At 38.9% G+C, this 52828-nt stretch overlaps 5 protein-coding genes and 1 long non-coding RNA gene across 11 annotated transcripts; 5 read left to right on the forward strand and 1 right to left on the reverse strand.

Annotated features, from left to right (window-relative positions):
• Positions 1 to 18892: 18892 nt before the first annotated feature.
• LOC121900411 (mast cell protease 1A-like) lies at positions 18893 to 20889 on the forward strand. The gene is made up of 5 exons (XM_042416722.1): positions 18893 to 19024; positions 19129 to 19288; positions 19582 to 19717; positions 20001 to 20228; positions 20342 to 20889. The coding sequence occupies exons 1-5, from the start codon at positions 18967 to 18969 to the stop codon at positions 20504 to 20506; spliced, it is 747 nt and encodes a 248-aa protein (XP_042272656.1). The 5' UTR covers positions 18893 to 18966; the 3' UTR covers positions 20507 to 20889.
• Positions 20890 to 24204: 3315 nt separating this feature from the next.
• On the forward strand, positions 24205 to 26693 carry LOC121900408 (granzyme E-like). Its single transcript, XM_042416719.1, has 5 exons — positions 24205 to 24537; positions 24653 to 24812; positions 25106 to 25241; positions 25520 to 25747; positions 25861 to 26693. Exons 1-5 carry the CDS (start codon positions 24363 to 24365, stop codon positions 26023 to 26025), a joined length of 864 nt encoding a protein of 287 aa, XP_042272653.1. The 5' UTR covers positions 24205 to 24362; the 3' UTR covers positions 26026 to 26693.
• A 3959-nt stretch (positions 26694 to 30652) lies between these two features.
• On the forward strand, positions 30653 to 32883 carry LOC121900409 (mast cell protease 1A-like). Its single transcript, XM_042416720.1, has 5 exons — positions 30653 to 30790; positions 30906 to 31065; positions 31359 to 31494; positions 31779 to 32006; positions 32120 to 32883. Exons 1-5 carry the CDS (start codon positions 30733 to 30735, stop codon positions 32282 to 32284), a joined length of 747 nt encoding a protein of 248 aa, XP_042272654.1. The 5' UTR covers positions 30653 to 30732; the 3' UTR covers positions 32285 to 32883.
• Positions 32884 to 36780: 3897 nt separating this feature from the next.
• LOC121900406 (general transcription factor II-I repeat domain-containing protein 2-like) lies at positions 36781 to 38458 on the forward strand. Its single transcript, XM_042416716.1, has 2 exons — positions 36781 to 38160; positions 38354 to 38458. The coding sequence occupies exon 1, from the start codon at positions 37079 to 37081 to the stop codon at positions 38135 to 38137; it is 1059 nt and encodes a 352-aa protein (XP_042272650.1). The 5' UTR covers positions 36781 to 37078; the 3' UTR covers positions 38138 to 38160; positions 38354 to 38458.
• Positions 38459 to 39259: 801 nt separating this feature from the next.
• On the reverse strand, positions 39260 to 48795 carry LOC121900417. Of its 6 annotated transcripts, XR_006096973.1 has the most exons (6): positions 48115 to 48795; positions 47793 to 47989; positions 45248 to 46664; positions 44366 to 45172; positions 43461 to 43553; positions 39260 to 42910 (listed from the first exon to the last, which is right to left on the reverse strand). It is a non-coding gene; the product is annotated as an uncharacterized LOC121900417 (long non-coding RNA). The 6 variants fall into 6 exon arrangements; XR_006096970.1 differs by having other exon boundaries at positions 47793 to 48795; XR_006096975.1 differs by lacking the exons at positions 47793 to 47989; positions 48115 to 48795 and adding an exon at positions 47034 to 47781.
• A 48-nt stretch (positions 48796 to 48843) lies between these two features.
• On the forward strand, positions 48844 to 49894 carry LOC121900416 (granzyme E-like; the record flags this gene model as incomplete). The annotated part of the gene is made up of 3 exons (XM_042416728.1): positions 48844 to 49008; positions 49286 to 49513; positions 49618 to 49894. Coding segments are annotated over 3 exons (558 nt in total), but the record flags the coding sequence as incomplete, so codon positions are not given.
• Between the last annotated feature and the right edge of the window lie 2934 nt (positions 49895 to 52828).

The raw sequence follows: 52828 nt of genomic DNA on the forward strand, positions 1-52828 counted from the left end.
AATAAGCCCCAAAGGCTCAGCGCTGTCCCACTGTGAAAACGATAAGTGGTTGAAAGTCCTTTCATAAACATTTTTAGTTCTTTATGTACACTTTGTTAAAGTCTGCAATGCTACAGACTCTTCTCGAGGAAATTGCATTCATAGAACTCTAATGTTAGAAATAGAGGATGTCAGGAAGTCAGAAATCATCAAGAGCAAGTTTACATGTATCAGTGTGTAAGCAGCATGTTACTGTTGTAGCTGCTGGATTTGGAGCTAGTTTGAACTACTTCATAGACAGTTCACAACCAAGGGGTCGGCACCCTCCCTAAAGGGTCACCAGCTAAATCTGAGGGGTTGTGAGATGATTAATTGGAGAGAAAAGAAGAAAAAACAAAGTTCTGATGCACAAACCTATTTATAGTTTTTGGAATCTTTGATTTTTGGTGAAATATTGGACCATTTGAACATTTATTGAAATGAAACCATGTTAGAGGTTTAAAGGGAAAAATCACTCCACTTGATGGAGCTGTTAACAACTCATAGACATCTGAAATGTGATCCCGACTACACACTGCTTGTTGTAAAACGTCAAAAGCCAAATAGGTTGGAAACCACTGGTTTCATCTTTAACAATGTGTTGAATTTTAAAAGATTTTTATATTATCCATTGTGTCAAATCTTCATCTGAAAAGTAACTAAAGCTACCAAATAAATGTAGTGGAGAAGAAAGTACAGTATTTCCTCTGAAATGTAGTGGAGTGGAAGTATGAAGTAGCATCAAATGGAAATACTAGTACTACAAGTGAAGTACAAGTACCTCAAAATTGTACTTAAGTACAGTACTTGAGTAAATGTACTTAGTTACTTTCCACCACTGGTTCCCAGTAAGTTAGTGTTTGCTTCAGTCAGAGGTAGCAGAGTGTGTTTCCAGAGCATGAAAGGCAGCATCTCACACTCCTTACTGGAAGGTTCTGGCTCCAAAAATAAAATATGGTGCCAACCATAGGCAGCAAAGGCTTCAAACTGGCTCCAATCCAATCTACAAAGTGAGCAACAGTCACATTTTGATAAACTTCACAGGGAATAATAGAAAGGAGCAATCTTTAATGTCATTAGTGTCACCTTTGCTTTTCCTGCTATGACAAGTCAAAATGTTTGCTGTGAAAAGGGCCCATTCCCCAAGGAGCATTTTGGCTTCTTGCATCCTTTTACATGCGCAACTGATCACACAGATGACATTAATCAAAGTCTGAGAAGTTTCAAGTGCTTAAGGCTCAAGGTTGACATTAGGACTGGGCCTCCTGTACTGTAGCAGAAATCCTGCCTCCCTAGAAATATTGTAATGCCAGATCCTAAGAGAAAGAGAACGCTGATTAGAGTCAACCACAGTTCATACCAAGTCTTAGGTCCAGGGGGTGGACAACACAATAAAAACACCAAATAGTAAGGATAAGCCACACAAATACTGTGCAGTGGGATATTGAGTCATTTGTTAAGAAAGAAATCCTCCAGTTTTGAAGGTTGGGAGGGATACAACGCCACACTCTCCTGATCTCATAAAGGTTATTGTTCAGAAGGCTCTTGCTCTTTAGTGTCCATGAGAACACTCTTTGATTTGTTTAGCAGTGTTTATGTGCACATCATGATCTTGGAAAACAGTATCACTGTGAGAGAACAGTGTTTGTGCCACTTGGACCTTTACATGGTCTCATTCTTTGGCTGTTATATGGCAGAGCAATAATCAGATGTAATGACACAAGATGGCTGCTCACACCATTACAGATCCACAATATTAAACTGTTGGCAGAAGTCAATGAACACTGAAGGCATCCTTTGGCTTATTCCAAACATAAAGTTGCCTGGAGGAAGGAAAATGAGTGAAAGATGAGATGACTCACCGGACCAAATTTGGTTGTGAATATTGGAAACTTGAAGAAAGCAGGACAATGAATAGACCTCTTCCTGCTAATTATCAATCAACTTAATATGTGTCATCTGTGTAGCCTGATTTATTATTGTGATGTAATTATTTCAAGGTCAGACATTTTTCAAATGTGGTTATGTTCTCCACCTCTATCACGCAAGATTACTTGTGTGGATCAAGATTCAAACAGAAGTGAAGAACACAGAGTTTAAAATGTTGATTAATGGCTTTGTTTGCTTCTTTTGAGGTTGGACTTTCTAAGTTCACTCATAAGAGTGTGATCGATGGTGTTGAAATGTAAGTAAATGCAAACACTTCCTACTCTCCTCTCCGCCCACAGTCTGCTATCGCAACTTGTCAACATACATCTCTATGTAAAATCACTTTGGTATTTTTAATGGTACTTACCGATGCCGTTTCTCATGTGTAAAGGTTAGTGTTGACATTTAGATACAGCATGCTGTTTTCCTGGAGATGTAATGTGACTGGATAGGTCAGCTGAAATGATGCTGTACAGCATAAATTTCTGGGTGAACTACTTAAAAACAGTCTGACAATATGGGGGACAGAGAGCAAGATTCATACAAATTTTCCAAATGGCATTATTCAGTCAAGTGTACCTGACTTGACCTGCACACATCTTAAACCTCTGAATGTTTTTCCTCCAACCAATTTGTAGAGGAAAGACATCATTTAATTGTACTTATGAGACAGCAAGGCCATGACATCGAGCCGCTGAGTCACTCTCTGTAAAGACTGCGCTCCCCCACATATCCACCTCCACAGCATACATGTCTGCAGGAGAGATTAGACTATGCTACATTCCTTCCTTAATGTCTTCAGTTCTGATTATATCCAGACACAATACGTCTTGTTCTTCAAGGTTCCCAGCTAAGCAGACTGACCAGGAGGCAGGAGCTCACCATCTGAAAATGCAGACGTGTAGTTGTTATGATGTGTCTCAATGATGATGGTTTTACGGTGTGCCGTATGGTTTATGTTGGATTGTGTTGATGGAGGAAATACTGCTGGTGGTGGTGATGCATTGTGTAGTTTTAAACAAGCACAGATTAATCAGTTCATGATTTGTGACTACATGGGAAATTCAAAGTAATCACAGCCTGTAATTTGGGTCACATAGTGGCCATTTCATGAACTTTATGATGTAAGAGGCTAAAAACATGGTTATAGTGTCAATACAGTATAAATATTCTCATCTAGACAACATCTGGGAGGCATGCATGAAACATTTTCTTTCTGCTTTCTTTACTTCATAAAACTTTGTGAGTGATAAGACACAAGGGTGATGAAATGCATGTTGTAGGTGGCGAGGGCCCTTTTGTTGCATGTCATGTCCCACTTTCTCTCCCTCATTTCCTGTCATCTTTTTACTGACTGTTAATAAAGACATAAAGATACAAAAAGACTGTTGTCAGCCTACATGTATGACTATGACTATGTATAAGCTGAGACAATATTTTTTTGAACAAAATGTCATGTGAAAAAACATGCATTGATCTGAACTGAGATAGAGATTTGGATTCAAAATTTTAAAAATGCCTTTATTAACAAAGTACAGAATAATGATGAAAACATCTATTTCTTCCATTCATAAAACAAGACAAAATTTAACATGCACATACTTTCAGTCACATTTCCTATACATGTGCAACCACTACCCGCCAACACACACACTCACACTAATGTGCACACACCCATACACACACAGACACAGGCAGATAACAGAGACACACACACAAAACTCACAAACCTGTGTGCAACATTGTAAAAGTAAAAAAAAACAACAACACACACACCACATCTAAAACACCAGACACCATGATTAGCACTACCTTTAGTACACAGAACACAGTGTTCTACTCACAGACCTATAATCACTTGACTCTCCCTCAGTCTGCAGACGTCTACACACCAGACCCTCTGAAATACATCAAGCTCCTTCAACTCAACATATTATTCATATTCAGCCCTGAGGCACACAGAGAGCAACTTAAATAATAATTTTAGCTCCACCAGAGCCCAACAGCCTTCAATTAATAATGCCTTGTAAGCCATGAGGCCAACTGCCAATTTAGACTAATGAAATGAAAATATTAAACACAGCACCTTTTGCCTTTGCCTGCACATAACACATTGGACCCGGTAAACACAAATTTACTGCAGTCTTATCAGAGATAGCAGATAGTAAAGGACGTACTGTAGAGGAAACACTAAATACGATGCATGGATTCCGGTGCGTTATTGTACAAAATGCAAATTTGAATCAAAGTTTGGACAAAAATAATTGGTTGCTAGTGCTCCATGAGAGAGAAAGAGAAAAAGAGAGAGAAGCTGTTGTTGGAACATTGCATTTGAAAGTAGCCCACAGAGACATGTTAAGACTGTTCCTGTCTGTTGCCATCAGCAAGACTGACGGTTGCTGCAGATTCCATCCTCGACTTAAAACTAAATCTTAGTTTTCCTCTCATGGATACTTCAAGCCTCAATGATGTGCATGTGTCCCATTAGAGCACTCTTAAAGGGACATACTGTACTTCCTGACTTCCAAAAGCAAAGAGAGGCCATATTATGAAAGAATATTACAGTCTGGATCAGAGTCTGGATAATGGGGGCCAATGGCTTTCTAACAAAGTAAACACAAATTTAATTCATGTGTGTGTGCCCTTTGTTTTATTAGAGAGAGATTATAAAACAGTCCATTTGGTAAAAGATATCTCCCGGGCTGTAAACTTGAGAGATATATACCAACCCTGCTATAATTTTGCTCAAGAGATCAACAGAAGCAAAGAAAAAAAAGAAGAGAAAGAAATTCAGCTTCATATATTGCAACATCAATAGATATAACATGTGCTCCTGTTTCCATCAAGGAGGATGGTGTAATGGCCTGAGGTGAGGTAAAAGATCACTAAAATAACACCAAACTGGACATGTCTATCAATCTTATGTTTAGGCTGGTCTCACTCAATGTAAGGATTCGAGAAAAGTAAGCTCAGCTCTATAAAGGGCCACTCGATAGACCATGAAAGGAAAGATGAAATCTGTGTTGGCCTGCAGCTTCTAACCACATCATAGCACTTGGTCAAACAGCCTCTCCAGCCAGGCTGCCTCAATGAGGGACTTATGGGGGAGGGATAGATTTGTAAGGGGGGACCCATCCATCTGGGAAAGTGAGCATTCAGAAACAAAGGTCTCATAGAGTGAATCTCAGCATGTTAGCTGTTCTTGTGCCATCTTCAGGGAGATTGAGGCAATTTTCACAATAATAATTTTGAAAACTCTGTTTATATTACAAATATGATTCCATCCACAATACTGTTTTTGGATCGTTTTTTAAAAAAGATCACCGCCCTTTGCCCTCCAGTTGGTTAAACCTCTGTCTTGTTGTCTAAAACTTGTGATTACTTATTTGTGACTAACTGTAATGACTAACACATGAAGTACAAATGTGCATGTGTTGTCATTGCTCTTTTTTTTGTTGTGGGATATAAGCATAAGCATTATGTCAAGGGTCAGATACATAACTAACACCTTCTAATCAAGACAAACTGTAATTCATAGTCTGCAGCTTTGCTACCTTTGACTAAATCCTTATTTTATGCTTGCAAATTCATCTGGCAGCATAAACATAACCAATGGAAATGACAGAAGGTGTATTGCGTGATCAGCTGACAGACAGTGCTCTTGAAGAGTGTGAGTAAAAATTTGAACTGTTGAAGAAACTGGATGGAAGGCCAAACAAAGTGAGAATGTTTTGAATGTTTTCCACATTAGTGTGGACATGGCCTATGTAGGAAAGAATGCTATTTCCTGTAATAGTACTGTTACAGCTCTCTACAACAACAGCAGCTGTATATTTACCCAGCTTCAAACGTGTTGTTTTTCTATCTCAAAATGCATCTGCAACACTTCACACTGAAGTCTTTCTGCAAGGCATGTTCTCTTTGCAGAATACACAAATTACTCATCCATTTCCTAAAATTCTTATCACTCTCATCTTGTAGCGGTGATGGTAAAATAAGAATAACGAAGTTTATAGGCATGCATCTCAAGTAACCACACTGTCTCACTGAGAGAGAGTTGCACCAGACTTTGCTGAGTGACAAATCCTCCTTCTGTCCAATGAGTCTGATTCAACAGAATGTCTTACCATTTGTACAAATAATGTGTCCTCCTGATCCCCTGTTTTTTCCACCCTGTGTGTATTGTGCATGAACTAAGTCACCTTCAAGTGCCCATTGTTTACACAGCACATGGCAGAATACACATGGCAGCTTTATTATATTTTGGCTTGAGCCCCACATACCAACCAGTACCAATTTTTTGTAATTTGATAACACAATATTTATTTTGGAAATATGCACCATGTAAACACAATATCCACTAAAATTAATAATAGTCTTCAAACTGTATTTAACAGAGGCCCCACTTACAAAACAAGGCAATAATTATCACCTTAAGGTCTTTAGCACTAATTTTCTGATTAAGTGGTGCATATAGACAAACCACTTTGAACCACATCAATTACCAATTACCACAAACCAACTGATACACAATGAATGTAGGGTTTTGGGGCCCTGGTGACTGGGAGCCTCCAGGCAGTTGTATGCTTTGCCCGGTTCTGCCTTGATTTAAAAGTGGGGCTCATTTTCACTGGTGCAAGTGCTGTATGTCAGCTTCTCCAAGTAGCTTAACTAACATCTGGGGAAGCTAAATCTTCAGACACCTCTTGGCTTCCACATGTTCCTACATCTGACTGCAGATCTGGCAACAATAAAAAGTTGCACTTGCTAAAACTAGGTCATGGCCACAGCTACCTGGTTGGAATAACCTGCATAATGCCCAGGGAATCCTTCATGTCTTCCTGACTTTCCTTTGAGTGTGAGCTAGGAGCATTAGAGTCGCAGTGGAACACTTAAAGCTGAGTAGGTAATGTATTTTAGAGGCATTTTTTTGTTATATTTGTTGAAATTCTCAGTACATCTTGACAGCAATCAATAAATCAAATGCTCTGACAATAAAAAGAAAAATATCCAGTATCTGTGGCTGGCACAGGCCTGTAAGAAGTTGGTCCAATCATTTCATTCAGCCTGAATGAAATAATTGGACAGGCTACCTGCCTATCTGCGCGCACTCAGCCTGTGCACTCATTGCGCATGACATAGAAAGTTTAGAGGCCAGGTGAGCAGTGGGATACCGACGGACAGGAAGTGACGGGACTGCATGAATAGTAGAAGGAGAGAAGAGAAAGACAAGATTATCAACAGAAAGCAGAATGAAAAGCAATGTGCAATCACCGGACTATTGCCTGTAGCATTGGGGAAACTGAACAGTGCATAACCTTATAAACAACAAGACTTTCAATGGAAGTGAACTCGGCTCCCAAAAGTGAAAAGCAGCGATATATTTTTACGCATCACTGCGGCTTCAGGTCAGATACTGAGCTACTGGGTTCGGAGCTGTGGGGCCGGCTCTCTGACGGACTGGTGACTGAGGAGGTTTTGGAGACGGACAATTTCACTCGAGCAGGTAGATGGGACACTCATTACTTTTGTGGTGGACTTCAAACAGGTTAGAGGTGGTCTGGTTTACAGTTTACAGTTTACTGAAGGTTGTTGTGCCTTGAGAGGAAGTTGTGTGTGTGAATGGGTGCAGTAGGCTAGTAAGCTGTTAAACTGTTGTGTTGCGTGCGAGTATGAAGCGTGTGCATATGTCCATGCTCCTCTGGTGGGAGGGGCTTAGGACAGAGAAGAGAGGGGGGAGAGCTGCAGAAGGAGGGCTTTATTTTCAAATTCTGGCTTTTTTTTAATTTGTCTTTACCAGAACACTGTCTACCCCAGCTTTAATGAGGTGTTGAGTGTCTTTCCAGTCTCAGATCTGGTGTGCCAAAGGTCCAGTGATTATCCAATTTAGTACCTCATAAGCAACTGAAGGGAGTGAGATCCAGTGATTCTGGCAGCTGAACATATATCACTGATAATAAGCCTGGAAAGAATGAGTGACGGGGATGGGAGAAATTCTACTGCTTCACAACTCAAGCTGTGGAAGTGGGTTATGATATTTATCTCTACTTCTAATCTCTTATAAACAAGATGAAACATGCAAGCACATTTTAACCACAGGTCACCGTCTTAGGAGTTTATGAACTACTTTCTGTTGTGGCTTGGGTCTCAGATCAAACCACAGATAATTGCAGCAGCTGCTCTGTCATGTAACATGGCCTCGTTACATTCTCATTCTTATGCTTTTTTATTTTGTACTACTTGTCTGAGGGGTTGGATAGGGTAAAGTGTGCAAGAATGGAAAAGAAGGGCAAATGAGCAAAACACTGAAATTACTTAAACAAATGTGGATAATATGGAATTTCCACTTCCTCTAAATTAAAAATAAATTTCTGTATGGGTTTGCTGAATCTGTACTTATTGCACATGGTTGTTTGAAGTTGCAGTTGTGCATATTTTTTTAAAGAGGTGAATTCAAGCCCTCTCTTTTGCTCCAAATACCGTCCCTCAATCCGGACTGCCTACTCTTCTTTTCCAGAGGTTATATTGCTTAGGCAGATAAAACACTCCTGCAGTCGTGGTACTGTAGGAAGTAAAATTCTTCTTCAGTCAACACTTGACCTTGTCATTTTTTTCATAAAATGAAATAACTTTACAGCAGCATTGTCAGCATGAGTGTCAAATATCCTGCAGCATTTAAATATTTTCCAGTGTTGCACAGCTGTGTAACAAAATAATCTCATGGTGACAAGTTTTAACAACTTCAGATTTTCTAAAAGAAGTTTACAATGTTAAATTCATGAGTGTTTATGATAATAACATCTCCACTATTGCATCAGACCTCAGCAATATCCTACATTATTTCACAATTTGTTTTCTCAGATCATGAGTGGCCTGTAATATGAACACTCTGGGAGTTTGAGGAGAGTATCATACTGGGACTGCAGCACAAGGCCAGACATTTGAAACATGAATCACTGTGGCAAAACAGATTAGTGTTCATCCTTTAAGCATGTCAAACAAGGCAAAACAATATTTCCTTTCCAGAGGTCATAAAGGCTCTGTGTATCCTGTGGATGAAGCTTTACTGCATCAAAATAATATGCATGTGCATCAGTTACTAAACTCCTACAGTCTATAAGGTAATATGTGCAGACAGTCCATGGTGACTGGTCCTATTTTTAACAGCAACTCAGCAATCTTGAAAATCAGTTGTTGCAGCAAAATGTGATCTAGAATTGGTGTTTATGTTGTATAGTGTTTCAATTTTAGAGGGAGAAACTGAAGGTACTGGGGCCACAATTTCTCTCCGAAGTGATCTGCAGTCATGCCATAAATATGTCTTGAAGTATGCACAGGCCCGGCTCTTGACAACAGGGGGCCCTAGGCAAGATTTTCTTTGGGGGCCCTCCTTACTTTGCCTGGAGACGAGAATGATTAAATAAAACTATAAACCATAAAAAGCTTAATTATAAAATAAGGGTTGCGTTTAAAAGTAAAATACATAAGAGAGAGCTTTTGAAAAATGTGCATCTTGAAATAAAGTGGATTGATCATACTGGACTCTTTTTTTCTTTCTCTTGTTTATTTTCTGTGCCTTCAGTTCAGATTTGAGTGGGTATGTTTGCTCAAAAGATTTGCGTTTTGTCTCGAAGCGGCTCTTCACAATCACCACGGTCTCAGAACATATGAGACATACTGGTTTTGAACTTCCTGTGGGAAGAATGAACATGTAAGAGTCTGTTCATTCTTGATTAAAATCTCTGTTTTCGCTGTCTACTTTTCTCTTTTTAGAGCATGCCATGTGAAATTACTTTTCTCCATCTGTAATCTCTCATCACATCTCTCCCCTGTTTGTGTGTGTTACTCAAATCGCAATGCTTATCAGAATGCACAGGTTTGATTGGCTGAGTAGCACCATGTTAGATGATTTCCGATACATGCAATTGTTGTGTGAGTTTGCTGGGTGGCTAAACCGGTGCCATAAAGAAAAGCTGTGCCGGGTCAAATAGAAACGCTGTGTCAAAATTTAAAAATTCTCAATGATTCATCAGTTATATAAATTAGATATACTAAATTCTAAACCTAGACATGGGGCCCCCTGGGTCAGAGAGATGTTGATTAGCTTGACATGATCTACCCATCGAGGAGGGGGCACGCACAAACCGCTTGGATATGATGGGAATGAGATACCAACTGTCATCACCACCCCCTCAGGTATCCCATCACACCATCCTTCTTACTATCAGCTGAAGAACCTCATGCTCCCTCCTGTTGATTCCTACGTGTCTTTCCTCATTTCCTTTTGAACAGTTCTTCAAAATGGTCCTGATTTACCCAGCCAAATGGAGTCAGAGCTAGGTCAATAAACAGCAGGTGTGACAGTGAAAAATAGCAGCTATTATGTGAGTGACTGAACTGTTGATGTCATGTTACACAACTACTAAATCATTAAGAGAGAGGGCAGGCTAGCTTTGGTGTATAAAACCACAACAAAGCACAAAGGAAAGTTATTCTAACATGTAGCCAGAACAATTAGCTAAGCAATGAAACGGCTCTGACTCTTACAGCAGTAGATTCTCATGGTGAGGGTCCAGCAATGTACAGTGAGGCTTATTATAGTTTTTTGTTGTAAATCTTACTTTCAGTCAAACACACTTCCAACCCACAAAGAAACCTTAGAGCACATTTGTGGTAGTAGGGGTGGTCTTTGGAAAATGAACCACGTCATATTTTCATTATCAAAGCAATGACTCACAAAAGTATATACCCATATAGACCCATTAGGTACAAATGCACATACGTGCACAGACACAAACACACCATCCCCCTCCTGTCTGAAAACAGCTGTCAGGAATCATCCGATAAGAAGTGCTCATCTGTTTTCTCTATTGAAAAATCTCCTTTAATGACAAACACAGACTGTCTGACTCCTCTTCCACCTCTCGGAAAGGCCACTCTAAAGATACGCACTCTATTGTTCTCATCTTCTTTATTCACCTCCTGTCTGTCCACTGTGTATCCAAATACCTGCCTTTTCTTCTCCTGCTGACTGCCAAATACTCAGAATACCAGTGTTCTTTTCCATCTGGTGGGACCAATCTATTCAAGGTTTCCTGTGTAAAAGTGATCTCTGGGGACTTGAACACTGAGAAGCTTGGCCCCAATAAAATGCATCTACACTGCACTGCAGGTATTCCCGTTTTGCACTATCAGATAATGGTAGATACTTCTCAGTAATGTATAAATATCTTTGTAAAATCCCCTTATTGCAAAATACAGTGAAGACACCTTAAGCGGAAGAGGTGTTCAAAAGTGTGACCTGATTCATATCACAACTTAACAACTTACAACCCATTAGAAGTGTGTGGCAGTGTATTTATCTGCAGAGACTTTGCCCTCTGCCAGTATTTTCTTATTTCTCATTATTTTGCTGTGTTTGGAAAGCCTCTGGGCATCAACCCCTGGGCAGTGGGTGTGAAGTCCCCAGCCAATAACTCGTACATAACTCGGACTTGTAGTGTAGCGACCAGGTTACATCGCTGTTTCCATCTCTCTCCTCTGTTCCGTTCTGCTCTCTGTCTCTGTGTAATGGATGTATAAAGAGTTGCAGGTCTGTGTGTCTGCTTGACTGAGCGGGTCTGAGCTGCACATTCACAGAGCAGAGAGGCCACAGCGGACAGGATGAAGCTCTGCATTCACACAAAATCCGATAATGCGGCACCTTCCTGCAGGGTGGTGCAGAGGTGTGGGTTTGTTTATTTGTGGTTTAGAATGTAACTGCCGTGAAACAATGAGAATATAAGATTTTATTTATCTGATTCACAGCTTTGTTCTCACCAGTGCCGCTCGCTCTCTTCATTCACTCTCTAGCTCACTCGACCATTGCCGCTCTCTCGTTAAGGGAGGTAGGGGCCAACTTTGATTGCTGTGTGTTTACAAACACCAACCGACAAATCCTGCATAGCATACCTTTAAGAAATTAAAGCAACACATCTAATAAGTTGTGGACTGTTTAAAACACACAACTCAAGTTGTGTTAAATCTATGCACTCGCTCACACCAAATCAGAAACAGCCATGTAAAAACAGATGCTGGATGAAAACAGATGATTCCTGTGAAATTCACTTCAGCCTCCTAGAGCAGAGAAGGCAGGGAGAGAGTTTAACATGTCATGGTTCAGGGAATGAAGCTAAAAATCAAAGTGGCTACCTGTCGCACTATTCCTCAGGGAACCTGTCCTTACAATAATGATGACTTTTCCAATTCTGTCTTTTTAACTTTAAAAAAACAAAAGAAAATCTGCTCACAACCCATCACAGACATAGAGATGGGTCCTGAACTGAACAGGCTTTATGTTGGATATCATAACCCAATATGATATTATCAGATGGAGCTAGTTCTAACTTCAGCATCTGGCACTTCGATCATCTCCCTCAGCTATACTGAGGGTAATGGGAATGTCTAAATATAATCTTACCATTCCTATTAATTACATCTGACCCTTACGTTGTCCTCCATAAAAAGGGCTGATGTATTAGTCTTATGTTGCCTACTTACAGACCTGTTTTGCACCACAGCGAAAACCTATACAGCACCCTTTCAAAGGTCTGTTTTTGTTTCCATACTGTTTGACCAATGCATTTTTCTTTCAGAGGCGCTCTGTGTGGTCAGAAAACTGGATCTGTGTGCTCAGACAGCCGAACTGATGAGGAGACACTGCATACCGCGAAGGTATTCTGTATAAGCATGTGTATATGCATATATCTGCATGTGTGTGTGTATGAGAGTGAGGCAGATGTCACCCTATATTTCTAGATTACCTGAGACTCTGAATGTCTCAGTCAGACTTTAAGTACTGTAAAAAAGACCCTTTATGTGTCTCTTTTGATGAGGAATAAGAACTACGGCAACTGTTTGAATTTACCCAATTTATGACAGTTTTGTAAACTCCTTCCCTGAACAGCGATTGTCCAGTCGACGCTTAACAGCTGTAACTAGGCATGGTGGGCCTGTCAAGCTTTGGATTTATCTTCATGTTGAAGTGGTATGCATGGGGTTGTAGTAAGAGTAATGGTTTGTGGTTTTCTTTTTTAACACTATAAAATCAGAGAGCAAAAGTGTAAGTCGTAGTGAAAAAAGTGAAATGTTAGTATTTTGCCCTCCTTGACTAGGAAATTTGAGATGTGCTACCTTTTTTTAAATATTTTTGGAACATGCCTACTGGATTTTGGGTTTAGCACTCCACTGAGAATAGTTGTTGAAGCGCAACCTCCTTTTCCAATTCAGATTTAACACTGTATTTGTCTGCTCTAACATAAGCTGCAAATGTTAGTATGTCTGGCTAACTAGCTTACTACCTACGGTAACCCAACATTATTTCAAGGCCAAGGCAGAATTTCATTCTACATTATTTTGTGGGGTTCCAGGGCTTACATTTACATTTATAAATTTGGCAGATGCTTTGTACTTACAAAGTGATGTGCAAATGAGGTTTGATAATAAGTGCCTCAACACTCAGTTCCATGTTCCACAAATGCTTTTTCTTTATTTGAATATTTTGCTTGGGACAACTTTTGCCTCATGTCTTTTAGCACATACATGCAGCCATTAAATTAAGATATATGATTCCTTTACAGGGTTCTCATTTTAAAACAAGCAAGCTGGAAACATTAAAAGGTCAGCTGGAGGCAGTGTTTTCAACCAATTAATGGAGCCAATGTTAGCTTAATTAGCTAGCTAGATATTCTGACAAAAACGCCAACAGCAGGAGTCAACAAAATCAATGGTTGCTGGCTAGAAATGAGAAGTCTACTTTCTGTCTATAATCACTGAACCATTGTTTAAGATTTTACCAAGAATTTCTAGAGGTAATCTGCAACTGTCATCACTGTTAACTGCATATGTGCCAGAGCATAGCAACAGTAACTATTGGGGGGTGGGATTAAGCAAATTGTCTGATTCACTGGATAATGTTAGTTTTTGCTTTATATCACAAGGGAAATTAGATGTTTATCTTCACCTCTGAGATTTCTTCAATTTTTTTCTGTATTTTTTGGGGGGAGGTTTGGGCGGATGGGGCTTGTAATATTGGGTTATTAACACAAACCCCACAATTTATCACAATGATCACATATATCCCAATTTATCAAGCCCAATATTGGAATATTGGCTTAGATAAATAAAACTGACTAGACTTGACTTCTCAAACTCTATAACCTTAACCCTAACCCTTTTCATGTAATAACCCCAGACTAGACTGAACCAGACCAAGATTCAGGTCTTGTTGTACACGTTTTGTAATTAAAAGTGGGTTTATACCATTTCCTCATTTTTGACTGGTCCACTTCAAAGGCTTGACGAATAGTAGAAATTAATACACGAAAGCTTTTTAGCTACCGGTATCACTTTTCTTGCAAAAAATGGGGCCTAAATGTTTTGCTGGAAGAGCTTCATTCTTCAACAAAATGAAAGGGAGTAAAAAGAGGAAAATTCCCATCCTCTTATTATGCTGGTTTAAATCTGATACATCTAAATATGAATTCCATGTCTAAAGCGGATAGACACCATATGTTTTTTGGATTGAAATGGTTTAAGCAGAAAAGAAAAACACCCATAGAGCTGATATAATTTATGTCGTTCAAGGCTCAGTCAAATTATTTGTCTCTTTTCTCTCTCTTTTTTCTTGCCTTGTTATTTGAGCAGAGAATCAGTTATTGGCATTAAGCCACCTGTAGTTTTCTCAGGTAATTACAAACATTCATAAACTGTCTGAGTATTCATATTTTCATTGTTTAGGTCAATATTGTGGGGGTTTGTGGGTGCTTACACAACTACATTGGACAGCTGTGAATGAACAAAACAGTCAACAAGAAATTAAGGATGTGCCACTGATGTAGTTTGTTTGCAGTTAACACCCACAAGAAGCCTCTGATGAAATAAACACAGCATGGCTTAGTAGTGGAGCGAAATGTGCTGAGGATGTGTTGAGGGTAACAGCACATCCTCTACAGAAAGCACAAGCAGAAATAAGATTAATCAATTTAAGATATTGATATTGGTTTATTAGATATACATATTGGTTTGAATCATATGGAAGAATATCTGGTCTGCTACTGAGGTTCTGGTAAGTGCAGTAGGACTGACTGTCAGATGAGAGGCCAAAATCTGCATCAGAAGTCTTTTCCATGAAATGTGAGTCTGTGGTGGGAAAGTGAACTTTACACACATGCAAACACGCACACACTTTGATAAGAAAAACACATTTTCCTGTGTTTCACAACAGTGAAAACATTGCATCTTATGAGTATTTATTCCAAATTGACAAGTCCATTATTAATACCTTTCTCTTGCTATTTCAATTAGTGCCATTTAAATAAAATGCACTGCAGGTTTAAGATATGAGTCATTTTCAGAGCTTTCCTAACTATAGAGCTGCATGAAGTCTGAACAATTTCTGTTTTTAAAGTGGTGACAGTTACATTTTTTTGGCATTTTTGTCATGAAATTGGTCATTTTAAATGAAACTCACATGTATTACAGATCACAGCACCGTACAATGACATTAAGAGAAAATGAGAGGCACTTTGTGGAGAGGCATTAAAATTCAGATTTATCAGTGAGGTGAAGGCAATGCTATACAGAAAACACACATTTTGAGCTTGGGGGCAAAATCAAAATAACTGCCAGTGCTACATCCTTTTCTAGTTTATTGGATGTTTTCATTATGCACTGTCTGTCAAAGTTCATTTGAACAGCACATACCTCATTTTAAGTGAGTATAAACAGTCAAAGGCCTGACTTGGAAGAAAAATGTTTTATTGAAATCACAGGTGCACCTGACAATGCTTTCTTGTCTTTCTCTTGCAAAATCTCTCCAGGCATCAACAGCTAGCTCTGTCTATTTGTGTAGCATTACTTTTCCAGCTGTGAAAATACTGCTTAAATAGTTTTAAAATGAATGAATGACCTTTTATTCATGCAGGCTTAAAACAAGTGGCTGGAGGTGTAATTACAAACCTTCGCTTGTTTGACAGCTACTCTGTTCATATTACTAGAGGACAGGTGATTAGGCATGAGGCATTAGTTAGAAAATGCAGTTGTATGTTAAATCTTTTCATCCTGAGAAAGGAAATGTTTACTGCTGATTGCATCATGTTTTGAATAACCACAAGGCTATGCGTGCTGTTTGTTCTGTAGTTTCCATTTCAGTGTAAATGACAACATCAAAGCAAAAAGATAGCAGTTTACTGTGGTTTGTGTCACAGACCTTATGGGATGCTGTGGAACAAGCATTATCAGTGTGAATTTCATAAACGGATGTTCAATTTAGTAGGGTGGTGTGTCAAACCTCAGAACTTTTTTTGAGCACTGGCTGAATTATGTGTATGAGTATTGAAAACACTCTTCTTCCTTCCTGCTGATGTAGTGCAGAACAGTTGTATGTATGCACTGAAAACATCAAACAAAACCTCAGCAGAGTCCTCTAAATTTGTTACTTTATTATCAGTAAATGTTTTGGTATTTTCTTCTGAATCTGGATCAGCATTAAAATGCACATAGTGATAGCAAACCATACAATACATGTGCCAGATTGTATTCTTTCAAGTAAGTGGAGTAGTTCTTGAGCAAACAGTGAAAATTTTCAAGAATCTATCTAATCTATCTTGCGATGATTATCTATGGTTAACAACCTAGACCATGGTGCAATAATGAGACTGCTAAAAGGACAAGATGAGGTCAGGTCAGGCGTCATCAGTGTTTTGCTGGCATCATATTGTGCAACTGAAGAGTGATAGTGTCAATAAACAGAAATTAAGTCTGGTTTTGTGGAAGTATATCATAACCATCTTGTGAGGTCAGCAATATTGTCTAATTTCAGCCAAACTGAATGTGTGAGCATATGTGTGTGTGTGAGTGTGTGGAGCCCATTTGGGAATGCTGTCTTATTTCTGTCTGGGAACTGTCTTATTTCTCCTGAAAACGGTGATGTGTTCCCATCACAGAGGCTGAGCTACAGTCTTGGAATCCAGACTTGTCCTGTCCTTTCTTGTGGACAGGAAGTGCTTCTGTTTGGCAGCTTGCATCTCCAGAACACTGGGCCACTCCACAGTTAGTAAGCCATAATCCTACTGTGAGAAAGAGCATATATGAAAGAGCATACATCAGGGATGCACGGTTATAGGTGGGAGAAAGAGTGATGTGAGGATGAAGTTGAATAACTCTGACTATATTTGTGTAAAACAAGAAAGACATATGTAAGAACAACACAGACATGAGTCAGCTAATATGTAGATAATTGTTGAAAACAGTCAGTATCACATCAGGGTGGCTTGGGGGCCATAAATCTCTTTTACCATATGTGATTTCGGTTAAACCCACAGTTTGATACTGTGAATGTTTAAGGAATGTCTGTTTCTATGTCTGTTGCTTTTCATTGTTGTCATTTTCCTTTCTTCTTAATAAACATGCAATTTGCACCGTGATTGATGTTTTTTATGACTGTTATTGCATTCCCCCTTTCCTTGTTGCTGTGTCCAATGGCTAAACCAGCTAGTCCTCTCAGCCCCATGGTGCCTATAAAAGTGACGGCCTAAAGATAAAGGCCCTGCTTTACCAAGCAAGTTCTCCTCTGCATCCCGTCCTGTAATTCCCATTATGGTCCTGGACTCCAGGAGCTCACATCCCAAAAACCTGTTCTCTCATGTCCTTCTCATCCTCCCCCACCTTGTATTTTTTCCCCCCTCTTCAACACACGCAAACTCTATTGTGCATCGTTCAAAACTATTATAATAACATTTTTACTAAGATATCAGGCGGACATACTTGAGTCTAGACTGAGGTGTGAAGAGATGTAACGGACATATTTGTATTCTGTGGTCAGTTGGCTGCATACTTTCAGGCTTGTGAAACTATTTTCAGTGTTGCATGGCTCTTCAAATCTTTTTGATACAGAGCCTCATTCACATGTTTGGTCCAAAATTATTGTTCTGATCCACCATCCAAAATCCTTTTTCATCTCTCATTGGTTGCTAAAACACAGCCATAGCCTACGATACAGCAGTGCCTTGAAAGTGTATTTTCCGTCATGTGTGCCAAACTGAAACAAATAGGCCTGCTGAGCACACAAGCTATGAACAGACATTATAAATAGCTTTTGATTTATGTCACAAATGCATTTTCCTAATAAAGAAATGATTATAGTTTGGCTCCTTTCTTAAAAGGAAAAATTAAGATTTACCGAAATATTCTTTTACTTTAATGCTGATTTATAAAAATGCAGTCTACTGACTGATCTCCTTTTCCCTTCAACAGACCTTGATGACTTCTTCATTCCTCTGGTAGCTCAGTGGTCACATTTAACTTTAAGTTCCATGAACCACACTTTCAAACTCATTCTATTTTCATGCACTGTGTTATGATGTGATAACATCAGAATAATGTTACCTTTGGGACCATGTGACAGACATACAGGCTCCTCTGAGAGAGTGACGACTTTGAACAAGAAATGCTCCTAGAGGTCTTCAAAGCGGTGCATGTTACCACAGAGGAATCAGTACCTAAATTGTGACCAGGTATAACACAGTTTACTACACTGATCTGATTTATGCTGAAGCGTGTACCATTACCCTGCAGTCATGGACATACTTAAGAAGTGACTTTTAATGTGATGTAAATTTCAGGAAATTAAAATCCAGGCCAGATATTTGTGATAAAAAAAAGTGTTAAATTTAAAGCATTGTTTACCTATCAAAAATCTTGACTTGAAATATCAAAATATCTAAATACAATAACAAATATACTCAGCAAATATACTCAGGCAGTATGTAATCAGACATGAAAATGTCAAAATCTTTTGTCATGCTCTGTAGGTGACAGAGGCACCCTCCTTATGAATGTGGGTCAAAACCACATTGTTTGCATATGCACATTCCACAAACGCTTCCTTCTATCTCTAATACAGCAGAGCATTTAAAGACTGAAATTGTCGGTGATGTGTGCCATTGATCTTCAGTAGCTCAAGTGGACTGTGATCTCACCATGAATATCCAGTGTAAACTTGTTATACTGATACTTGCACTGACTCTTGATGATCAAGGTAAGTTAAGCATAGTTTATAATGTACATACAGGGTATTATAGTAGCATTATAGTAACATGTATATATATGTTTTATATTCATTTATTTATTTTCCTCTCCTAGTTCATACAGGGAAAATTATTGGAGGTCATGAGGCTGTGGCACATAGCAGGCCTTACATGGCACTTTTGGAGATGAAGATGCCAAGTGGTAAAACAAAACACTGTGGTGGCTTTCTTCTGAATGAGGATTTTGTGATGACTGCAGCCCACTGTCAAGCCAAGTAAGTTGAACAAACTTTATGTTTACCTACTGACACGGATGATTCTAGGAATTCTGGGTCCCCTGATAGAATTCCTCATCCCAAAAACCAAGACTCTCTTATTTGTCCCCACATGTATTAAGATTGCAGCAATACATGATATCTATGTAGTAAATATGCTCTGTGATGGCTTTGTGAATACAACATAAATTTAAGTCTCTTAATATTTTCATATTGTGAATGCAAAGCCTACACAGAAAAAAAACTAGTTTATTCTTAGATCATGTTTTGCATTTAATTTCATGTCATTTCAGGTCCTACACAGTCTTACTAGGAGTTCACATTTACAGAGAAAAAACTAATGGCATACAGGAAATACCTGTGGACCAAACATTTCCACATAAGGACTACAATGCAACTGACTTGACAAATGACATAATGTTACTCAAGGTAAAACATAGATTAATGCCTTTAAAATTATTGCAATTAATAGCAAAAATTTTATTTTTGTTTATTTTTGGAATTTTAAATTTTTGTTTGTGATTATTTGCAAATGCTCTATTGAATGCATATATCAAAAAGAGAACTTAAATAATGCATGCACATCCCTGAACAATAAATAATCAGATAATGTGTTAGTAACAGATAAATGTAAGTATTGGAGAAATCTGAATTGATATTTTACCTTCATACTTGTTTTGTTTTTTGTTTTTATTTCTCCCTGTTCCACAAGTTGAGCTCCAAGGCACATTTCAGCAACACTGTGAAACCCATTGGTCTCGCAGGTCAAGGTGACAGCTCTCTGCCAAAATCATGTATAGTCTCCGGCTGGGGCACAACAGGCATCAACAAAGGACATATGTCTCATAGACTCATGGAAGCCAATGTAACACTAAGTGATGAAGAGCAGTGTGTTGTAGAAAACTCATACTGCTCTCAGGGAGACATTGGACCGGGTGTGGTACGTACATTTATAACATTTATAACATAACATGGACAAACAAACGTTGGTCAACAATGATACTTGATTCACTGGTGTTGAGGAATCACTGCATCCTGTATATGTACTTCCAGGGAGACTCTGGTGGTCCACTGGTCTGTGAAGATGGAAAGGCATACGGGGTGGTGTCCTCCGCCTTCAGTCCACATGGAGGTGGCCCAAAAATGTACAATTATGCCAAGATTCCTGACTATAGATACTGGATCGATTCATTCATGAAATATAATGGAAAGCTCTAATACATGTTACATTCAATTGACCAAATCCAATTTGAATTTACAATAGACTACTTCATTTAAATTGTATAACACTGGAGAATTTCAAAATTGATATTTAAGTTGCTGTTATCACTGGCCGCATAGCAATGACACTGCCAAATATGCTTTGCACAGATTTAAAAATTCAAAATATACTTTACTTCAATGTTTCTAAATCATATCTGTTTCTAAATCAATGAAATTTTCTTTAGGCAAGTTGAACCAAAACTCTGAAAAAAAAAAAATGATTTGGTCAGTTTATGTGACATGTTTTGGCTTTTTTAAGGCACAGCGGTTTTTCTGCATGTTCTCTCAGTATTTCTGTGCACTTTGCTTATTGAGCATTAAATCAACAAAAAAGACAACACTGCCTCCTTGTGAACTGACTGTTTCGGCATTAAATAAGACTACTTTGTTTTATTACTCCTCCAAATGTAGACATTTTTAATTAATTGTATACAACTAGGAAGCTCACTTATGTTAAAAATAAACCTGCTTCACATCTCAAATGCACCACTGCCTCAATACACTTTGATTATCATTACTATTTCCAAATGTGACATCAGATGAAAAGTCAAAGTGCATGGTTTGTTTAAATGGACATATTTCATTGAATAAAAAAGCTGGAGTTGCACTAATGTGGCTCACCACAGCTCTTTCACTTGATCAATGCATCTCAATAAGCCTCTAATCTTAAATGGACTCGCTCCAAAAACATTGTCATCCTAAAGGAGATGACAGAGCGGAAAGGAAAGAAAGTCTTTATCTAATTTGCAGTTAAAGGAGATACTATGGTTTTGCGCGAGCTGTCAGCACACACCCTTGTTGAGCCACACACAAAGCAAGCCATTATGTACTCTTATCAATGTCTGCTGATGTGTTGAATCCACTTTATGCAGTTCTCTTAAACCATCATTCAGGTGGAGATCAATGATTAGGAACCACTGTCTGTGTAGTCAGGGATGGCTTTGGGAGTAAATTTATCTTCATCATATGGTGAAATTGTGGACCCAAGTATGCCTGATGTATCAATGAAAGGCTTGTGGTAGTCTGCACATAGGCTTAACTGCTTCAGGTGTGCAACACTCCCCTTAGCCTGTGGCCTCCACCTCTAGGCCCTCAACAATGAAAATGGTAAGGCTTTTTTAATTTCTAATAGTCCTGTGTCCATCTTATAAAGTGAGCCTTACCAAGAATGCACCACCCTAAGTGAATCATGAACACAGTACAACATCAACATGACTGAAAAGTCTATCCCAGTCATCTCTGTTGCTTGATGAACACCTCAGTGTGCTATCAACTAAAACTATTTTTACAGGTTCAAGCAGACAATGTGAAGTCCCTCTATAAACGGAACCTGGAGCTGGACATTAAAAAAGAGTTGGAGATTAAAAAGCTCAAACTAGAAATTGAGCAACTTGAGTATGAGAAGGCAGTATTGCAGTGGATGGTACCTGAAAATGTTTTTGTTTAAGCATGATTGACATTGTATGCTTTGACTTTTTTTCTTTTCCCAGCAAAGGCAGACATTGTAATGAATAAACAAGTGATTGGTGAATTCTTTTTTGTTGTTTTTGTTGTTGTTACATTGTTTAGTGATGGCCTGTCTGATGGCTGTACCAGTGGAGTGATCGAGGGCGATGGGGTCCACAACGTCGGGTGCCATTAATGGCTCTCTCTTTCCTTATAGTGGCAATGTTGTGGAACACCACACATGCTGATGTTATTTGGCAAGCCTGCTTGGGAGAGACCCTCAGGCCACGGAGGCAGTTGAAACGAGACTTGATGACCCTGACAGTCAACTCTATCCTGACCCTGCATTTACAGAGAGCCACATTAAAACACCTTTGTAGTGGTGTCTGTGGGTCAGGATAAGGGGTCATCAAGTATCGTGTACATGCGTATCCTCTGTCCCCCAGTAGAAGTCCTTTAAAATGTTGTGTTAATAAAAGGAGAGGAAATTACTTGATCAGTGTCACAGTTAAACAAGCAATAGAATTAACTGTGTATATTTGCCATAACTTGCTCAAACCGATGACCCGGTGACGACCGAGCCAGGCCATCTAGCATCCAGACTTGTGAACATGAATTGGTGGTCACAAGTCATCTGCAACGGCATTTTAGGTTAATTTCACAATGAAAGCACTGAGACAAAGTTACCAGTGACAGCTTTTTAAAGGGAACCCATTGTGTTTATTAATGGTGACAAAGTACTGTAAAAAACTTTGTGCTTTATGTGAATATTTCTGACAAATGTGCAAAGTCTACTGTGCAGCACTATTACAAAGACATAGTGTAGCTGCATTATATTCGTCTTCATAAGTTGCAATATTAGTACCGTATCTCTCTTCTGACATTATATTGTAAAGCTATTTCTTTGTTTGTGACAGTGTTAGTGTTATCACAGAGAAACTCAGCAGCTGACGTCAGGCTGCAGCTATAACGTCGTTCCTGTGGTTGCTTCCTCCTCCACACTCTGTTGTTTCTGATTCCACAGCGCGATATTCAGCCTTGTATCATGAAACTAGTTTTCTTCCAAATATGATGATATTTTAAAGTCTTTAGTAGAATGATATTTTAGTGTCTGCTTTTCCCTATTGCTAGATGGAGTGTTTTGGGAGACCCACCTTTGAGAGGGGAACTCTGGGTGCAGGCAACATGGAGGGAGGTTAAACATTATTCATTTCCATATACTACCCATACTGTAACGATACAGTGCTGGTTGAAAATCAGCAAAGTTTCCCTTTAATACATCCATGGTCTACACTCTAGCAACTCCAGCCAAACTTGCATTTGTGTTTCCTTTGCAAAAACCTGTTGGTTATTCCTCATACTCAAATACTTTCTCTTTTAAAAGCAAAGCATACTGTTTGAAAATACAAACATTATAGCATAAATCTAAGCACTGTGTTGCTTGTCCGTGTATATTTTTCTATATAAGCACTCAAACCATCCAAGGGTTATGTTAGAATGAATAAGATTTCATCAATTACAACAAGGGTAATAACATAGATTACAATTTTATTTAGAATACTGTACTATAATGCTAAGGCTAAGTAGTTCTACCCTGCAATACTCAAATAATGCTGTCTTTACATCCATACTTTAAATCATCAGTACAAACTTGAAAACACATGAATGAATAGGCAATATAACAATAGTTCAGAAAAAAAGAAAAAACAAAACAGAAAAAACAGACAAAATAGAAACAAATCCTTCCCTCATCACAACTGATTTTATTACTGTGAAGGAACAGGGGCATGAAGAGGACGCCAGTGGCTTATGTTCAGGAAAAAGGTCTAACAGTGGTTGGCACAGTAAAAGACTACAGAAATTTTACTTACTAACTGTTGCCTGTCTCACAATTCAGGCTTCAGGATTTGGTGGGGAATCATTTTATTTCAAAACCTTAAAGACTGATCAAAATATTACTTTACCGTAATGTACAATAATTTAAATACAGTAATAAAAATGGAGTGTGTCGACTGATCTCTTATGAGTTTTTCTTTTTTTTTGGCAGCTAAAAGGTCTAATTTCATGTTACTATAAGTTTCACTTTCAAACCACTGCTTGTTTACGCACTGTCTTATGACATGATAACATTAGAATAATGTTTCCTTTGGGGCTGTGTGATCTCTAAGAGAGCCATGGCACTGAGCATGAAATGCTAATAGATCTTCAGTAAATCTGCAAGGCTGTGTGTGTCACATCAGAGTCATCAATAAACCACACACACCATATGTAATTTATCAAACACTGAATAAAGACTTTTGACTTGTTCCTTGAAAATCTAACCTTTGTGATAAGGGCCTCCTCCTCAAAACCACATTGTTTGCATATGCACACTACACAAACGCTTCCTTCTTTCTCTAATACAGCAGAGCATTTAAAGACTGAAATTGTCGATGATGTGTGCCATTGCTCTTCAGTAGCTCAAGTGGACTGTGATCTCACCATGAATATCCAGTGTAAACTTGTTATACTGATACTTGCGCTGACTCTTGATGATCAAGGTAAGTTAAGCATAGTTTTTATGGCATTTTATAATGTACATACAGGGTATTATAGTAGCATTATAGTAACATGTATATATATGTTTATATTCATTTATTTATTTTCCTCTCCTAGTTCATACAGGGAAAATTATTGGAGGTCATGAGGCTGTGCCACATAGCAGGCCCTACATGGTGCTTTTGGAGAGGAAGATGCCACGTGATCAAACAAAACACTGTGGTGGCTTTCTTCTAAATGAGGATTTTGTGATGACTGCAGCCCACTGTCAAGCCAAGTAAGTTGAACAAACTTTATGTTTACCTACTGACACGGATGATTCTAGGAATTCTGGGTCCCCTGATAGAATTCCTCATCCCAAAAACCAAGACTCTTTTATTTGTCCCCACATGTATTAAGATTGCAGCAATACATGATATCTATGTAGTAAATATGCTCTGTGATGGCTTTGTGAATACAACATAAATTTAAGTCTCTTAATATTTTCATATTGTGAATGCAAAGCCTACACAGAAAAAAAACTAGTTTATTCTTAGATCATGTTTTGCATTTAATTTCATGTCATTTCAGGTCCTACACAGTCTTACTAGGAGTTCACATTTACGGAGAAAAAACTAATGGCATACAGGAGATACCTGTGGACAAAGCATTTCCACATGAGGACTACAATCCAACTGACTTCACAAATGACATAATGTTACTCAAGGTAAAACATAGATTAATGACTTTAAAATTATTGCAATTAATAGCAAAAATTTTATTTTTGTTTATTTCAGGAATTTTAAATTTTTGTTTATGATTATTTGCAAATGCTCTATTGAATGCATTTATCAAAAAGAGAACTTAAATAATGCATGCACATCCCTGAACAATAAATAATCAGATAATGTGTTAGTAACAGATAAAGTATTGGAGAAATCTGAATTGATATTTTACCTTCATACTTGTTTTGTTTTTTGTTTTTATTTCTCCCTGTTCCACAAGTTGAGCTCCAAGGCACATTTCAGCAAAACTGTGAAACCCATTGGTCTCGCAGGTCTAGGTGACAGCTCTCTGCCAAAATCATGTATAGTCTCCGGCTGGGGCACAACAGGCATCAACAAAGGACATATGTCTCATAGACTCATGGAAGCCAATGTAACACTAAGTGATGAAAAGCAGTGTGTTACCGAAAACTCATACTGCTCTCAGGGAGACATTGGACCGGGTGGGGTACGTACATTTATAACATTTATAACATAACATGGACAAACAAACGTTGGTCAACAATGATACTTGATTCACTGGTGTTGAGGAATCACTGCATCCTGTATATGTACTTCCAGGGAGACTCTGGTGGTCCACTGGTCTGTGAAGATGGAAAGGCATACGGGGTGGTGTCCTCCACCTTCAGTCCACATGGCGGTGGCCCAAAAATGTACAATTATGCCAAGATTCCTCACTATAGACACTGGATCGATTCAGCCATGAAACATAATGGAAAGCTCTAATACATGTTACATTCAATTGACCAAATCCAATTTGAATTTACAATAGACTACTTCATTTAAATTGTATAACACTGGAGAATTTCAAAATTGATATTTAAGTTGCTGTTATCACTGGCTGCATAGCAATGACACTGCCAAATATGCTTTGCACAGATTTAAAAATTCAAAATACACTTTACTTCAATGTTTCTAAATCATATCTGTTTCTAAATCAATGAAATTTTCTTTAGGCAAGTTGAACCAAAACTCTGAAAAAAGATAAATATGATTTGGTCAGTTTATGTGACATGTTTTGGCTTTTTTAAGGCACAGCGGTTTTTCTGCTACAGAGGCTACAAAAATGTTTTGTCAATGAAATGTAGGATATTCCAGGCAAATTCCAGGTATTGCTACAGTTTAAACCAGGCATTTAAGTGTACACTCAATGCTGTTTTAGAGACGTAATATCTATCGATATTTAAACATAGTATGTCCTGTCTCTTAAATACAATGTTGCATGTAAGAAATACATTAATGCTCTGTGCATCTTCTTTTAGACTAGATTAAATGAAAACAGACTCATTTTAGTTTGTTTTGTACTAAACAAACTTTTGCTTTCTCTGCATGTTCTCTCAGTATTTCTGTGCACTTTGCTTATTGAGCATGAATTAAATCAACAAAAAAGACAACACTGCCTCCTTGTGAACTGACTGTTTCAGCATTAAATAAGACTACTTTGTTTTATTACTCCTCCAAATGTAGACATTTTTAATTAATTGTATACAACTAGGAAGCTCACTTATCTTAAATATCATTAACCTAATAGCTCACCAAACTATCATATCTGGGAAAATTTCAAAGTTGTATCTTAAGGAGGGACAGGAGTGATGCTGAAATGCAACTCAAATGTCTTTTGTTCGCTGTTTGACTTTGTCATTAATTTTCTGTTTACATACCAAGATAAAGTTATGGGTGCTCAAAGGAGTTATATTTGTTGACAAATACATTAATACACACTTATATCTGCTTAAAACTATATTATAGTGTGTTATAAACCATTCATCATTCGTTTATATATTGTTTATAAATGCTAAATATGAGGACTTGAAGTAAAGTGTCGCTGCAATAGTAATACAAAAACATAATTATTTATTACTCCACTTATTGAGCCACAGTATTGCTAGTTTTGCCCCTTACTGCAACAGAAACGATGGCTATTCAACCAGATGTAAGTCCATATCTCAGAAAATAAACCTGCTTCACATCTCAAATGCACCACTGCCTCAATACACTTTGATTATCATTACTATTTCTAAATGTGACATCAGATGAAAAGTCAAAGTGCATGGTTTGTTTAAATGGACATATTTCATTGAATAAAAAAGCTGGAGTTGCACTAATGTGGCTCACCGCAGCTCTTTCACTTGATCAATGCATCTCAATAAGCCTCTAATCTTAAATGGACTCGCTCCTAAAACATTGTCATCCTAAAGGAGATGACAGAGCGGAAAGGAAAGAAAGTCTTTATCTAATTTGCAGTTAAAGGAGATACTATGGTTTTGCGCAAGCTGTCAGCACACACCCTTGTTGAGCCACACACAAAGCAAGCCATTATGTACTCTTATCAATGTCTGCTGATGTGTTGAATCCACTTTATGCAGTTCTCTTAAACCATCATTCAGGTGGAGATCAATGATTAGGAACCACTGTCTGTGTAGTCAGGGATGGCTTTGGGAGCAAATTTATCTTCATCATATGGTGAAATTGTGGACCCAAGTATGCCTGATGTATCAATGAAAGGCTTGTGGTAGTCTGCACATAGGCTTAACTGCTTGAGGTGTGCAACACTCCCCTCAGCCTGTGGCCTCCACCTCTAGGCCCTCAACAATGCAAATGGTAAGGCTTTTTTAATTTTTAGTAGTCCTGTGTCCATCTTATAAAGTGAGCCTTCCCAAGAATGCACCACGCTAAGTGAATCATGAACACAGTACAACATCAACATGACTGAAAAGTCTATCCCAGTCATCTCTGTTGCTTGATGAACACCTCAGTGTGCTATCAACTAAAACTATTTTTACAGGTTCAAGCAGACAATGTGAAGTCCCTCTATAAACGGAACCTGGAGCTGGACATTAAAAAAGAGTTGGAGATTAAAAAGCTCAAACTAGAAATTGAGCAACTGGAGTATGAGAAGGCGGTATTGCAGTGGATGGTACCTGAAAATGTTTTTGTTTAAGCACGATTGACATTGTATGCTTTGACTTTTTTTCTTTTCCCAGCAAAGGCAGACATTTTAATGAATAAACAAGTGATTGGTTTATTCTTTTTTGTTGTTTTTGTTGTTGTTACATTGTTTAGTGATGGCCTGTCTGATGGCTGTACCAGTGGAGTGATCGAGGGCGATGGGGTCCACAATGACGGGTGCCATTAATGGCTCTCTCTTTCCTTATATTGGCAATTTTGTGGAACACCACACATGCTGATGTTATTTGGCAAGCCTGCTTGGGAGAGACCCTCAGGCCACGGAGGCAGTTGAAACGGGACTTGATGACCCTGACAGTCAACTCTATGTTGACCCTGCATTTACAGAGAGCCACATTAAAACACCTTTGTAGTGGTGTCTGTGGGTCAGGATAAGGGGTCATCAAGTATCGTGTACATGCGTATCCTCTGTCCCCCAGTAGAAGTCCTTTAAAATGTTGTGTTAATAAAAGGAGAGGAAATTACTTGATCAGTGTCACAGTTAAACAAGCAATAGAATTAACTGTGTATATTTGCCATAACTTGCTCAAACCGATGACCCGGTGACGACCGAGCCAGGCCATCTAGCATCCAGACTTGTGAACATTAATTGGTGGTCACAAGTCATCTGCAACGGCATTTTAGGTTAATTTCACAATGAAAGCACTAAGACAAAGTTACCAGTGACAGCTTTTTAAAGGGAACCCATTGTGTTTATTAATGGTGACAAAGTACTGTAACAAACTTTGTGGTTTATGTGAATATTTCTGACAAATGTGAAAAGTCTACTGTGCAGCACTATTACAAAGCCTTAGTGTAGCTTCATTATATTTGGTCTCATAAGTTGCAATATTAGCACCGTATCTCTGTTCTGACATTATATTGTAAAGCTATTTCTTCGTTTGTGACAGTGTTAGTGTTATCACAGAGAAAATCAGCAGTTGACGTCAGGCTGCAGCTATAACGTCGTTCCTGTGGTTGCTTCCTCCTCCACACTCTGTTGTTTCTGATTCCACAGTGCGATATTCAGCCTTGTATCATGAAACTAGTTTTCTTCCAAATATGATGATATTTTAAAGTCTTTAGTAGAATGATATTTTAGTGTCTGCTTTTCCCTATTGCTAGATGGAGTGTTTTGGGAGACCCACCTTTGAGAGGGGAACTCTGGGTGCAGGCAACATGGAGGGAGGTTAAACATTATTCATTTCCATATACTACCCACACTGTAACGATACAGTGCTGGTTGAAAATCAGCAAAGTTTCTCTTTAATACATCCATGGTCTACACTCTAGCAACTCCAGCCAAACTTGCATTTGTGTTTCCTTTGCAAAAACCTGTTGGTTATTCCTCATACTCAAATACTTTCTCTTTTAAAAGCAAAGCATACTGTTTGAAAATACAAACATTATAGCATAAATCTAAGCACTGTGTTGCTTGTCCTTGTATATTTTTCTATATAAGCACTCAAACCATCCAAGGGTTATGTTAGAATGAATAAGATTTCATTAATTACAACAAGGGTAATAACATAGATTACAATTTTATTTAGAATACTGTACTATAACACTAAGGCTAAGTAGTTCTACCCTGCAATACTCAAATAATGCTGTCTTTATATCCATACTTTAAATCATCAGTACAAACTTGAAAACACATGAATGAATAGGCAATATAACAATAGTTCAGAAAAAAAGAAAAAACAAAACAGAAAAAACAGACAAAATAGAAACAAATCCTTCCCTCATCACAACTGATTTTATTACTGTAAAGGAACAGGGGCATGAAGAGGACGCCAGTGGCTTATGTTCAGGAAAAAGGTCTAACAGTGGTTGGCACAGTAAAAGACTACAGAAATGTTACTTACTAACTGTTGCCTGTCTCACAATTCAGGCTTCAGGATTTGGTGGGGAATCATTTTATTTCAAAAACTTAAAGACTGATCAAAATATTACTTTACCGTAATGTGCAATAATTTAAATACAGTAATAAAAATGGAGTGTGTCAATTGATCTCTTATGAGTTTTTTTTTTTTTTTTTGGCAGCTAAAAGGTCTAATTTCATGTTACTATAAGTTTCACGAACAACACTTTCAAACCACTGCTTGTTTACGCACTGTCTTATGACATGATAACATTAGAATAATGTTTCCTTTGGGGCTGTGTGATCTCTAAGAAAGCCATGGCACTGAGCATGAAATGCTAATAGATCTTCAGTAAATCTGCAAGGCTGTGTGTGTCACATCAGAGTCATCAATAAACCACACACAGCATATGTAATTTATCAAACACTGAATAAAGACTTTTGACTTGTTCCTTGAAAATCTAACCTTTGTGATAAGGGCCTCCTCCTCAAAACCACATTGTTTGCATATGCACACTACGCAAACGCTTCTTTCTTTCTCTAATACAGCAGAGCATTTAAAGACTGAAATTGTCGGTGATGTGTGCCATTGCTCTTCAGTAGCTCAAGTGGACTGTGATCTCACCATGAATATCCAGTGCAAACTTGTTATACTGATACTTGCGCTGACTCTTGATGATCAAGGTAAGTTAAGCATAATTTTTATGGCATTTTATAATGTACATACAGGGTATTATAGTAGCATTATAGTAACATGTATATATATGTTTATATTCATTTATTTATTTTCCTCTCCTAGTTCATACAGGGAAAATTATTGGAGGTCATGAGGCTGTGCCACATAGCAGGCCCTACATGGTGCTTTTGGAGATGAAGACGCCAAGTGGTAAAACAAAACACTGTGGTGGCTTTCTTCTAAATGAAGATTTTGTGATGACTGCAGCCCACTGTCAAGCCAAGTAAGTTGAACAAACTTTATGTTTACCTACTGACACGGATGATTCTAGGAATTCTGGGTCCCCTGATAGAATTCCTCATCCCAAAAACCAAGACTCTCTTATTTGTCCCCACATGTATTAAGATTGCAGCAATACATGATATCTATGTAGTAAATATGCTCTGTGATGGCTTTGTGAATACAACATAAATTTAAGTCTCTTAATATTTTCATATTGTGAATGCAAAGCCTACACAGAAAAAAAACTAGTTTATTCTTAGATCATGTTTTGCATTTAATTTCATGTCATTTCAGGTCCTACACAGTCTTACTAGGAGTGCACATTTACGGAGAAAAAACTAATGGCATACAGGAGATACCTGTGGACCAAGCATTTCCACGTAAGGACTACAATGCAACTGACTTGACAAATGACATAATGTTACTCAAGGTAAAACATAGATTAATGCCTTTAAAATTATTGCAATTAATAGCAAAAATTTTATTTTTGTTTATTTTTTGGAATTTTAAATTTTTGTTTGTTATTATTTGCAAATGCTCTATTGAATGCATTTATCAAAAAGAGAACTTAAATAATGCATGCACATCCCTGAACAATAAATAATCAGATAATGTGTTAGTAACAGATAAATGTAAGTATTGGAGAAATCTGAATTGATATTTTACCTTCATACTTGTTTTGTTTTTTGTTTTTATTTCTCCCTGTTCCACAAGTTGAGCTCCAAGGCACATTTCAGCAACACTGTGAAACCCATTGGTCTCGCAGGTCAAGGTGACAGCTCTCTGCCAAAATCATGTATAATCTCCGGCTGGGGCACAACAGGCATCAACAAAGGACATATGTCTCATAGACTCATGGAAGCCAATGTAACACTAAGTGATGGAAAGCAGTGTGTTAAAGAAAACTCATACTGCTCTCAGGGAGACATTGGACCGGGTGTGGTACGTACATTTATAACATTTATAACATAACATGGACAAACAAACGTTGGTCAACAATGATACTGAATTCACTGGTGTTGAGGAATCACTGCATCCTGTATATGTACTTCCAGGGAGACTCTGGTGGTCCACTGGTCTGTGAAGATGGAAAGGCATACGGGGTGGTGTCCTCCGCCTTCAGTCCACATGGAGGTGGCCCAAAAATCTACCATTATGCCAAGATTCCTGACTATAGATACTGGATCGATTCATTCATGAAATATAATGGAAAGCTCTAATACATGTTACATTCAATTGACCAAATCCAATTTGAATTTACAATAGACTACTTCATTTAAATTGTATAACACTGGAGAATTTCAAAATTGATATTTAAGTTGCTGTTATCACTGGCCGCATAGCAATGACACTGCCAAATATGCTTTGCACAGATTTAAAAATTCAAAATATACTTTACTTCAATGTTTCTAAATCATATCTGTTTCTAAATCAGTGAAATTTTCTTTAGGCAAGTTGAACCAAAACTCTGAAAAAAAAAAATGATTTGGTCAGTTTATGTGACATGTTTTGGCTTTTTTAAGGCACAGCGGTTTTTCTGCTACAGAGGCTACAAAAATGTTTTGTCAATGAAATGTAGGATATTCCAGGCAAATTCCAGGTATTGCTACAGTTAAAACCAGACATTTAAGTGTTCACTCAATGCTGTTTTAGAGATGTCATATCTATTGATATTTAAATATAGTATGTCCTGTCTCTTAAATACAATGTTGCATGTAAGAAATACATTAATGCTCTGTGCATCTTCTTTTAGACTAGATTAAATGAAAACAGAATCATTTTAGTTTGTTTTGTACTAAACAAACTTTTGCTTTCTCTGCATGTTCTCTCAGTTTTTCTGTGCACTTTGCTTATTGAGCATGAATTAAATCAACAAAAAAGACAACACTGCCTCCTTGTGAACTGACTGGTTCGGCATTAAATAAGACTACTTTGTTTTATTGCTCCTCCAAATGTAGACATTTTTAATTAATTGTATACAACTAGGAAGCTCACTTATGTTAAATATCATTAACCTAATAGCTCACCAAACTATCATATCTGGGAAAATTTCAAAGTTGTATCTTAAGGAGGGACAGGAGTGATGCTGAAATGCAACTCAAATGTCTTTTGTTCACTGTTTGACTTTGTCATTAATTTTCTGTTTTATTTAATTATTTATTACTCCACTTATTGAGCCACAGTATTGCTAGTTTTGCCCCTTACTGCAACAGAAACGATGGCTATTCAACCAGATGTAAGTCCATATCTCAGAAAATAAACCTGCTTCACATCTCAAATGCACCACTGCCTCAATACACTTTGATTATCATTACTATTTCCAAATGTGACATCAGATGAAAAGTCAAAGTGCATGGTTTCTTTAAATGGACATATTTCATTGAATAAAAAAGCTGGAGTTGCACTAATGTGGCTCACCGCAGCTCTTTCACTTGATCAATGCATCTCAATAAGCCATCTTAAATGGACTCGCTCCTAAAACATTGTCATCCTAAAGGAGATGACAGAGCGGAAAGGAAAGAAAGTCTTTATCTAATTTGCAGTTAAAGGAGATACTATGGTTTTGTGCGAGCTGTCAGCACACACCCTTGTTGAGCCACACACAAAGCAAGCCATTATGTACTCTTATCAATGACTGCTGATGTGTTGAATCCACTTTATGCAGTTCTCTTAAACCATCATTCAGGTGGAGATCAATGATTAGGAACCACTGTCTGTGTAGTCAGGGATGGCTTTGGGAGTAAATTTATCTTCATCATATGGTGAAATTGTGGACCCAAGTATGCCTGATGTATCAATGAAAGGCTTGTGGTAGTCTGCACATAGGCTTAACTGCTTGAGGTGTGCAACACTCCCCTCAGCCTGTGGCCTCCACCTCTAGGCCCTCAACAATGAAAATGGTAAGGCTTTTTTAATTTCTAGTAGTCCTGTGTCCATCTTATAAAGTGAGCCTTACCAAGAATGCACCACCCTAAGTGAATCATGAACACAGTACAACATCAACATGACTGAAAAGTCTATCCCAGTCATCTCTGTTGCTTGATGAACACCTCAGTGTCCTATCAACTAAAACTATTTTTACAGGTTTGAGCAGACAATGTGAAGTCCCTCTATAAACGGAACCTGAAGCTGGACATTAAAAAACAGTTGGAGATTAAAAAGATCAAACTAGAAATTGAGCAACTGGAGTATAAGAAGCAGGTATTGCAGTAAATGGTACTTTCCTTTTTTTTTGTTTAAGCATGACTGACATTGTATACTTAGTAGTTAAACATGCAATAGAATTAACTGTGTATATTTGCCATAATTTGCTCAAATCGATGACCCGGTGATGACCGAGCCAGGCCATCTAGCATCCAGACTTGTGAACATGAATTGGTGGTCACAAGTCATCTGCAACGGCATTTTAGGTTAATTTCACAATGAAAACACTGAGACAAAGATACCAGTGAAGGCTTTTTAAAGGGAACCCATTGTGCTTTTCAATGGTGACAAAGTACTATAACAAACTTTGTGCTGTATGTGAACATTTCTGACAAATATGCAAAGTCTATTGTGCAGCACTATTACACAGCTTTAGTGCAGCTGCATTATATTCGTCTTCATAAGTTGTAATATTAGCACCATATCCCTGTTCTGAAATTATATTGTAAAGCTATTTCTTTGTTTGTGTTAGTGTTATCACAGAGAAACTCAGCAGCTGACGTCAGGCTGTAGCTATAACGTCGTTCCTGTGGTTGCTTCCTCCTCCACTGTAAGGGACACTGTGTGCGATAGTCACTGGTGTGCTACAACCTGATATTCCTGGCCTCTCTCAGAAGGCTTGGGCAACTCATTCGATGAAGAAAGAGCTTCCACAGATTGTGTTCATTCTCACTGACAGAATACCTTACTGAAGGGTTGTTTGTGGAATATCATCAACATGTGCAATATGTGGTATATCTGAAATAAACAATGGAAAAAATATAATGAATGATAATCTCCAGGAAACTGCTTCCCTTTTTGTACATGAGGGCACAGAATACATATGCTGGATAATCCAAAATGAAGCAATAATTCCCTCTCGTGGCCAAACACACTAGGATGACACGTACCAGTTGAACCATCCACTACACAATCAATGGTAATAAATGGTGTTAAATGCCATATTATTATTTTTATTATTATTATATATAAATAAGTAGATAATAAGTAGTAGATGTAAGTAGTATCACAATGTTCAGGCTAGTATGACATATAGAGCAGTAACGATAACATAAATTAACATATCAATAAGAATGAACTAAATGCTTATAACAATATAGGGTAGCCAGATGCTTCTTCAACCTTGTGTACGCAAAGCTACGAGATATGAACGTTGCCACATGTACAACAGATTAAACATATTTATCAACATAACACATGAATTATTTCCTTGATTAGTCTGTACAAATGCTGAATACTGCCTTGTATCCTCCTGAACTAGCACAAACCCATGAAGCTACATATCATAGCATCATCCACCTGCTCCTGCTAACATTACCCTCTTTCAATCACAGAGTGTCACAGAACAGACTGCAGTTTACATGCTCATAAACGCACACACATGTCCACAAACAAAGTGAACAGTAAGTCCATAAATGAAGGAAAGAACTCAGCACACAACTGGACTGAACATGTGCGGATGTTTTCTTTGCGGATCTAGTCCGTATTCCCCGCCCCCTATTGTCAGTGATGTCACGGGTGAGCCCAAGTTGTAGCAGCAACAGGGGGTTTTGTACATCCACACTCTGTTGTCTCTGATTCCACAGTGCGATATTCAGCCTTGTATCATGAAACAAGTTTTCTTCCAAATATGATGATATTTTAAAGTATTTAGTAGAATGATATTTTAGTGTCTGCTTTTTTTTTTTTTTTGCTAGATGGAGTGTTTTGGGAGACCCACCTTTGAGAGGGGAACTCTGGGTGCAGGCAACATGGAAGGAGGTTAAACATTATTCATTTCCATATACTACCCACACTGTAAGGATACAGTGCTGGTTGAAAATCAGCAAAGTTTCCCTTTAATACATCTATGGTCTACACTCTAGCACAGGGGTGTCCAAACTACGGCCCGCGGGCCAACTACGGCCCGCCATCCATTTTTAATTGGCCCGTATCAAAGTCTAAAAATATAATGGACTACGGCCCACACATAATATTTGTGCTTAACTGTGTTGTACTTCTTAGTTAAAACACTAGGTGGAGCTACTGTCTTAAACAAGGCAGCGTCTCTTCAAAGCAAGCAATCAAAGAAAAAAAATGCTGAGGGTCACCAGAAATGGCGGACCCGAAGAGACGCAAGATTGCTAACGAGTGCAGAAAATTTCAGACTCGGTGGAAAAATGAATATTTTTTTGTAGAAAACAAGGGGAAGTGTGTTTGTTTGATTTGTAATGAGAGTGTTGCCGTGATGAAAGAGTACAATGTACGAAGGCATTATGAAACGAAACATCAGACCTTCACGTCCTACGCTGGCGCTGAGTGGGAAGAGCTAGCCTGCTAACGCAGCAACAGTTTTTTTTTTCCGTGCTAACAAAGCTCAAGAAAATGCAACAACAGCCAGTTATAAAGTAGCTCAACTCATTGGCCTACACGGGAAACCTTTCTCAGACGGTGATTTCATCTAACAGTGCCTCACTAAAGTCGTGGGAATAATGTGCCCGAAGAAAATGTAACAATGTTAGCATGCCCAGAAATACAGTGAAGACTTGTCAAACAACTTAAAACAGCAAGTGTCACATAAAGCTTGTGCTTTCGATTTTTACTTGATTGCGTGTGATGAGAGCGCAGATGCCACGGACACTGCATAGTTGTTCATTTTTTTGCGGGGAGTGGATGATACTTTTTGCATTACGGAGGAACTGCTTGATCTTCGGAGTCTAAAGAGGACAACAACTGGGAAGGACATTTTTGAAGCTGTCTCAGATGCAATTGACCAGGCTGGACTTCAATGGGACAAGCTGTGTGGAATTACAACGGATGGGGCTCCAGCAATGACAGGCGAGCGCAAAGGAATGGCATCTTTAGTATGCGCCAAGGTGCGGGAGAGCGGAGGTGAGGCTGTCAAAATGCACTGCATCATCCACCAAGAAGCCCTCTGTGCCAAGACAGTACAGCTTGGCGACGTGATGAACACAGTTGTGAAAACTGTCAACATAATTCGGGCACGAGGGCTTTACCACAGAGAATTTCAAGCATTACTCTCTGATGTCGATGCTGAATACGGGGACCTACTCTACCAGTCTGAAGTATATTGGCTCAGTCGCGGCTCCGTGCTGCAGCGGTTTTATTCCCTGAGATCAAATATCGGCAAGTTTTTGAAAGAAAAGGGCAGACCTCTGCATGAGCTCAGTGACCCTTTATGGTTGGCAGACCTGGCTTTTTTAGTTTATCTCACTGATCATCTCAACACCCTGAACAAGAGACTACAAGGCAAAGAGCAGCTGGTACCACAGCTGTATGCACACATGAAAGCATTCCGTGCGAAGCTCCGTCTCTCCGAGTCACAACTGCGTAACTTTAATGTAGCGCACTTCCCAACACTGACTGAAATCAAATGCGCATTTCCAAATGCTAAGCTCTCTGCTAAAATGGGAGAATATGTGTCTGTGATCACATCTCTCATTACAGAAGTCACTCAGCGCTTTCAAGATTTTTCTGTCATTGAGAAGGAAATCACACTGTTTGCGGCTCCGTTTTCAGTGGATGCAGAAGAAGTGGAGGAGAGTCTGCAATTAGAACTGATCGAAATGCAGTGTGATGATTCTCTGAAGAATCAACATCAGCTTCTCTCCCTACCTGACTTCTACCGGAGCTTGGAAAAGGCCAAGTTTCCTCTGGTAAGACGCCACGCAAAACAAATGATGAGTCTGTTCGGCTCAACATACATCTGTGAGCAGACATTCTCGCTGTTAACGCTGAACAAAAGCAGATTGAGAACCAGAATGACCAACCGCCTTCTCCGTGACGTCCTTCACATCTCAACCACCAAACTTACTCCTGACGTGCCAGCTCTCCTTCAGACCAAAGCGCAGCATCACTGCTCCCACTGAGCGCAACATTCCTCCCATTACAGGTGAGTCGAAAATATACACACAGTTTTCATGTGTTAATAAGCCCAATTACTTAATAAATTCAGTCAATTAAAGTTGATGATAATTTCTTAACAAACGTTAGTTGATGTTTTAATAAGCCCAATAATTTATTTGTGTAATAAGCTTGAAATATCCACATCCTCTATTTCTCTTCTTGTCTCTCCCTTCATACAGGACAATGAAGGGGGATCAGCACCCTAAGAAACAATCTGAGGCTGTCACTGAGAGAATGACCTGCCAACCTTTTTATAAAAAATAAAATGAAAATCTACTAATGGAGAGCTGTGATGGAGGCTTTTTTTCTTCAAACATGTTCAGTTATCAAACGTAATTTACCTGCATTAGTGCATTAGAAGTGAGGCAGTATACCTCACGTCTAGTGAATGGCCCAGTCCTTTGTATATTTTTCTGTATGTGGCCCTCAAGAAAAAAAGTTTGGACACCCCTGCTCTAGCAACTCCAGCCAAATTTGCATTTGTGTTTCCTTTGCAAACACCTTTTGGTTATTCCTCATACTCAAATACTTTCTCTTTTAAAAATAAAGCATACTGTTTGAAAATACAAACACTACAGCATAAATATAACCACGGTGTTGCTTGTCTGTGTAGGTTTTTCTATATAAGCACTCAAACCATCCAAGGGTTATATTAGAATGAATAAAATTTCATTAATTACAACAAGGGTAATAACATAGATTACAGTTTTATTTAGAATACTGTACTATAACGCTAAGGCTAAGTAGTTCTACCCTGCAATACCAAATAATGCTCTTTATCTCCATCCCTTGAATCATCAGTACAAACCTGAAAACAAATTAATGAATAGGCAATACAACAATATTTTAGAAAAAAAAAATAACAGAAAAAACAGACAAGATAGAAACAAATCCTTTCCTCATCACAACTGATTTTATTACTATAAAGCAGGGCTTTTCAACTTCAATAGCAAATGGGCCAAATAGGAAAATCACTGGGGGTCTGCGGGCCACACATAATACTTTGTCAATTAATGGTTACAAATAACTTACAGTATAATGTTAATAGATATATAACTACATAGAATAAACTAGTCACGTGCATCCCTTTTCTTTCACTTTAATTGTATCATTACAATCAATTCCAGACAGCAGCCAGTCTATACAAAAAGTAGGAAAGCTATGGTTACAAAGCTTGAAACAGAAGTGCAAAGAGTAACAATTTAAAAACCAAGGAGACATGAGGTGTTTTTCTGACAGGTCCATATCCACAAATGTAGAAAACAAGATGAATATAGTAAAACAGTATCCATCAGGCTAACAGTAAGTAGGCCTGTTTATAACATCCTCAACAACACTTCCAAGCATACATAAGGAGCTTTTAAAACAGGTCCATATCCTTAAATGCTAAATGCAAGATGAACATAGTAAAACAGTAGCCATCAGACTAATAATAAATGGGCCTGTTCATGGTACTATCAAAAACAATTCCAAGCAGACATATGGTGCTTATAGCAGGTCCATATCCATATTTGTTAAGGGTGAAAACAGTTGAACAGTATCAAGACTAACAATAAGTAGGCCTGTTTGAATCATCATAAAACAGATCTGTAGTCTTTGCATTTTCACTAAGATGGCATTAAATGCCTCAATCAGGTGATTTACTACTACAGAACTACCATACAAATCAGACTTCTGTCATTTTGAGCCTGTTTGAGTCAATGAGAGAAATTACACTGCCTTGATTTCGCTATTTCAACATAGTTTGGCTCATAAGTAGTAAGGGCAATCCTGAGACACTCATGCAACTTCTCATTGGTCATGGAACAACGTGCCCTTGTTTTGATGGCATTCATACGAGAAAACTAGACTCTACAAGTGTAAGTGGATCCAAACATTGTCAGTATTAGCAAGGCCACTTTCCTTATTGTGGGGTACTGATATTGGCTAACATGTTTAGACCAAAAGTCCACTGCACCCTCAGACTGCAAGTGCTGTTTTAAAGCAAAGGAGGACTGCACATCAACCAATTCCATTTGAAAGATGTTCTCATCAATACAAGACATTACCTCTTTTGCTTTTACACAGAAGTCTGCCTCTGGTTTGATGGAAAATGGGTCACGAGTGTGGTGGAAATCTGAAAAATAAAAAGCTGACAATGACCAAGTTGTCTTAATGTCTTTTAATGAGAACCTTGCAAGGGATCAGTGTACAGTCACAAAAAAGTGTAATTGCAGACTGATAATCAAATACAAAGTGTACATGCTTTTTATAGACAAGGAGTGTGGGAAACAGTGTCAGGATGTTTGTGGGGTGTGTGGAGTTGACATGATCATTAGCTCAGGGCGGGCTGGCATACAGAACAAACAAGAGTGGTTAGCATGCTGTCATGTGGTGTAGTTAGTGTACATCAACCAGGCATTGTTTTTCATAAAGTCAGGGTGGTCAAAAGGAGTTTTGTATGCAAAACGTTGGTTGCTTTTAAGCGACAATGTGGTAACATTAGCTGGTTGTGGCCCTGGTGTTGTATCGGTATTTGTTTGTGCATGTTGACTGTCTAAATTGAAGCTGATTGGAATCACAATTAAGAGAACAATTAAATCACAAAAAGAGAACACATTGAACCTCGCAAACCACACCATCCAGGACATCTGAATGGATGCCATGGCTGTCGTTCGGGTTCCATCATTGATCCCACGATGGTGACACTGAGATTCACTCAGCACATCACTTAGTTGGAGCCTGGCCCGCTCTTGTCGGACAGTATGCCAATACTGTCACTTCTACTTCTCTTCCTGGTGTGTGAATGGATGTCTTTGTGTTGGTCACCTGAGAGCAGCAATCCACCTACACTCTCGTAGAGTCCCCAATCGCGCTGTGGTGACTTACTCTGTTGTAGGTGTCTCTGGTGGAGGTGGAACTCTTTTGCAGTGGCTGGCATGGATCCAGGTGACTCTTTCAGTGACCTTTACTGCCATCTGTGTGGTCAACAGCACCTGGAATGGGCCCGTCTACCGCTTAGAGCGCCAAGCCTTTCTTCTCAAGTCTTTCAATACTATCCTGTCACCAGGCTGCAGGTCATGAAGAGGTCCTGTGACTAGAGTTGGTAGTGCTTCTTTCACCTGGTTGTGTATGTTAGATAGAAAAGAGGATAAGTTAGCACAGTAACGAAGCATTTCATCTTCACAGTGGACTGTGGACGGTAATTGTCTTTTGACAGGTCCAATGCCTGTGTTGGCTGCTCACCCAAACAGGATTTCAAATGGACTAAGGCCGTATTTTGGTCTGACCCTAGCTCTCATTTGCATAAGAACAATTGGGAGTGTCTTTGTCCAAGAAAAGCCTGTTTCCTTTTGCCAATTTATTTTTTAAGGTTCCATTCTCTCGCTCAACAGCACCACCACTGGCTGGATGATAAGCACGATGCTGTCTCATGTCAATGCCAAAATATTCACCAACTTGTTTTAGATCAGCACAGACAAACGGTGTTCCATTATCACTGCTAATTCTTCCCGGAATTCCTGACAATGATAAGAGCTTTAGCAACAGCACCGGTGTCTTGTTTTGCTATGGGAAAAACTTCGATCCATTTGGAAAACATGTCAATAATTACCAGACAATATTTCTTTCCTCCACTTGGTGTTAGTTCAATGAAATCCATCTGTAAGTGATCAAATGTTTTTTTCTGGTGGAGGGTGTGCTGCTTGTGGTGTTTGAATACCAATACCAATGTTGTTTGTGGCACAAACTTATTGTGGCAACACAGTTGTGTTCCTCTCCATCACCTTCTGTGGGGAGAAGAGTTGCAGGATTAAGAACATTACATCTTTTCACAGTGATGTTAGGCATTTCAAGCAACACAGTGTTGTAACGGAGCCATCTTGCTGCAGAAAGATGAGATGTTTTCTGTTTGAGCAAAATCAATGAAACAGCATGTGGAACGAGCAAAGTTAGGTCAGAGTACCCCACTATGTCCCTGGAAGCCATCACAGCTTTTTCTGCAGCCGCAACAGCTCTCAGACATGTAGGAAGTCCTGCAGCTACAGGGTCAAGTTTGAAAAGTAAGCTACAGGTCTCTGTCTGCCTCCATGGTCCTGGAGCAGCACTAAAGTCACGCATCCTCCATTTTTGTCAACAGTCTAGGTGAAAGGTTGACTTGGATCAGGTAATCCAAGAGTCCGAGTCGTTTGGAGAGCAAGTTTCAAATCAACAAATGCTTTTTCTGGTTCAGCAGTCCATGTCACCTTACTGTGGTGCCTGCAGGCCTCGCCTGTGTGAGATTGCGCTCAGGGGCACCTCGAGGACAGCATAGTTGGGAATAAATGATCTGCAATAAGAACACATTCCTAAAGAAGACATGACTTGTTTCTTTGTAATTGGTCGTGGAATGTTTTGGATTGCTTTTATTCTTTTTGGGGAGAGGGATTTGCCCTCTGATGTGATCACATGACCCAAAATGTCACTTCTTGTTGTACAAAATGCAATTTTGACAGGGTAGCTTTATGACCTTCTTTATCCAAATGTTTCAACAGTGCAATTGTGTCTTTTTCACACTGAGCTTGAGTTGGGGCACCATGAAATCATCAACATATTGCAACAGTGCTCTTCCTGGTGACAGCTTTAATGAGCTCAAACTTTCTTTCAACGCAACGCTGTAGATGGTAGGTGATTCACAAAACCCTTCTCTGGATGGACTGGAACACTGAAAATGCGTTCGCCGAATCGACCACTGAAAACCATTTACTTTCAGGCGGCACCTGAGAAAGAATAGTATATGGGTTAGGAACATTTGGAGCACATTGTTGTACAGCATCATTCACACTTTGCAAGTCTTGTAAAAAACGCCATTCACCTAGCTGTCCTTCATCCCTGATTTTTTTCACTGGGAAGATTGGTGTGCGCACAGGAGAATTTTCACAAGGAATGATTACACCTGCCTTTAATAAAGCATTAAAGACTGGTGTAACGCCCTCAACCGCTTATTTTTTGAGAGGATATTGTGGTTGGCAGGGCCTGTAATCAGATTTTGGTGTTATCACAACTGGCTGCATTCCTTTAATCAGACGAACATCATTTTTGCCTTGGGCCCACAGAGTCTTTGGGACTTCCTGTAGGGCTGGGCTGTTTATGACATCACAGGTGTCATGCATATATGCAGATGTGTGTTGTGTCTGGTATCAGCTGAACAGATCTGAGTGTGTGAACAACAGAGGTGTATTTTTGTCGATAAACCTTCAAAACAGGATTATATTGAACATAAGGATCAGATTTTGACTCCCACATTTGTGCACTAACACACTGACTCACCCATGGACCCAAATCTTGCCATTTTCCTTCCCTGTGTTTGACACGTGTGGATATGAAACAGGAATGTCAAAAAGAGAATTGGAACCTGAATCACTGAAAGAGAAATATGGTGAAGATTCATCAATTTGCTTTGGTTTTGTTTGTTCAGGCAAGGTCACTGAAACGGCATATCTGTGTTTATTCCAAAACATGTTACTTAATGTTAGCTTTTCGCTCAGACAACCATCTTTGAACCATCTTTTCTCAAACTCTGCATCTCCCCCTTCATGTATGTGTGCAGTGCAGTGTAGGTCTTGTGGTTGCATGTAGTCTGTGTCTATGTTGAATGTGAGTGTGCATGAACTCTCAACATCAGCAGTGTTTACGGAAGTCACAGCTGATGTGCAGAGCTTGCGTTCATACACATAAAGCAGTGTGTCAGGGCTGTATTTCACAAATACGTGAGTGTCAGGGATCTCAAGTTCACTTGTTCGAATAACAATAACCCCTTTTGATGTTGAAACAAGACAAATACCCAAGAAACACATTACATCTCTTCCCATTAGATTGATTGGACAACAATAATGAATGCTTAAATTTGCCTGTAACATCATCAGTGCATGATAATGGAGATCTGTATTTTTCCAGAACTGTGTCACCTGAAGCCCCTACAGACTTCATGTATCTTCCGCTCATCTTTGGAGGCGTTAAAAAAGTGTCAGCTCTAATAACAGATTGTGTTGCACCAGAATCAACAAGGAATGTTACATGCTTACCATGTACAAGAAGTGTGTGTGTCGGCATGCCTGCATAAGCATCAGTTGAGTATTTAGCATATGTGCCTACATGCTGTGTGTTTGCTGTTTCCTGCTTCTTCTCTAACTGAGCTATGGCATCATCAATCAGTGTGTGCATGGTGCAATCACCTGTCTGATGTGTAGGTTGTCTCTCATCGTGCATCAGTGTGGTCAAAGTTAAAGGTGCTGATTCCTCCCCCTCCTGAGCCCCGAGTCAATCGGCTTTGTGCTTGAAAGTTGGATTTTTCTTTACGCAGTCTTTGGCCCAGTGTCCTCTCTCACCACAATGAAAACAAGAATCTGGATCAGTTGTGTGTCATCCTCTACAGCCACCTCTAAGTCCGCCTCTGCCACGGCTGTGTCTGCGCCCTCTGGTATGTCCTTGGAACATAGTCAATGCAGCAATGTGCAGATCTTTCTCTTTCTTTTCTCCTTTCCTCACTTGGCTTTCTTTGAGGATTTTCTCAGCGTGCACAGCATGTGCTTCAATGAGGCTTAATTTGCGTTTAGTCCCAGGTGATGAATATACGTTTCACTATGTAGGAAATATCAGGTTCCAGTCCATTCAGGAAGCTGTTTCTCAAATGTACTTCCCATGCTGTAATAGCATTATCATTCAGGTCAGCTGTAGGTGTCAGCCCGCTGTGTGTGTTGTGAACTTCTGTCAGAGGAGTGAGACAGTTGTGAACACTCTCATCATCTTCTTGTTTACATGAGGAGATTTTGCTCATGTCCAATCTCACAGTGAATGCTGCTTTGATGTGCTCACAGAGATCTGTGATGTGTACTCTATAGGCTGCGTTGTCATTATGCACCCAGTCGGGGTTAGCCAGTGTCATATCATTCTCTGGATATCCTGCTGAGATCTTTGCCCAATTATTGCCCATCTTTACCATCAGGAGCCATCTCAGTTCAGAGGTTGTTGGGTGAAACTCTCTGCAAAACAGAATCAGATCAGCTGCAAATTTCACACCACCTCCATTTGATGGTGATGAAAGGTGCACCTTCTACCTCCATCATGGGGAGATTCAGGATCCAGTCCACGTTTCCCTCTGTCAGGTCCCACTGGAGATGGGGGGTGATGAATGAAAGCACAGGGACGATGGTTGGATTTTGAGATCTTTTGAATACCAGACCAGACCTGGTATGAGAAGGGGAGGCAGCTTTGTCCTGTTGATTTGTTGTTGCTGTGGCCTCATCCAAAAGTTGTCGTAAGCCAGATGTATCAGGGTAGATGAGGGGAACATGAGATGGGGGAAGGTTAGAGTTATAAGGTGGTGTAGCTCTTGGCCATGGATCAGGCGTCTGATGAGCTTGGGCTGCTGGTTCATCTTGTTGTTGTGGCGGGTTGAGGCGTCTCCTGGGCAGCACCCAGTTGAATTCAGAATCCTGCATTTTGACACACTGAGACACAGATGAGGTTTTATCTGTCCCTGCCTGTGTTTTTCTGTCCCTCTTTTGTGCTTCTTTCATCCATAAACTAAAAGCTTTCCAATCTGCTATGAACTTCCTCTTGCCTTTTTATCCTCAGTCTTTTTTTCCTTCTCCTGCAGTCTTTCCTTCAGCTGATTTAGCTGTCTGATACTGAAACTTCCTGTACTCAGAAAGCCACATTCAGTAGTCCAGATTATTATTTGTTTCACAGATGAATCACCATAGTTCACTCTCATGTAGTTTATATTTGGAGCGGACAGGATCACATTATCATATTTGTACTTTGTATGATTTTTATTGTTAACGCTACCCATTTTGGCAGATTAAAAGAAAAAAAATGTAGTAAGAGATTTGAGTTATGTGTTCAACTAATCTCCAAAGTACACCCGTTAAGAATATCAGAAAACTAATCAATGTTAGTATACCCAAAATAATGTGACCAATTTCAGTATGGTGTCTTATTACTGTCAAATTCTCAATTTTTTTTTTTTCATCAAAACAGGGTGATCAGAACAGAGAAATTATCTACGTTTCCTATGTGCGTTTTCTGAGTCTTACCTCACACAAGTAATAATTACCATTATTACCAAGTAATAATTCTTCCACACACTATTGTGATTACAGTAAACTCTCTTTGAGGTGGACTCGTCAGTGCACCTCCAGGTTTCTATTAAACCTCGGTTAAAAAAACTGTTGGGACCCTTTCCTGATTGGTAGATCAAAATCTCTTTCTTATTTCACCATTAATATTTTCAACCATTTTAGTACCCCTTTTTTTCTCTCTGAGTCAATTTCCAGATTCTCACCAGTTCAGGATCATTGGTTTCAGCGCTGAGTGAGTCCGGCCTCGGGTTTTAGGCCCTCCGTCTCACCCGTCCTTGTGGCGAGGTTGAGGCTGAAGATTTGGCTTCAGGATGATCGGCCCCCTTCGACTCCGAGTCCAGACACCCTCAGTCGAGCAATCCCACTTCTGACACCAGTTTGTGGTAGAAATCTGGAAAAAAAAATCTGACAATGACCAAGCTGTCTTTTTGTCTTTTAATGAGAACCTTGCAAGGGATCAGTGTACAGTCACAGCAAAGTGTAATTGCAGACTGATAATCAAATACAAAGTGTACATACTCTTTATAGACAAGGAGTGTGGGAAACAGTATCAGGATGTGTGTGGGGTGCAGTGCCGGATGTCATCAAAGCTGTCTCAAAAGGGACTGACAAAAACCAATAATGAGCATACGACCAGATGGTTACATGTTCAAGGTTATAGGTTAAGGTTAAATGTGAGTTTATCCAAAGTGCAAAGTCTGAAATGTGGTGCAGAGGATACAAAGTGTGTTTTTTCCATTACACAAGCAAACTTCAATACCTCAATGGGAATGCTGAAGCCTTGGAATCTCTCAGTAAAGTTCTCAGTCAATTTTGTCATGAAGTCTGTCATGACGGGTGTTATGTGTGCCCCAGGTGCTGTGCTCATGAATGCACGGAGTTCTGGGAAGTGCAGCACTTTTGTTACCATTAGGTCTGTTGTGAAAATCGTTAGCTTTTTCTTGAAGGCACAAAGCCTCTCAACCAAATCAGCAATAGATTTTTCCCACTCCTGCACTTCCAAATTCAAAGTGTTCAAGTGTCCAAAAATGTCACACAGAAAGTGGACCTCTGCCATAAACTGTTCATCCAACATGCACTCCATGAGGTTTGTTGCCTGTTTGTGTTTACACATGCAAAGGAAAGACACAATCTCCTGGCTGAGTTGACAGAAACAGTCCAGAAACTTTCCTTTGCTGAGCCATCTGAGGTCGTTATGGACAAATAAGTGTTCTGTGTTCTGCAGAGGTGTCAGCAAGTAGCTGACGGAGGAGGCAATGTTGCAGACTGGAGGTTGATCGAATAAAATTCCCAATGTTCATAACAGTGTCCATAGTGTTTTTCAGATCACCACCGAGCTTTGCACGCAGCAAAGACTGATGAATGACACAGTGTAAAAACTGCATATGTGGGGCTACCACCAGCCCTTGCACTCTACCAATCATAGTTGGAGTGCCATCATTAACCAACAGGCAAACTTTTTGTAAATCCAGTTCACGCTCATTAAAAAATGAGACAATCTTTTGAAAAATCACCTCACCTGTAGTGTGTCCCTCCAATGGAATAAGTCCCAGAGGTTCTTCCCAAAAGCACACTCCGTTGAAAAACTTGACATAGATGCATAGCTGGGCCATGTCGGTACGATCAGTTGATTCGCCAACAGCGATAGACATCACCTCTGCTTTTTGAAGGTTTTCCAAAAGCTTTCTTGAGACATCCTTTGCAAGTAGTTCCACTCTGCGAAGAGTTGATGTGTCCGAGAGAGGTACTTTTTTAATGGTTGAAGTGACGCTTTCCTTAACTATTTCATCAACAACCATTTCATCAATGACAGCAAGCATGCAATCTCTAACGGTTTCCACCTTGGTAAAAGGCCTCTTCTCTCTGGTTAGTGTCCAGGCTACATGCAGGGATACTATCATGGCTCTCTCTTGTTCCGTGCAAAAGCGACCAAGGGCCACTTGACTCCATTGAAAAGATGCTGGCAGTCCCTGTACTTTCCTTCTCCGCTCCTCCAAGCCCTCTGCAAAACTGGCAGAAAACGAGCCATGATTTGACTTGTAAAGCCTCTTCACGTTATATTCTTTCATCACAGCAATGCATTTGTTTCACAATAAACACACCGGTTTATTACTTGTTGCAGTTGGCAAAGTGAATAAATACCTCTCAGTCTATTCGCTTTAGAATTGGCAATTTTCACAACCAACTTTACGTCTCTCTAGCTTCGACCGGGACATTTTGAAGCTTGCTGTTAGGTAAAGTGAGTTTCTCTGTGGCCCGCCCGGGCCTGCCAGCCCAGAGCGCAACTTGACCCAGTGAGCAAATGGCAGGTGTGGAGCGGGTGTGATACTTCTTCTTTTTTCCGTTTTATGGCTGTTTTATCGTTTTTATGGCAACCAGCGTTAAGGCGCATTACTGCCACTTACTATGTTGGAGTGTGAACCACAGCTATCTGTCCCCTTAAACAAATACAAAAAAATAAAAATAAATTTTACCATGCTAGCCTGATTTGCAGGCAGCCTCTTGCAGGCCATAGAAAAATTCGAAAGGGCTGTATCCGGCCCGCGGGCCACTAGTTGAACAGGCCTGCTGTAAAGGGACAGGGGCATGAAGAAGACGCCAGTGGCTTACTTTCAGGAAAAAGGTCTAACAGTGGTTGGCACAGTAAAAGACTACAGAAATTTTACCTACAAACTGCATTTCCACATAAGGACTACGATGCAACTGACTTGACAAATGACATAATGTTACTCAAGGTAAAACATAAAATATTGCCTTCAAAATTCTTGCAGTTAATGGCAAAAATTTTATTTTTGTTTATTTTTGGAATTTTAAATGTTTGTGATTATTTTCAAATGCTTAATTGAATACATTTTATACATTAAAGGAAATAAATAATGCATGCCTACTTCTGAACAATAAATAATCAGATAATGTGTTAGTAACAGATAAATGTGAGTATTGGAGAAATCTGAATTGATTTTTACCTTGATACTTTTGTTTGTTTGTTTTTATTTCTCCTTGTTCAACAAGATGAGCTCCAAGGCACATTTCAGCAACACTGTGAAACCCATTGGTCTCGCAGGTCAAGGTGACAGCTCTCTGCCAAAATCATGTATAGTCTCCGGCTGGGGCACAACAAGCAGCAAGACAGGATATATGTCTCATAGACTTATGGAAGCCAATGTAACACTAAGTGATGAAGAGCAGTGTGTTACCGAAAACTCATACTGCTCTCAGGGAGACATTGGACCGGGTGTGGTATGTACATTTATAACATGACATGGACAAACAAACGTTGGTCAACAATGATACTTAATTCACTGGTGTTGAGGAATCACTTCCTCCTGTATATGTACTTCCAGGGAGACTCTGGTGGTCCACTGGTCTATGAAGATGGAAAGGCATACGGGGTATTGTCCTACACCTCCAGTCCACATGGAGGTGGCCCAAAAATGTACAATTATGCCAAGATTCCTGACTATAGATACTGGATCGATTCATTCATGAAATATAATGGAAAGCTCTAATACATGTTACATTCAATTGACCAAATCCAATTTGAATTTACGGTAGACTACTTCATTTAAATTGTATAACACTGGAGAATTTCAAAATTGATAATTAAGTTACTATTATCATTTGCTCCATAGCAATGACACTGCTAAATATGCTTTGCACAGATTTAAAAATTCAAAATATACTTAACTTCAATGTTTCTAAATCATATCAATGAAATTTTCTTTAGGCAAGTTGAATCAAAACTTTGTAAGAAGATAAATATGATTTGGTCAGTTTATGTGACATGTTTTGGCTTTTACAAAAATGTTTTGTCAATAAAATGTAGGATATTCCAGGCAAATTCCAGGTATTGCTACAGTTAAAACCAGACAATTAAGTGTAGACTCAATGCTGTTTTAGAGATGTCATATCTATTGATATTTAAACATAGTATGTCCTGTCTCTTAAATACAATGTTGCATGTAAGAAATACATCAATGCTCTGTGCATCTTCTTTTAGACTAGATTAAATGAGAACAGACTCATTTTAGTTTGTTTTCTACCAAATAAACTTTTGCTCTCTCTGCATGTTCCCTCAGAATCTCTGTATGCTTTGCTTTTTGAGCATGAATTAAATTAACAAAAAAGACAACACTGCCTCCTTGTGAACAAAGTGTATTTTTGAAGTCTGAGCTGACATTCTTCTTATTATGAAGTTTGAACCCAATCAAGTCTCTGCCTGTTCTTGAAAAGACCCTCTAATTGCATTTTTAACAGTACCTGATGATGATGATTTTGAGACTGGTTCAGCATTAAATAAGGCCACTTTGCTTTATTATTCCTCCAAATGTAGACTTTTTTAATTAATTGTATACAACTAGGCAGCTCACTTATGTCAAATATCATTGGATATCCTTATAGCTCACCAAACTATCACATCTGGGGAAATTTCAAAATTGTAGCTTATGGAGGGACAGGAGTGATGCTGAAATGCAGCTCAAATGTCTTTTGTTAGCTGTTTAACTTTGTCATTCATTTTCTATTTACAGATGAAAAGTCAGAGTGAATGGTTTCTTTAAATGGACATGTTTCATTGAATAAAAAAGCTGGAGTCACACTAATGTGGCTCAACACAACTCTTTCACTTGATCAATGCATTCTGAGAAGCCATCTTCAATAGCCTCGTTCCGAAACACTGTGATCCTACTGTATTGCTATGGTGCTCAAGAATGTACATTTTTAGAGGCTATTTACTAACAATGACTATTTTCTCTATCATTTAACAAATGGTCACTGAATTCTCATCAGAAGGTGGCAGGAGACTGTGCACCTGTGTTATATTCCAGATTGGCTTAAGTTGCCACCTCATTGCTGTTAACTTTCTCCACTTGAAGTTTAGCTCTTTTTCTCCTAGTTGGGCCTTTGCAGAGCTTTAAAGTAAAGGTTTTTTTTACTCTCAGAACAGACCCACAGTCCACGTTTGGATAGCAAACCATCAAATAGGAACCACTGCTCGATACCCAAAAATCCACTATTAAGCCAAGATTCCTGAGCACAGACGCTGGATCGATTCAATCATCAGCAATCAAGGAAAGTGTATAAAAGTAATTTGTTGGAGACAGTGTTGTTAATGCATGTAACAGTTAAATGACTAAGCCACAGCATTTTAATTTAAATGTGTTTACTTCAGTTTCTTTGCATAACATTGGAGAACTTGAAAACTGATTATTGAGATGCAAATATCATGACTAATTCCATAAAGCAAAATTTGGACTTTTGACTTACCTTATATATTTTATTGACATACTTCATTTTGGTGCTTCCAAATGATATCAATGGCTAAATTGAAATGCATATTTGGCAGAAAAGACTAAAAGTATGTGAATGTGATTTGGGTAATTTAAGAGAGTGACATGTTTTGGCTTTTTATGATCCATCTGTTCACCTGTTATTCGAATTACAATTAAATGTCATTTTATAACTGCTCAAACTATATCTTCAGGGGAAATTTCAAAGTTGTCCTTAAGGAGGAACAGGAGTGATGCTGAAATGTCTTGTTATAGTTTACATTAATTTTATGTACATCCATGAGGTATATGAACAAAAATGGGTATGGACATTAATAAGGCATTTCATTTAAAACATGCACGTTAAGCATGCTTAAAGTTATAGTACATGACATTCAGCCACTAGATGTCCCACTATAGCACCAACATCTCAGACCAAAACAAACGTGTTTCGTTTACTCAATAAAGTTGAAAAAAAAAAAAGAAAGCCAAAACTCAGATCAAATTGTCAAACTAGGCAGCGCTGATCAAACATGGATCAAAACCTTATGACTGCATTGCCTATTTCTCGCCTCAAATGTTTTCAGAAACATATTTTAGTGTACTGTTTAGCTGTAATTTGAGAAAGTTTGTGACACGGCCGCCTTCTTGGAAATGGACGTGCAGGACACGAAGGGACTCAAATGCACTAACATGCAAATGCGGCCAGTGTGGCCACCAAGAACAGATGCTCGGATAACAACACACACAGAAGGAGTGTGACTTCAGTCACTGCTCAGGTTGCATTACTCGGCTACATCCTTACATAGCACATAGTTGTTTGCTGACATCCAGTGAGGCTCAATGTCATTTATTGCACCTTTAAATAATACAAATTAAATATGACTCTATATACAGTAAGAGGAATAAATTAGTTTTTACTGTCAGAGTTCTTGTGCTGAGGACATTTTAAGAACAGAATGTGTCTGCTTTTGGCCATTAGTGACATTAGTCGTCTATGCCAATGTTATGTTAAAAAATTGACAAGTTTATTAAAGAAAACAGGACTTTTCTATGTCTGATGTCTTTTCACTTTGCAAGTGCCTCAACATGTAGTTCTTCTATCAGATGCTGGCTCTACAGCTTTAATACACTGCTTTCATGTGGTTTCTCAACTACGTGCTTGATTTTGATGCTGGTGCAGCGACAAGCGGAATGATATTTTGTTATTTTCCAAACACTGAAGTTTGCTTGGCCTGTTTGTGTGGTATCAGGTGCAGGATGCATGACACACTGGTGAGGTTCATTT

The sequence above is a fragment of the Thunnus maccoyii genome, chromosome 7, assembly GCF_910596095.1.
Source record: "Thunnus maccoyii chromosome 7, fThuMac1.1, whole genome shotgun sequence".
Classification (NCBI taxonomy): domain Eukaryota; kingdom Metazoa; phylum Chordata; class Actinopteri; order Scombriformes; family Scombridae; genus Thunnus; species Thunnus maccoyii.

Coding starts and splice junctions, on each gene's coding strand:
- LOC121900408 (XM_042416719.1), top strand. CDS start 24,363: ATGCACACTACACAAACGCTTCCTTCTTTCTCTAATACAGCAGAGCAT. Junction 24,813..25,105: donor GCAGCCCACTGTCAAGCCAA/GTAAGTTGAACA, acceptor ATGTCATTTCAG/GTCCTACACAGTCTTACTAG. Junction 25,242..25,519: donor ATGACATAATGTTACTCAAG/GTAAAACATAGA, acceptor CTGTTCCACAAG/TTGAGCTCCAAGGCACATTT.
- LOC121900409 (XM_042416720.1), top strand. CDS start 30,733: ATGAATATCCAGTGCAAACTTGTTATACTGATACTTGCGCTGACTCTT. Junction 30,791..30,905: donor GCTGACTCTTGATGATCAAG/GTAAGTTAAGCA, acceptor TTCCTCTCCTAG/TTCATACAGGGAAAATTATT. Junction 31,495..31,778: donor ATGACATAATGTTACTCAAG/GTAAAACATAGA, acceptor CTGTTCCACAAG/TTGAGCTCCAAGGCACATTT.
- LOC121900411 (XM_042416722.1), top strand. CDS start 18,967: ATGAATATCCAGTGTAAACTTGTTATACTGATACTTGCACTGACTCTT. Junction 19,289..19,581: donor GCAGCCCACTGTCAAGCCAA/GTAAGTTGAACA, acceptor ATGTCATTTCAG/GTCCTACACAGTCTTACTAG. Junction 20,229..20,341: donor GAGACATTGGACCGGGTGTG/GTACGTACATTT, acceptor ATGTACTTCCAG/GGAGACTCTGGTGGTCCACT.
- LOC121900406 (XM_042416716.1), top strand. CDS start 37,079: ATGACAGGCGAGCGCAAAGGAATGGCATCTTTAGTATGCGCCAAGGTG.